General features: G+C 48.2%; 3 protein-coding genes and 1 long non-coding RNA gene across 6 annotated transcripts in view; 1 reads left to right on the top strand and 3 right to left on the bottom strand.

Moving 5' to 3' along the window:
- Oser1 (oxidative stress responsive serine rich 1) overlaps nt 1–8,135 on the bottom strand; it is a 15,253-nt gene extending 7,118 nt beyond the window's left edge. Inside the window, exons 1-2 of the mRNA XM_032904897.1 lie at nt 7,991–8,135; nt 3,597–3,710 (exon numbers count right to left, since the gene is read on the bottom strand). Coding sequence (XP_032760788.1) covers nt 3,597–3,710; nt 7,991–8,067 — 191 coding nt within the window. The 5' untranslated portion in view covers nt 8,068–8,135. The remainder of the gene's footprint in view (nt 1–3,596; nt 3,711–7,990) is intronic.
- A 24,333-nt stretch (nt 8,136–32,468) lies between these two features.
- LOC116902383 lies at nt 32,469–35,858 on the bottom strand. The gene is made up of 3 exons (XR_004388065.1): nt 35,258–35,858; nt 33,324–33,467; nt 32,469–32,689 (listed from the first exon to the last, which is right to left on the bottom strand). It is a non-coding gene; the product is annotated as an uncharacterized LOC116902383 (long non-coding RNA).
- A 38-nt stretch (nt 35,859–35,896) lies between these two features.
- Gdap1l1 (ganglioside induced differentiation associated protein 1 like 1) lies at nt 35,897–54,090 on the top strand. Of its 3 annotated transcripts, none has more exons than XM_032904893.1 (6): nt 35,897–36,170; nt 44,335–44,536; nt 46,047–46,220; nt 50,453–50,547; nt 51,425–51,539; nt 53,722–54,090. In XM_032904893.1, exons 1-6 carry the CDS (start codon nt 35,991–35,993, stop codon nt 54,063–54,065), a joined length of 1,110 nt encoding a protein of 369 aa, XP_032760784.1. In that variant the 5' UTR covers nt 35,897–35,990; the 3' UTR covers nt 54,066–54,090. The 3 variants fall into 3 exon arrangements, with proteins under 3 accessions (XP_032760784.1, XP_032760785.1, XP_032760787.1); XM_032904894.1 differs by having other exon boundaries at nt 35,899–36,170; nt 44,344–44,536; XM_032904896.1 differs by having other exon boundaries at nt 36,011–36,170; nt 44,291–44,536.
- A 15,240-nt stretch (nt 54,091–69,330) lies between these two features.
- Nucleotides 69,331–70,946, bottom strand: part of Fitm2 (fat storage inducing transmembrane protein 2) — a 3,877-nt gene continuing 2,261 nt past the window's right edge. Inside the window, exon 2 of the mRNA XM_032904892.1 lies at nt 69,331–70,906. Coding sequence (XP_032760783.1) covers nt 70,291–70,906 — 616 coding nt within the window. The 3' untranslated portion in view covers nt 69,331–70,290. The remainder of the gene's footprint in view (nt 70,907–70,946) is intronic.

Raw genomic sequence — 70,946 nt, 5'->3', positions numbered from 1 at the left:
GTCCCACCAACAATGGAGGAGTGTTCCTCTTTCTCCACATCCTCGCCAATATCTGCTGTTGCCAGTTTTTGATTTTAGCCATTCTGACTGGTGTTGAGGTGGAATCTCAGGGTTGTTTTGATTTGCATTTCCCTTATGACTAAAGATGTTGAACATTTCTTTAGGTGCCTCTCAGCCATTCGGCATTCCTCAGCTGTGAATAATTTGTTTAGCTCTGAACCCCATTTTTAATAGGGTTATTTGTCTCCCTGCAGTCTAACTTCGTGAGTTCTTTGTAAATTTTGGATATGAGCCCTCTATCAGTTGTAGGATTGGTAAAGATCTTTCCCCAATCTGTTGGTTGCCGTTTTATCCTAACAACAGTGGTTTTTGCCTTACAGAAGCTGTGCAGTTTTATGAGATCCCATTTGTCGATTCTTGATCTTAGAGCATAAGCCATTGGTGTTTTGTTCAGGAAATTTTCTCCAGTGCCCATGTGTTCAAGATTTTATTCCCCCCACTTTTTCTTCTATTAGTTTGAGTGTATCTGGTTTGATGTGGAGGTCTTTGATCCACTTGGACTTAAACTTTGTACAGGGTGATAAGAATGGATCGATCTGCATTCTTCTACATGCTGACCTCCAGTTGAACCAGCACCATTTGCTGAAAATGCTTTTTTTCCATTGGATGGTTTTGGCTCCTTTGTCAAAAATCAAGTGATCATAGGTGTATGGGTTCATTTCTGGGTCTTCAATTCTATTCCACTGGTTTATCTGCCTGTACCAATACCATACAGTTTTTATCACTATTGCTCTGTAATACTGCTTTGAGTTCAGGGATAGTGATTCCCCCAAAGTCCTTTTATTGTTGAGGATAGTTTTAGTTATCCTGGGTTCTTTGTTATTCCAGATGAATTTGTAAATTGTTCTGTCTAGCTCTCTGAAGAATTGGATTGGAATTCCTGTCTACTGGTCTTCAGCTGTTCCTGTGGGCCTATGTCCTGAGTCCACCAGGCAGGTCACTTGGAGCAGAAAAGTTGGTCTTACCTCTGGTCTCGGGCCTGAAGTAGCTCCTCAGGAGTGGGTTTCAGCTCTCCGTGAGGGCAGCAACCAGTGCACAGGGTCCCAGTGCACAGGGGGCCCAGATGGCGCTAGGAGTTTTTCTCTACAGTCAGAAATGTGGGCGCGTCTGCCCCTCTGAAGGTCTAGTTCTCCCTCTCACGGGATTTGGGTGCAGGGAGCTGTATGACCAGGTCCCTTCAGATCCAGGCGAGGTCTGGACCGCAGAGCACCTGCAGCTTGAGTGCCCCTATCTTCCTGTTCCCAGAGGCTCTATACAGTTTCCTCTTGGGACAGGAATGTGGGCAAGGATGGGCAGTACTGGTGGTCTCTCCTGCCCTGCAGTCTCAGGCGATGAGCTCTCTCTCCCATGGGGTTTGGGAACAGGGAGCTGTGGGCCGGGATCAGGGAGGTTTGGGCTCCAGCTAGAAACCTGAAGTGTCCAGGCCCAGAGGAATTTTGCCTTTGTGTGTCCTGAGTCCATCAGGCAGATCACTTGGAGCAGGTAAGTTGGTCTTACCTCTGGTCTCGGGCCTGAAGTCGATCCTCAGGGGTGGGTTTCCAAGAGGTTATAATCTAAACTTTTGATCTTTTAACTTTTTGAAGCTTATGGCTTCAAAGCCAATTACTTTTTTAAAAGATGATAAATACCTTCTAAATTAGTAGAGGTAAAAATAAATTTTTTTTTCTAATCATTTAGTAAAAGATGGAGAAAAAAGGGTGGTAAGTAAGGGAGAGAAAACAGAAAAACCCTAACAACACTAGGCACAGTTCCTGACAGGTAAATGAAGGAGAATTGGCCAGGGAAGTCAAAGCCAGCTTGGGCTACACAGTGAATTTTAAACCAGCCTGGGCTATAGAGTGAGGCCTCATGTCTCAATAAAGGCTGTAAGTGTTATAAAACAAATTAAAAGGGCAAAAGTGGGGCTGGAGAGATGGCTCAGCGGTTAAGAGCACCCGACTACTCTTCCAGAGGTCCTGAGTTCAATTCCCAGCAACCACATGGTGGCTCACAACCATCTGTAAAGAGATCCAATGCCGGGGTTGGGGATTTAGCTCAGTGGTACAGCGCTTGCCTAGGAAGCGGAAGGCCCTGGGTTCGGTCCCCAGCTCCGAAAAAAAGAACCAAGAAAAAAAAAAAGATCTGATGCCCTCTTCTGGTGTATCTGAAGACAGCTACAGTGTACTTATATATAATAAATGAATTAATCTTTAAAAAAAAGGGGGGGGGGCAAAAGTGCAAATACATCAATTATCAAATGCACTAAACTTAGCAAACTAAAAAAAAAGCCCTGAATAGACTGAAGAAAACAGAATCAAGCCACATGCTACTTATGTGACCCACCAACAATTTAAAAGCAAAGTGATTAAAAGGCCAGGAAATAAATATACTGTTCACAAGTTGGCAGGAAATGAGACTCCTAACACTAATTTCAGACCACGCAAACCTTAGGACAAAAGCTAGTATACTATATAATAATAATAAGGCCGGGGCTGTAGCTCAGTTGGTAAGTGTGCTTGTCTGCCATGCACTAGCAGAAACAAGCCAGGACACAGAAAATGTCTCAGTAAACTCATTTTTAAGAACTGTGAAGCCAGGCCTGGTGGCTCGGGCTTATAATTACAGAAATTGGGAAGCTATTTGACGCCAGCCTGAGCTACTTAATAAGTTAATGGCCAAATTGGGCCAAAGAGTGGAGTGTCTGAGAGAATCACTGGAATCAGACTGGATCACAGCATACTCTCTTCCTCGACACTTGAGAAAGAAAGCCCAATCCTAAATTACTCAATGTGGTGGTTTGAATGAGAATGTTTCCCTGTTGGTGGAACTGTCTGGAAAGATTAGGAGGTATGGTCTTGTCAGAGGTGTGTCACTGGAAGAGGGCTCTGGGTTTCAAAAGCTCACAGCACAGCCAGTGGTTCTCTTCCTCCCAGCTGTGTCTCCAGAGTGAGCTCTCAGCTACCACTCCAGCGCCATTCCTGCCTGCCACCCTGCCACGCTCCCTGCCACAATGGGCATGGATTCCAACCTCTGAAACTGTGAGCCCCAAATAAACTCGTTCTTCTATCAGCTGCCTTGGCCATGGCATCTCTTCACAACGAAAAATGAACGAGACAAAAGTCTTTAAGGAGTGGGGAACTAAGATGGCTCAGTAGTTAAGAGCATTTTCTTCGCTTACAGAGAACCCAAGTGGCCCACATCTTCCTTGTAACTCCATTCCAGGGATTCCAACACTGTCTCTAACGTGCACAGGCACACGCATATAAATTTAAAAAAAAAAAAAAAGCATGCAAACACATACACATGCAAATAAGTAGGCACACATTTAAAGCCCAAAAGAAAACATTCTTCTCCATAGGACGCAGGTACCCAGGCCAAAGAGATGGCTTAGAATAAAGGTGCTTAAACTAAGCCTGACAACCCGAGTTTGATCCCTGAAACATATATGGTGGAAAACTAAGTCTTCAAAGTTGTCCTTTGATTTCTATAGACACTCCCTGGCAGTTACCATACCCCAAATAAGTAAGTGTGATTAAGAGGGAAGGGGGCACTCTTACCCATGCCAACTGTCCTTAGGTGCACACATGGTTTTCGGTTTGGTGTCATCTACTGTTGTTCTCACTGATGCTCTGACACTTGTGCCTTCTCCAACAGACAGAGATACGATGGACCTGAGGACAAGAACACGTTCACTGTGGTCTTGCGGACAACCTTCCACCCTCACCAACCCGAATACAACTTTGAATGCCACCTTTATTTTCTTTGTAGTTTACACTTCCCAAACTTCACTTTGAGCCGGGCCTGGTGAGCTGGGCCTGGTGGCACACACCAGCACTCAGGAGGCAAAGGCAGGTGGCTCTCTGAATTGATGGCCACCCTGGTTTACAAAGTGAGTTCCAGGAGAGAAACACAGAGGAACAGAGAAACCACATACATGTTTGGATTACTGTAAGAGACACTATGATAAAAGCCAACGCATGGTGTGGTGTGTGCTTATAATCACAGAGTTGGATAGGGGAAACAGTTACACAGAGAAATCCTATCTCAAAAACAAACAAATAAATAAATAAGAAAATAAATAGAAAAATTTAGCTTTTAATGTAAAATTTCCTCCAAAACCAAACTGGAAAGATTCCTAAAAACCGATGGTTGCAACCAGCGGTGGGCTATAAATAGATTTTCAGGCTGTTTATCCAGGCAGATCAAAGCCTTTTATGTTCAGGGAGAATGCTAATGACACTGATGTTCTTTCGCCTACGAAACCACAGACAGAAGTAAGTTTAAGAACCCATCGTTAAGAGTCCATTTAAAGGATGACACTTTTGAGTATTTTATAACTTTTAGAAAGATTTTTCTATTTTTGCAACTAGTAAATCTGAAATTTTCTCAGTTAAATCTCTACTTTAAAAGTATACAAAAGTACCATGGATTCTGAGCGAAGAATATTTTTTAAAAAAATGCAAACCAGACCCATCTGTATCAAGACTACCAACATAAGCATTTTGATATGTCCTTCCAAAATACACGTAACACAAGATCCTGAGTTTGAACCCTAGAGTTAACAGTAAAAAGCTGAGTGTAGTGGTGTGTGCTTGTGATCAGAGCTGGCTGGGGGAAGACAGGATCTAGGGGCTCACTGGCCAGCCAGCCTAGCCTACTTGGCAAGTTCCAGGTTAGTGAGACACTGTCTTTTAAAAACAAACAAAAAACAGATGGATAGCACCTATAGAATAGCATTCCATGTTGTCTTGTCTCCACATGCAATACACACACACACACACACACACACACACACACACATTTTCCCCCATATTCCCCCCACAGTCAAACATGGTAGTACCTGAATGTAATTCTAGAAGCAATGGCAGAAGGATTAAAGAAGTCCAGCCTGGGATACATACATAGAAAGGTGCAGGCCAGCCTGGGCTACCTAATAAGACCCTGTGCTAACCTCATCCCTAAAAATATAAGCATGAAGAACTTTTTTTTTTTCTCTCCCAGAGCTGGGGACCGAACCCAGGGCCTCAAGCGCTCTACCACTGAGCTAAATCCCCAACCCACCATGAAGAACTTTTAATGACATGAGAGCATGTCTCAGTTACCATAAGAAACTCCATGGAAAATGCCAGTGTGCGGCATGATCTAAAACACTATGCCCACAATCCCAGCACTCAGGAGGCTGAGGAGGATCACAAGCCTGGACTCAGCCTGGCTAAATAGACAGACCATGTCTACTTCTCAGAAAAACAACAAATAAAAAGAACACCATATACAGCATTGCATATACAGGACCTAGAGGTTAAAGTAAATTGTGACTTTTTTTATCCTTTTATTTTTTTCTGAACTATTTTGTTGTCAAGTTAAAAGGCTTATTGATTTACAACAAATACAAAGACGCTTGTTCTGATAAGACAAATACCACTGAAAATCAAAACCTGTTGAACAGGATCATGTAAACTCCTGGTAAAGCTTAATGAGTTAGTGCTCAGCAGGATGTATGGCAACAGAAGGGAACATGCACTGCATAGACTCTCCAAGTCTCATTCTGCTTAGTCACACGAATTACTCATCCTCCTATAATTCTAATAGAGGCATGTCACATGCTACAAGTATGTCATTTCTTTAAAAGGCATGTTTGGTTATTTGTTACTTCTCTCTGTGAATGGGCATGTGCTTTTGAGTACAACTTGCAGTGGAAGCCAGAGGCACAGGATCTCCTTGCAGCTACAGTTACAAATAGCTAAAGACGTAGGTGCTAGGAACTGAACTTTGATCCTTTGCAAGAGCAATATGTGCTCTTCACCACTGAGCCCTGTCTCCAGCGCCCAAATATATAATTTACAACCATAAACCGCATGGATATTTTGCAAGGCATTATAAGGGTCTAAATAACTCGTAGTGCCATCAATAACTTAACTTTATTTTTAGCTTAATTTTACATTCTAATTTCTTTTTTCTTTGTGAAGCAAAGTCTCTTTTATGTAACCCTAGCTGTCCTGGAACTCCCTCTGTAGACTAGACTGGTCTCATAACACAGAGATCTGCCTGCTTCCTGAGTGCTGGGATTAAAATTATAATGCTTACATTTCAATTTCTTAGAACATCAGGAGTAGTGTCCCTGTAAAGAGTTACTTATATAGGCTGTATATACTAGAGGATTTATATACATGTATATTAGTTCTACAGTTTTTTAAAATTTAAAACTCACCTATACAGCAAAAATCACAAAGAATATACTAAAACTACAATCTAGAGTTAAGTTTTTGCACTTCATTTCATTTTCTCAAAAGGTTTACCATGGGCTAGGAGATACAGCTCAGTGGTACAACACTTAGTTACCGCGAGCCAAATCCCCAGTTCTATCCACAGGACAGAGTACCTCCATCAAAAACAAAAAGTGTAACAGCCACAATAAAGAGTTGGGAATGGTGGTGCACGGACATAATGCCAGCACTCAGAAGACTGAGCAAGGAAGCTGGTGATTAGGAGGCCAGACTGGGATACACTGTAAGACCTTGTTTCAAAAGCCCAAAACAAAAGAATACTAACATGGCAAAAACTGTGCTGGAAAACCACTGGGAACACGATACTTGTCTAAAGTACCATGGAAGCAAACCTGAGCATCTTTTTTTTCCTTTTTCTTTTTTTCCGGAGCTGGGAACCGAACCCAGGGCCTTGCGCTCTACCACTGAGCTAAATCCCCAACCCCAAACCTGAGCATCTTAACATCCACTGAGCAGAGCTATTAGCATAAATATTCTAGATAAGCCAGAAACCATACAAGTCATAGGAAGGCAGCTATTAGCATCTATTTGGTTTTTAGTTTGTAAAGTATTTCCATGCTGTCTGCAATGGACCACAAGGAAGAATGGCTAAGAACAGGTTCTGGAGCAAGACACTCTGTAACTGTAATTTCTAACAGTAGAAAGTGACCTAATTTTGTGTGCAGCCTAAGATGACAGCAGTGTCATCTTACTTACTTCTAAGAGAGTAGAGAGGGTTAAATGTGTTCCAAGTACTTACTACTCAGGGCAGGAGTGAAATACTGGTGACTAGGACTATTAGTACTACACTGCTCAACGCTGAGCTTTCAGTGTTCAGTTTACACTCGTTTAAAAAAAATATTCATTAACACGAGATTTCATCTGGCTTAGGGCCAGAAGAACTAGCGTAAGGAGAGATCTATCTGCACACAACATTTTTAAAGGGTGAAATAATAAAGACAGCAGCTGGTCTGCAAATGTTCCAATTAGTTTGGCCAAAGGCTCTAAGACTATTTATTGATCTTGGTGACAGATCCCTACTGAATACAGATTCAATCTAACAATTAAGAAACTGTGCAATCAAGAATGTCTTCATAGACCTTCACTAGGCCAATTCACTTTAAATAAAAATTACTGTGATTCCCTTGAGGCATTTTGAGAAGTCCCTGGTGAGATACTACTTGATCTAACATTTAATTATTTAACATTAAAATAGGGGGTCTGGAGAGATAGCTCAGTGGTTAAGAGCACTGACTGCTCTTCCAGAGGTTCTGAGTTCAAGTCCCAGTAACCACATGGTGGCTCACAACCATCTGTAAGGGGATCCAATACCCTCTTCTGGTGTGCAGGAAGAGATTGACAGTATATATGTAACACAAATAAATCTTTAAAAACAAAATAAACAAACAACAACAACAAAATCCACATTAAGTAGGAAAGAAGAACCTCCTCAGAGTTAAGGAAAACCAAAGCACTGCACCTTAGAGTAAAATGAACTGCTGCTTTTCAACATTTACACAGAATAGAATAGACAAGACAGTACCCTACATACCCTAGGGAAATAGAATAGACAAGACAGTGCCCTACATACCCTAGGGTGAACAAAGTGACAAGAGTAACATTTGAACAAAGACTATTTAAATCCAGGAAATAAATAATCCTAAATCACATATTACATGTTCAATTACCCTGATGCGTCCACTCTTAATTTCTTGAAGGCAGTTTGCAGGCTTTCCTCCTCTCCATCCTTGGCTTCAGATTTCATTGTGAAGGTTTCTGTACTCCTATTGATGTTCCCTCCTGTTAATACTAAAAAGGAATAAGAAAGGTGGAAGTCAGTGGGACCAAGAGGATATTTCCTTACAGTTACTGTTAGGAGAGGAACATCCCTATTTCTAAGCAGCATGTTACATAACCAGACTACAGAGCTTAGCATGCATGCATACGCACACACCAACAGTACTCAAACCACACAAACAGTTAATGCTTTAAACTCTTATATTTTGGAAACAATATCTAAGAACTATGTTTCATACTATTAAATGAGGGGAGGAAAGCTCCCTAATGGACAAATTTACCATTAGAGATAAGAGAAGCTCAAACTGCAACCCTCTGATTAATTAAAATGCTGCTGAGTATGTGTCTAGTCTGATCCTCACAATTCTAAGTATCATTTTATGACACCACATCATTTGTACAAAGCAATCTTAACCACTGTATCAGCATACATGAAGAACCAACCGTATTCTGCTGCTGTTAGAACAGGAATAAAGACTTCAGTCATCCCTGGTTACTTTATACTCTACCCCTCTGACTGAAAACTTTATTTGGTGTTTGTAAGCTTTGGGTACTGTAGCTATTACAAAGAAATGATGCCAATACTCAAAAGAAGGTAAAGAACAAAGCAGAACTCTTTAGTTAGGAGTAGGAAATTAATTCATAAAATAGTGTTCTAAGATATGACTCCATGTACTGTCCTCTTAACCAACTAGTTTGACTACTCAAAGTCTCAGTTTCTGCTACTCTGATTTTTCCATTTAAACAAAGGAAGGGGATAAAGGATCATCAACTCAAACATACATCACAAATAAATCCTCAAATCTAATCTTCGAATTACCAATGTACTCAATCTTGAACAAATAAACACACCAGTACCCAAAAAGGAAGAGAGGAGAAAAACAAAACAAAACCAAAAAACACTAATTTTTAAGCCAAGGATATACTTTTACCTTTCTATCTAACCTCCTTAACCCCCCACCCCACCCCCCACCCCCAGCCACTTAGAGAGAGCAGTGCCTCTCTGTAGACCTTTAGGCACTGATTCTAGATCAGTTTATTTCTCAGAAGAGAGTTATGTTATTATGAGACCTCTAATATTCCAAAGGTCAAGAGGTCACAATGTTTGACATTTGTATGTATAGCCTCAAAAGAACTTAGCTAGTTTTCACTTCAATATCAGAAAACAACAAACCCACTCTCCCAAATACATGGTTTATTTAACCAGGTCATAAACTCGAGGAAACCTCGCCCACATAACTGCAAGTTTCACTGGTCTCTAATTCTTCACAGGAGGAGGCTTCCTCAAATAAATACACAATATTCTATATACTAAGAGAGGGCTAAGTTCTAGTACGTCTCGAGCTCCACATCTACAAAGCTCTAACACAGGTTGTAAACAAATTTTCTTGCTACCACAACTCCATGAAAGCTGGTTCTGCAAGAGCTGTGGCTCAAAGAGTAAGGGCCCATGGATACTGACTGACCACCTGAGCTGTTTCCTGGAACCTGAGTGACAGACGGAAACAACTCCTCAAGCTGCACTCTGCCCTTCATATGAAACACTCTCATACACATAATACAAGTAAAAAAATTAATAGTGTGGTTTATAGTTAGTTCTCTCAATCTGACTTGTGTGGCAATCAGTCAATCTTTAAATTCACACCAGGCCACATGCACACTGGTAAACACCACAGGCAGAAATCCACTCCTTTCCCAAGGACTTCTAGGATTCCTAGTACTACGTACTACCTTGGATGCCACAACAGGGGCTGAACTGACTACAGGGGTCCTGGGAATCCCAGTTTAGTAGGGATGGCATCTCCTACCCTCCAGGATTCACACCTGCCTAAGAAGCTTCCCAGCTAAACCTCACAACTTCTAATTACACAGTGCCGACTTAATAGTATGGCAGATGTTAGTACGAACTTAGCATTCTTGCTGAGACACTAACAGGTATATTATTAAAAACCCCAACAACCCAAAATAAAAATCTGGCTGCAGACCAAGAACTTCGAGAATAAAGTATCGCCTAACTTGTTTTCAAAACTCCACCATTGTGACTGCTCATGTTTTGCTTCAGTTACTTTAACCCAGAGCAAAGGTGAGTATCTTAAGCGTAACCTCAGGGGTTAGATCAGAGCACGCTGGTAATTACAAAAGGCTTACTACGCTCACATTAGTTCCTAGCTTTCCACTCTGGAGGCATCAGCTCAACAGCTCTATCCAACAGGTGACCTTCATTTACATCACATCGTAGGTGATTCTCTTCCTACCCCTTCGCTGCACTTATTTCCAAAGAATGCCCAAAGAGTTCAGACTTGCAAAAAAGCCTGTAAGAAGTTACGTTGCGCGGTTTTAACTCAAATCACACCACAGTTTCTTTCCACAAATACTGCGTGCACAGTCTAGTTTACACTTTTGAAGTTTTTAACTAAGCTCTCCTTAAGTTTCAAATCGAACTCCTCATTTTGAGGAGCCCGAAAATGAGATCTGCACGCGTCCTCACAAAGTTAAAGCGAAGAAACTGCCCCCCCAGACCCCTCGGAAGTACAGAGTCCGGAAAAGAAAAAAAATAAACAAACCCTGTCCAGCAACCCTCCAGAAAGGCCCCGATAAAATCAATCTGTCCCCAGGACAAAAACATATCCACACCTCTCTGGGCACACCCACTCAACCCTTCAAATCACAGGACTACAGGCAAAGCAACACGTTCGTTCCTTTCCATCACGGTTAAGCGGAGTCGGCGGGGAAAGGTGAGAACCCGGGGCCACCCAAGCGGGGAGCTGTCTCGGCTTTTACCCTACCCGTCCCGGCCAACCACAAACTCTGAGAGAAGACGTTGAGTGAAGCCGCGGGAGGCAAGCGGAGGGGAGTGAGGCTCGCAGGGCGGGAAAAGGCGGGAAGGGGCAAAGGGCGGCAAGGAGAGCGAAAGGGGAAGCTGCGGCCGGCGCGACCTGGGCACCGCGGGAACGCAGGAAGGCGGGAAGCGAAGGCCGCGCAGGTTCGCACTCCAGGCCGCGGCAGCCCAGGGCCAGGCCGGGCCAGGCAGTCAGCGCAGGGAGACGCGGTGACCGGACAGGAGGGCCGGACTCCGCCTCCCGCGGGTGGGAGGCCTGGCGGACACGACGTCCCAGTCCTCCTCGTCCTGACAGGCCGCTCACCTCCTCGCAGCTGGGGCGCTCCCGGGAACCCGGCCCCGACGGCTCCGAGCGTCTCTCCGCGACCGCCGCGCCTGACTGACCCGGATCCAAACCCCGCAGATAGGGTGGCCCGCGCACTAGAGTCGTACTGCGCCTGCGCAACCTGGGCTCGCGCCCCGCCCACCGCTCACGCTCCTCCCACCTCGGTGACTCGGCAGCACGGCCAGAGGTAACTGCGCAAGCGCACGGTGGCAGCCCCGCCTCTCGAAGCTCCTGCTCCAACCCCTCTCCGAAGCACGTGCGTCTTAAGTCATTTCCTGTTATTCTTTTCGCTCCCTCCGCCCCCTGGCTTGGGTTCGCTCCCGGCAGGCTTTAGGGCGTGCCTACTTCCTCTTCCTCTACTATCACGTGAATCGGCGGCTTGTCTTGCAACTGTAGAGCCATCGCTGCTCCCGAGGCATAATCTGCCTCCTTCTTGTCCTCTTGAAGTCACCAAGCCAACGGAATTCGGTGGGCTGCGGGAGCGTTTGCGCCACCCGATGCCTCCAGGAATGCTCGGCAGAGTTTCCTACATGCAACCAAGGGTGCTTGCACTCGGTCCACCACCCTCGCTGTGGACCGTCTCTTTGGGTCCGCAGAGAAGCCAAGAAGGTATTACTTGGACGAGGCCCAGGCAGTGGATGCTAGCCCGGAATTGGAATGGAAATTAGGTTTTATGGTTTTTGCTTTTTTTTTTTTCTTTTTTTTCGGAGCTGGGGACCGAACCCAGGGCCTTGCGCTCGCTAGACAAGCGCTCTACCGCTGAGCTAAATCCCCAACCCCGGTTTTTGCTTTTTTAAAAACAGGATCCCATTTGTTAGGCCAGCCTGAAACTCAGGTTGTTACCCGTCTCAGGCTCCCGTGCCTTCTGTTTTGATAACTGGAAGCAACTGTTTGCCTCTCAGGACTCCCGTTATTTTGTCTGGAAATTAAAAGGTTTTCAGCGAAGGCATTTTGTTTTGTTTTCAAGGATAGTTTGGGAGCATCAGGTGGGAAATAACAGGGAAATGCATGTACATATTAAAATCTGCAAGAAGAAGGTATTAAGCAGTTTACCTGTCTCTAGTTTTTAGTGAACTGGCAAGGGTGAGCTGTGAAATATCTCCCCCTACCGCCATTGTCAGGACCCGTTTCTATCTTGGTCGCTTCCCCATCGCCTGCCACTCCGGAGTTCCACTTCTCAAATCCTTGTGTGGAAAGACGACTTTTCTCAATAGAATTGGTTCTGGCAACTAAACCCTACAGTGGGTTTTTCCCCTGAACCCAAACTTGCCTCTTCTAGAAGTGACTGCTAGAGAGGATAGCCATGTCCGGCTTAACTAGAGTCAACCCACGGAGAATGGAATCTACATTTCACTGGACAGACAGTCCACCCCTCCCCCACCCCCGTCTCCAGAGTATGGCTTGGATTTTTGTTTTGGTTTGTTTTTTCTTTTTTAATCCTGATCCTGCTTTATAATAATGTAAAGCCTTTTCCATTCGATGGGAAATTCCTTGGATTTTGAATTTTAGTATTTTTCCAAGCTAAACTACACCCGTGATAGGCTCTGGGGTGCTGGCCCAGAGAAGAAGCCGCGACTCCCATTCAGCCACAGGATCACAAGGGCAAGCTGATGTTCCCAGTGCCCTGTGTCGCTTACTTAAATTAAGTGTGTTTGGGACTAGGATGTTTCCACTTGTGATCTGCTGAGTAGGATGTGACCCTGTCATAAGTTGAGGATCTTCTGTATAGGGTTGTTAAACATAAAGCTTGTGATGGTTCCTGAATAAAACATTTAAATTCTCTCTGCACAGTAACCAGCCCACAATGGAAAAAAAAAAATACTCTCATAACTCACTGGTGGCTAATAACAGTTGTAACAGATGCTGGTAACAGTAATAACTCTATACTGTCTTTTCAAATACTCCTGTGATTTTACACATCCTACAGAAGATAGGGATGGCTGGGATTCAGGAGATAACTAACTTAACTAGCTTCATTTGTTCTGTGTCTTACAGCTAGTTAGTTAGGTTAGGAAGATAGCTCCTTGGTAAAGGTCATATCCCTCTTGGTTCCTAGAACCCATGTAGAGATGAAAGGTGAGAACCAACTCCATAATGTGGCCTTTCTTTACATCTGCGCTCACACATACGCACCTTAGTAACACATATGAACAATAAATAAAAGATTCTTTTTATTTCAAAATGTCTTTACAAACCTGTTCATTCAGGGCTGCTCTCCTCAACATCTCCTGAGAAGTAATAAAGGAGAAATTTCTCCCTCAGATGTTGCCAGCTGACTTGCATCTAGACCAAATATGTGTTGTTGTTGTTGTTTAAAGAATTATTTAATGTGTACAAGTACACTGTAGTTGTCTTCAGACACACCAGAAGAGGGCATCGGATCCCATTACAAATGGTTGTGAGCCACTGTGTGGAATTGAACTCAGGACCTCTGGAAGAGTAGTCCGTGCTCTTAACTACTGAGCCATCTCTCCAGCCCCAAATATGTGTTTTTGAGCTACCATTTCAAAGCATTGCTTGGTAAAAAAAAATCTTTGCAATCCCCTAAGATGATCTCTAGGTCACTAAGGAATTCCTACAGTGTGGAGCGCAATCCTTGAGAGTTAGTGGATGGATGTTCAATACCATTCTGATAACTTCCCAATTTATCTTATTTCCTTATTTTATATCCTTTATGCTAGGATGACATTAAGTACTAAAAAGCAAAAGCAACTTTTTGTGTTAGCACATCTCCATTAAGTTAGGCACTTTAGGAGAAAGTGACTTCACACCCAAGGGGTGCCTGGAAAGGAAGGAACAATCTGGCTACACCCTTCCCTCCTGGTCTGTTACAGTTCTTAACCTCCACATTCTAACACCTGATGTACATCTAACTGCCAGACGCAGCACTGTCAGCTTGAAGTTGACTGCCTAGGTCTGGGACTCCGTTCCAGCTACCCTCTCTTTGTGTGGCCTTGAACCTGCCAGACGTTTATCTCTCTCCCCAGATTTGCTATGTCCTCTACTGGAACATTGTTTCCCCACAGCTCAGCTTTTCATTCAGGTCTCTGCTCATACCCTTCCCTTCCCCAGGGGAGTCTCCATGACTACACCGGTCTCCTTCACTCCCAATCTCTTTTTCACCGTTTCATTTTTTTCCTTAAAAATCCTGTCACTTTTCAACATCCTTTCACTATAGAAGTTTACTGTTGCTCACATAAACAGGAGCTACCCTGAAGACAGATTTGATCTCTTCATCACTACTTGTTAATTAAGTGCACATTTCTTTTCTTTCTTAATTGCACCTCCAATAAATGGTAAATCTTTAAAATGGCATGTTGAGCTGGGGAGATAGCTCAGTGGTGGAGTACCTGCCCAACATGGAAACGCCCTGAGTTCATCTGATGCCAAAAATAAAAGGGGGAAGAGATATCTTAGAGCTGAAAATATGGTGTATCCCCAGGGCCTAAAGTCTTGTGATACACAAACTTCGTACTTGGTAATTACCCCTCAAAGGAAAGGGTTGAAAGTTCACTGTGACGATTTAAATATCTTTGATCTTCACAATTATCTGAAAATGTTTCCTGTTGCCACAGTTGGGAAGGCAAGGCATTGTAATCATTTGGGAAGACTGGGAGAGCAAAGAGAGCTGTGTGTGGTTTGCCACACAGACCTCACTGATCACTGCTTGCCCAGTGCTGTCTGTGCAAAAGCCCTTGAAGAAGTGAGTTTGTGGACTGGAGAGATGGCTTAGTGGTTAAGAGCACTGACTACACTTCTAGAAGTCCCGAGTTCAATTCCCAGCAACCACATGGTGGCTCACAACCATCTGCGACTGGATCTGAACCCCGCTTCTGGTGTGTTTGAAGACAGCTACAGTGTACTTACTCACATACATAATATAAATAAACCTTTAAGGAAAGACTCCTTAGAGCGCCACGGAGCCAGAAGCACAGCACAGCACCTAGTAGGTGTGTACCCAGCCTGCTTTGGGGGTGCATAGGGGACAGATTCTCGAGATTGAAAAGGCAGGCTTGCCTGGGCGAAGGGAGGAGCAAGAGGAGACCAGATGAGACCAGTTGTTGTGGGTAAGGCCAGCCCAGTGTACGTGAGAGGATTGTGTTAGAGAGCTTGGACTTTGGAATGTCATGAATTATTTTCAATTATTTTCACGATGGCAGTGTGCCAGCAAGTACTGAGAAAACAAGTGAGACGAGGGTGAGCCTAGGAGAAATGAGGAAAGGCCACAAGATGGAGAAGGATCTGGGAAGACTGGACTCAGGGTGCTAGACAGATGTAGTTCACTAAGAGAGGGAATCTAGGAGGGTTAGGCTTGAGAGGAGAGGCATTGGCTTCGCCCATAAAGAATTGAAACTCCAGCTAATAAAGGATCCACTCTGTGGGTATCCAGTATATAGAACACCAGTCAAGATATATGGAGTCAGGCCTTTTGATCTAGGCATCCTGACAAAGACTTTTGGACCATGACTTGCATACCTTGCCCTGAATGGGTGTGACCCTCCCTTCAAGCCTCTCCCTGTCACCCGCCAGCTCTAGGCCAGCTCCAGTACTCCAGTGACACTCCACCAGGGTTCACTGGCAGACCTGTCAGGTACTTTCCAGCCTCTTACACAGTGTCTTGGTTGGATTTCTATCCTGTGATAAAAGCATCATGACCCAACTTGGGGAAGAATGGTGTATTAGGGTTCTCTAAAGTCACAGAACTTATGGGTTGTCTCTATATAGTAAGGGGATGTATTATAATGACTTACAGTCTATTCCAACTCCCCAACAATGGTCAGCAGCAGCTGTGAACGGAAGTCCAAGGATCTAACAGTTGCTCAGTCCCAGAAGGCAACAGTGAATTAGAGAGGGTCTTCCTTCTTCCAGTGTCCTTACGTTGGTCTCCAGCAGAAGGTGTGACCCAGATTAAAGGTGTGCACCACCATGCCTGGATCTGGGACTTGCTTTGTCCCAGATGACCTTGAACTCAGAGATATGTTTTTCTTTGTCTCCTGGGATTCTTAGCCACTTTGCCTCAAGATCTCCATGCCAAGATTCAGGTCGGAAACTTGTATCTCCCAGCCTCAAGATCAGGATCACAGGTGAGCCTTCCAATTCTGGATTGCAGTTCATTCCAGATATAGTCAAGTTGACACCCAGGAGTAGCCATTACAATCTACCCCGTCAGTAAACCAGGCCATAGTCTTCTCTTCTTCCGTCAGCCAATCACAGGGAACACCCCATGAGGCTACAAGCGCATGCTTGGCAGAAGACAGCATTGTAACAGGAGTAGGAACCATAGGCATTTGAGCAACGTCTTCATGTAACTTGCTTGTGCCTTCAGGACCTGCCCGGGCCCAATCACGTATATCACCATTTCCATTTGATAATAGAACAGAACACTGCTGTGCACGTCCTACTTTATGACTTGGAGGGTCTGATAACACCAGCTCATGATGGGCAGTTCAGGTCGCATGGTAACTTGGTGTCCTATTGTCAAACGTCCAGTTTCCACTAAGGCCCAATAGCAGGCCAAGAGCTGTTGGGAGAATAGTTGTCTGCAGAGGATGGTAGAGCTTTGCTCCAAAATCCCAAAGCTTTCTTCTGTGAGTCACCTACAGGGGCCTCCAGAGGCTCCAAAGAGCATCTCTGTCTGCCATGGACACCTCAGGTACCATAGGGTCGGTGGGATCATGTGGTCCAAGTGGTAGGGCAGCCTGGGCCTGTTGAAGAGCCTTCTCCTGTTCCAGGCCGCACTCAAAGCTAGCAGCTTCCTGAGTCACTTGGTAAATGGGCCTGAGTAACACAACCAAGAGAGGACTGTGCTGTCTCCAGAATCCAAATGACCGGCTAAACGTTGTGCTTCTTTCTTGGTGACAGGAGGGGCCAGGTGCAATAACTTATCTTTCACCTCAGAAGGAATATCTCTGCATGTCCCACACCACTGGAGTCCTAAGAATTTCACTGATATAGACGGTCCTTGGATTTTGGTTGGATTTATTTCCCGACCTCTGATACACATATGTGTTACCCATAAGTCCAAAGTGGTTGCTACTTCCTGCTCACTTGATCCAATCAGCATGATGTCATCAATACAGTGCACCAATGTGATATTTTGTGGAAGACACAGATGATCAAGTTCCCTTCTAACTAAGTTCTGACACAGGACAGGAGAGTTAATATATCCTTGAGGTAAAACTGTAAAGGTATACTGCTGGCCTTGCCAACTGAAAGCAAATTGCTTCTGGTGGTCCTTATGGGCAGATACTGAGAAGAAAGCATTCACGAGGTCAATAGCTGCGTACCAGGTTCCAGGAGATGTGTTAGTTTGCTCAAGTCACGAAACTACATCTGGTACAGCAGCTGCAATGGGAGTTACTACCTGGTTTAGTTTTCGATAGTCAACTCCATCTGTCCTCTGCACTGGCCAGATAGGAGAGTTAGAGGGAGATGTGGTGGGAACCATCACCCCTGCATCTTTCAAGTCCTTGATGGTGGCAGTAATTTCTGCGATTCCTCCAGGAATACGATACCGTTTTTGATTCACTATTTTCTTTGGCAGAGGCAACTCTGAAGGCCATTTAGCCTTTCCAACCATAATAGCCCTCACTCTGCAGGTCAGGGAACCAGTACTTCTAAGTATATCTATCCCAATTATACATTCTGGAACTGGGGATATGACCAAAGATGTGTTTGGGGACCTACTGAACTACTATGAGTCAGACATCAGTCAAAACTCCATTAATCACCTGTCCTCCATGAGCCCCTACTTTAACTGGAGGGCCACAGTGTTTCTTGGGATCTCCTGGGATCAGCATCAATTCAGAACCATTATTCAATAGATGCCGGGAAGTCTGATTATTTCTTTCCCCCCAGTGTACAGTTACCCTTGTAAAAGGCCATAGGTCCCTTTGGGAAAGAACTGGAGAAAGGCTAACAGGAAAACTTTTAGGTGTCTTATCAAGATCAGGGGATCCTGGGGTTGGGGATTTAGCTCAGCAGTAGAGCGCTTGCCTAGCAAGCGAAAGGCCCTGGGTTCGGTCGCCAGCTCTGAAAAAAAGAAAAAAAAATCAGGGGATCCTGGCCACCCCTTCATTCAAGGGGTTCTGGGTCTGCAAACTGGCTCAAGTTTGGAAATTGATTCACTGGCAGAAATTGCCTTTTGCCACTGTCCAGTGTAGTCTTTCTTTCATTTGAGAATTTTTCCTGGAATCAAACAGATAAGCAGTAGGCTTCCTGTCTATTTCATGCCTGGAAACACCATGACTGATTAGCCAGTACCAAAGGTCCGAACAAATCATGCCATTACAAATTTCACCTCTGCTGTGCTGACCATTATGGGTTTTGTCACTATAAATATTGTTTTGTCCATGATGTCCATTATAATAATTACAATCACCTTGTCTCTGGCGATCCAATGCTGACACCTGCTTATGGGTCCTAAGTCACTGTCACTGAGGGAATCAGGACCTCAGATCTGAAGCCAGGAGGCAGGAACCAAAACAGAGACCATGGAGGAAGACTACTCACAAGGTTGATCCTTCTGACCTGGGCAGTTGGCTTTCTTATACACCCCAGGACCACTTTCCTAGGAATGGCTCAGACAGTGGCCTAAGCCCTCCCCCATCAATCATCAATGAGGAAAACCGCCCCCAGGTTTGCCTGTAGCCAATCTGACAGAGGCATTTTCTCAACTGAGGTTTCTCTTTCCAGATAACTCTAACTTATGTCAACTTGACAAAAAACAAAACAAAAACAAACAAGAAACAAAAGACAACCAAGCAGGCTACCCAGACATCTTCACCGGCTGTATGCCGAGTCTGGATGGCAAGCAGCGCCTGCTACATTCTCTCCCCACAGCCCGCCATCTGCTCCTACCTGTGTGGTTTTAGATGCTCCCATGGCACTTCATGGTCACTTCTTCAGAGCAGGACCCACATCTTGTGCTGTCCCTGTCCGCGTCCCTGTCCCCGTCCCCATCCCATCCCCCACCCGCACCCGTGTCCCGCACAGCCTTGACGGTGCCGAATGAATGAGCAAGCTTACGGAGCCCCTCCCATCAGTCAGTCTCGTCAGCAAAGACCTCCAGTTGCTTATTGGCAATTTAGAAGCACAAGTAATGACAGCTGATCCCATCAGCCTTTGGGCAGTGGGGCTTTTCACCACAGGCTTTTTGGGAGAATTGGCAAGGGTAAGGTATGTGGGGATGGGCTGTTCTTTATACCCTCTCTCTAGGTCCCAAGGCTGTCGTACTCTTATTTAGGGAGTTGCTTTCCTCAAATGCTGGGAAACAGAATAGGGAGGGAAAGGGCTGCTGCCGTGGTGTATTATGAGTACACCAGCTCGCCTCTCCTGGTTCCCGGTAAAACTGGCCACAGCCAGAGTTGGATTTGTTCAATGAGCCTCACCAGGAGTGAGACTCTTCTAGTAGCTATTTCTGGCCAGCAGAGGGCGACGGACAGCAGCTTCTCTTTAAAGCTTTTCAAAGCTTGAAAGACCCCAGGAGGGTGACTAGCGGGCCTCTGTCATTGACTTTTACAGTGTGCGATGACATAAGAAGGGCTCAAGTGGAAACTGGGATCGAGAACTAAAACTGCTAGGGAAAGTTTATGGTGAGGTCAGGGACTATTCAGAAGGATTTCTGAAGTTCCTCAAACACCCATTTCTTGATTTGATACTGGTTAAAGGAATGTGTTCAACCTGTCGAGATACATGAAGATATCTGTCTGAATGTTTCTGCATGATTTAAACCCAATTTAGGGGCTGAGAGATGGCTCAGTGGTTAAGAGCACTAACTGCTCTTCCAGAGGTCCTGAGTTCAATTCCCAGCAACCACATGGTGGCTCACAACCATCTATTCTGTGTGTCCAAAGACAGCTACGGTGTACTCATATCAGAAAATAAAAAAAGAAAAAGAAAAAAAGAAAAAAAGAAACCAATTTAGTTTCAGAATCTAAAAGTTATAAAATAAGTAACAACATCCACAAGCCTCAAGGCCAGCAAGACGGCTCAGTGGGCAAAGGCTCTGATCGCCAAGCCTGACAACCCTGGAACCCACATAGTGGGAGAGAACAGACTCCTGAAAGTTGTTCTCTGACCTCCAGTGTGTACTACAGCATATGTTCACACACACACACACACACACACACACACACACACACACAATGTAATACAAATAAACCTCTATGCAGTGATGCAATGTGGTAATGTGAGTCTAAGGATAGGGCAGAACATCTTTTATCACTGTCCTTAACGCTGACAAGGTCATGGGACCCTTAAGCTAACCACAAAGCCCAGCTGAGAGTTTCTGCAGCAACAGAGGGAACACCAGGTAGAGACAGTAGAGCCCAGAAGAGGTTACAGATGGCCCTAAAGCACAAAGAAAGATATTCACCTCAGAAGAAAAGATGCTCAACTTCAATGGTTTTTTTTTAAAGATATATTTTATTTATATGAATACACTGTAGCTGTCTTCAGACACACCAGAATAGATGGTTGTGAGCCACCATGTGGTTGCTGGGAATTGAACTCAGGACCTCTGGAAGAGCAGTCAGTGATCTTACCACTGAGCCATCTCTCCAGCCCGGTTGTTTTTTTGTTTTTTTGTTTTTTTGTTTTTTTTTTTTGAGGTTATAGTAGTATATCATTTCTCACTTCCCTCTCCTGCCTCCAAACTTTCCCATATACCTTTCTGTCTTAGTTAGGGTTTTATTGCTGTGAACAGACACCATGACCTAGGCAACTCTTATAAGGAAAGACAACATTTAATGGGGGCTGGCTTACAGGTTCAGAGGTTCCGTCCATTATCATCAAGGCGGGCATGGTGCAGGAGGAGCTGAGAGTTCTACATCTTCATCTGAAGGCTGATAGTGGAATACAGACTTCCAGGCAGCTAGGATGAGGGTCTTAAAGCCCAAACCCACAGTGACACACCCACTCCAACAGGGCCACACCTTCTAAAAGTACCACTCCCTGGGCCGAGTATATACAAACCATCAAACCTTCCTTGCTTTCTCTCTCTTCTCTCTCTCTCTCTCTCGCCTCTCCCTAGTGTCTCTCTCTCTCTCTGTGTGTGTGCCAGCAGGAACGTGTGTGTGTATCAGTGTGAAAATAGGATGTTCTGCATTATTTATTTAAAAACATATATGTTATATCATGATACTTGATGAGAGGAGAGCAGTGTTCTCTTCTCTAGGGAAGACAGTTCTTCCCACTTTCAGTTGCTTGTAGTTTGTTGTGGGTTTGGTTTTGAGGAATAGACCTGGCTGCGTCCCTGAGTGCAGGAAAACTATCCCAGCTGCCTGTGATTGGTTGGGACGTTGAGGTCCTGAGCTTTCTGACTGCTTTGGCATGTCTAATATATTGTCTTTGTTCAGATGGCAACAGGTTCAGTTAGTCCATTATCATCAAAAACGCACGTGTCCCAGAAAAATTTGATTTTTAATTTTAGGGTCTTTCACCTGGAATGTTTGAACCAGGCGTTGTTTAGTAGATTGCCCTTTTTACTAGGCATTTTGACTGTTTATGGATGCTGGTGCTCATCTTGTAATTTTATGTGAACAGACACCATGACCAGGCTACTCATATGACAACATTTCATATACAGGTTGAGGATTATCATCAAAGGCAGGCATGGTGCAGGACTGAGTTCTCATCTTCATCTGAAGGCTGATAGTGGAATACAGACTTCCAGGCAACGAGGAGTAGTCTTAAAGCCCACATCCACAGTGACACACCCACTCCAACAAGGTCATACCTCCAAATAGCGCCACTCCCTAGGCCAAGCATATTCAAACCAAGACAGTCTTGGTGCTTTGCAAAGAGAAGATTTCTTGGTGAGGAGTAAAGACTACACTTACTTTGAGTATGAGGACAAATATATAGAGAGTGTACTTAGGCATTATGCTAGTTTATCAAGGTGGTGACTGTAGGGTCTTCTCCAGGCTTCAGCCTTTCAGAGATAAATGTTTATTACCAGTTGAGGACTGTTTTCAACCCGTTAGAATGGCAGAAGTCTCGCAGTTTGATGGAGACTGTGGACATGGAGGAGTGGGTGCACAGTGGTAGCAGGTCTGTTCATGCATTGCTGGGTCAAACTCTGAAGTGAACAGCCCTGTTGATTTGGTAAAACCAAACTAAAAGTCTAGCTATCTACACAACATCTAATAATTCTGGTTGGTGGGGTAGAAAGTAACACATGAAAGGTTTGCCTGTCTGCTCAGACTGGATGGGTGGAGACCTTTTCTGTGTCTGTTTCCCACGTCTGCCTCCAGTCCCGCCTGACACCGGCTCTGCTCTGATAGACCTTGAACATCCACATTTCACACCTTCTCTGGAAACACTGTTTTCTGTCCACCGTGTCTGTCTGTCTTCTCCTGTCTTTCGGTTTTGACTTGCCAATATTTAGTCTTAATTGGCTTTATTTGCAGTTCTAAAATCGGGCAGCAGTCCAGACCCAAAAGGGTTCAGAACACCCCACTCCACCACATGGGTAGGTTATATTTATAGATAGAGAATTTCTCTCCCCTTTTAAAACTCCAAAACAAAATGGAGGAAAAATAAGACCAAAACTCGCAAAACCCCTTCCATTCAGGTTCCTTCTGAAGCAACTGTCCTTTGTCCCTTCAGAGCCTTAGTCAGCATCTCAATTTACTATCTCTATCTATCTATCTATCTATCTATCTATCTATCTACCTACTTATCTATCTATCATTTATCTATCTATCTGTCTATGTACTTATCTATCTACCTACCTATCTATCTACTTATCTATCTATCTATCTATCTATCTATCTATCTATGTACTTATCTATCTATCATTCATCTATCTACCTATCTACTTATCTATCTACCTACCTATCTACCTACCTATCTACTTATCTATATCTCATTTATCTACTTATCTATCTATCTATCTATCTATCTATCTATCTACTATCTAATCTATTATCTCTTCCTGAATAAACCTCCTTGTGTTGCTGAGTCCAGTAGCCATGGTTGAAGTCTGGGCACTGTGGGGCACTGCCTGACACTGGGCATGGTGTCCTCCTCTTGACTACTTTTGGCAGAGACTAATGAAGTAATACAAATAACCAATGAAGACTGAACTGATCTTCTGAGAAGATAAATAAGAACTAACCTTTAGCCAACTAATCAAAAGAGAAGACTCAAAATAAAAATCTAGAGTAGGGGCTGGGGAGATGGTTCAGGAGTTAAGAGCACTTCCTGGTCTTCCAGAGTTCAGTTCTTGGCACCGTGTTGGGCGTGTCACAGTAGCCTGTAACTTTAGCCTCAGAGGATCCACAGCCTCTTCTGGCCTCTGGACGCCAAACACGTGTACACATACACAAATAAATAAACCTTTAAAATTGGAGATGCAAAGTAGGGACATTACAGATTTCTATGAAATATAGAGGACCTTTGGGGTTCTACTTTGAAAACTTATATTAGAAAAACTGGGAAATCTAGAAGAAATGGCTAACTTCCTAGACACGTGGTCTGAATTCCATGAAACCTCTCCCACTTGGTGACCAACCTAGTGCCTGTTGCCACTCTCTAGCAGTGCCATCTCATGTGCGGGCACTTTGATGGTTTTACTCTAACTCCCAGGAGGAGAAGCAGTGGTTCAGTTTGTAATGTCACCTTCAACTGTGAAGTACTTTGTATTACACTGTACACACACACACACACACACACACACACACACACACACACACACACACAACATAACTTCAAGGAATTAGACATGCTTATCTGGGACTTACAGATGAGCCCCAGGAAAGCGAGGCCTGTGGACCTGGGAGTGGCTCTGTCGGCTGGCAATCCCTCACTCTAAAGCATGCCTCCTTCCAAGACAATGAGTGCTAGAAGCTGCAGGCAGCATCAGAGATGTTTGGAGGAAGACGTTGAAGGGCCCTCCAACTGTGTGGGTGCTGGACCAGTGCTTTAACCACCTCAGGGAGGTAGTACAGGGACCTGGCAGTGGGGACTTGGAAGAGCTAGATTCCTCCTGATCTCTTCAGTTAGCACTTCCTGTGAGAGCTTGAGCAAGCTACAGTACTGTCTGGAGTCTGCTCAGACCCTTGCAAAGTGGAACTCCTGTCCCATCTGCCAAGTTAGGAGAATTGCTTGAGGACCTGGCATGGGGTTTGCAGGATACTTGTGGGCTTGGGAACTTGAAAGTTAGGCCCTCCAGGAAGCCCTCAGGCTGGAGGTACTGGGGGTGGGAGGGCGGGCTGGACTTGAGCAAGGTTTCTGCCCTTTCTTCCTTCCTTTTCTACTGGTTATTTTACAGTGTTCTTGGAAGATGGCAGGGGTGCTGGTGGGGTGCCTAAAGAAAGGAAAAGCTGCAGGCTGGAGAGATGGCTCAGTGGTTAACGACACTGGCTGCTTTTCCAGAGGTTCTGAGTTCAATTCCAAACAACCACATGGTGGCTCACAACCATCTGTAATGGGATCTGATGCCCTCTTCTAGTGTGTCTGAAGACAGCTACAGTGTACTTATATACAACAAATAAAATAATTTTTTTTTAAAAAAAGAGAAGAAAAAATTGAAAAAGAAAGGAAGGAAAAGCTGCCTTCCCGTGCTCCCCTGCCCCTCCTGCTCACCCCTCCCTCCCATGCTTCAGAGAGCACCACTGTGGATTGGCACACGCCCTTCTGGGGCTTGTAGAAGTGTCTATCTGTAATCTCAGTAGCTGGAGGCTGCCGTGGGAAGATCCCAAGTTCAAAGCCACCATGGGCTATAGTGAAACCCTGTTTCAATCAAGTGAATAAAAAAAAAAAAAAAACCCTCAAAGCCCAATCACATTTCTGTGTACATAAATTTAATACATGGACAGGGATACACCTATGTACCTATGATTTTGTTCTTAAATGTTATAAAATGTCACTCCCTTTTGTACCTCACATTTTCCTTTTGTCATTGTACATTGCCAACATTTCTATATGCAAGCTACCTAATTCTAATTCCGGGCATTTTATAGGTGTACTTAGTCAACTACCTTTCGATGCCATTGAATTTTAAAATAATACATTAAAATGCTTCTCAACTAAATGTATATGCTTCTAAAGTTATTTTGAAGTGAAATTGGTGGCACATGTGTCTATATCAGGTGTAGAGGGAAGGCCATGAGTGAAAGATGTGAAAAGGAGAGCCCCACCCCCACCCTCATGGAGGCCACTGCTTTCTCTGCAGGGCGTATAGAAGACCTCCTTGGTGTGGGCCTGGAGAAGCCCGCACAGCTTTTAAGTTACAATCTCCCTTCCTCTGACCTTCAGATACTCTCTATTGCTCTTCCTAAGCACCTTCTGTTAGTGCACACCCAGAACCGGGAGCTGCCTCTCACAGCCAGTTGGCCTCACCACAGGGTGGGGCTCCAAACTAGAAAGAACATCTACCAAGGACTAACCTACCCAGACACCAGAAGAAAGCCTCGCTCTGGTTTCTCAGGCTCATTTATGTAGTGAATTTCCAGGGCCTTCACAGCGCGTGCACATACACACGCGCGCGCGCGCACGCACGCACGCACGCACGCACGCACGCAGGGCGAGAGCGACAGAGACGGACCGACCGAGAAGGCACGTGTTGAGTCTGAGCTGCTGGGAGAGGCCTAACAGAAGAATGAGCAGGTTCACACCCCCTTCTGCCAGGTCCCATTAGCACATAGACAGAGTTGATCCGGGTCCACACTCCTGCCCATCCTCCCACCCACTTCAGAGCAAGCCAGAGCCAGTCTGGAGGAAGCATCCTTAAAGGACTTTGTTGGCTGACCTAGATACTCCCAAGAAAATTTCCCATGCAGCACAAGTGTTGTAGATTTGCCTGCAGCCTTTGTGAAGGGGAAGGAGAGGGACCACCCAACAGCAGACTTTCACAGTGTGCACATAGATGCTCCTGGCCCCGAGGCTGGAGACAAGAGTTCTGTACGTTTAAGACACAGCCCAGTGTGCATTTCCAGTAGAGTAGAGGGATATAGGCACTGTCTCCTGGGTCCCTCCACTCTCAAATCATACAGAAACCAAGCCAGTGAAAGGCAGTGTCCAAGACGCAAGGCCGCAGACCTCCATCTTGCTGACTTAGAGACAGGGGAGTGGCAAGAGGTTCATGGTGGGAAGAAAAAAGGAGGCTGTAAAGTGAGAAAGGACCTGAGCTCTGATCCTGACCTTCCTGCCCCACAACGGATAAATCACTGGGCCTCCTTGGGCCTTGGCTCCCCAAGTTACGCTTTCTAGTAACTGGAAACAATCACTTTTTCTATCCTGTTTTCTCGGAACCATTGCTAGTAATATCAAGATGGTTAAGATGTGTTAAGGAGGGCTGGAGAGGTGGCTCAGCGATTAAGAGCACTGACTGCTCCTCCAGAGGTCCTGAGTTCAAATCCCAGCAACCACATGGTGGCTCACAACCATCTGTAATGGGATCTGATGCCCTCTTCTGGTGTGTCTGAAGGCAGTGACAGTGTACTCACATACATAAAATAAATAAATCTTAAAAAAAAAAAAAAAAAAAAAAGATGTGTTAGGGGTTTGGGATAATTCCAGGTCCTATTTATTTCTTTTACTTCTTTGTAAGTAACATGTTCAGAGCAGCAGAGGGCAAAGAGTGGGAGAGAAGACGTTGCTAAGCAGAAAACAGCTTGAAGAAGAATACAGCAGGAAAGGCCAAGTATTAGATACTGCGTTACTGATTTGCTTAGCGATCGACTTAAAGCACTGCATGTACTTCACTGCTCACTTCTAAGCACGACTTCACATGCTACCTGGAGCAGAGTGACCTCGAGGAACAGCTGAAACAATGGGTGTTGCCTTAACAACCTGACCACAAAAGTTCACAGCTGGGGGCTGGAGAGATGGCTCAGCGGTTAAGAGCACCGACTGCTCTTCCAGAGGTCCTGAGTTCAAATCCCAGCAACCACATGGTGGCTCACAACCATCTGTAGTGAGATCCGATGCCCTCTTCTGGTGTGACTGAAGACAGCTACAGTGTACTTACATATAATAAATAAATAAATAAATCTCTTAAAAAAAAAAAAAAAGTTCACAGCTGCCAACTTTAAGGTATGCCTTTCAAAACAACCTGACCGTTACCATGAACAGTGCTGTAAAAATCTCACTTGTTTGTCTCTCCACCTTACTGTTTTCCGCCAAAAAATGAGAATGTCACAGGGATCTTTCTGGAATTAGCAGTCTGGCACCGATGAGAACGGACGAGAGTAGACGTCACTGTGGTCAGATGGCCCCTCAAGGGCTTCAGTGCGGGGGGTCTGATTTGTATTCTCATTTTATACTCTAAACCCACACGGTGAGACGCACAGGTGAGGACTTGACAGAAGTCGGCAGGCAGTTAAGGGCCACCCCCCATTGTTTTAGCTATTTCTGCAGGTCACTCGGTTCCAGGCAGCAAGTGAAGTCGTGCTCAGCAAATAGGCAGTATAAGCAATGCTTTAGTTAAAGTACTCAACAAACCAGTATGCCGATGTCTAATAATTTATCTCTTCCACTCTACTTCAGGAATGCAAACAGGACCCCGGACAGAGGCCTTCGAAGGAGCTCTTCTAGCTCCAGTCCACTGTTCCTCCATTCCGCTCCGGTGTTGGAGGGTTTATTCCAGAAAGATCCAGTAACAAGTTCTTAAGAACGCTGTGCGACTGGCATCTTGGTGGGTCCTTCTAGACAGGTGATTTGATAGCTGGTTCTTAACCTAGATTGTAGGACAGATTTAGGGAGCCCCTGATCCCACCAAAATTGTGGGCTTGGGGTTTCTTCCTTTCCACTCAGTTTCCAGAATTTTCAAGTTCTCCTCTAAACAAAACCTGTTGTTTTAGCTAAGTTCTTGGCACATTTTAAAAACATATTTTATGAGACAGGCCACCGTGTCTTTAATCCTAGGACTTGTAGATCTCTGAGTTCCAGGATGGCCTGGTCTACATAAAAATACTGTCTCAAGAAAAAACCAAAAAGACAAGCTGGGGAGATGACCAGTGGTTTAGAGCACTGACTGCTCTTCCAGAGATCCTGAGTTCACATCCCAGCAACCTGGGAGGTTCACAACCATCTGTAGTGAGATCTGATGCCCTCTTCTGGTGTGTCTGAAGACAGCGACAGTGTACTTATAAGTCATAAGTAACTAAATGTTTTTTAAAAAAAATAACCTGCTATCTCATTCAGTCTTAGGTTTGGACTCTGAAAGGCTCTTGTGGTGAAGATTTAGCGCCAGTATAGGCTCAGGGGAAGTGATTGGATTCTGAAGACTCTGAGCTAATCAGTGGGTTAATCCCATGATGGACCCACAATATGGTTATATTATGCAGAAAGTGGGCCACTAGGTGCTTACACTTGAAATTCACGTCTTGACTCCAGCCCCTTCCTGTCTCTCCGTTTCTCTGCTGCCACCCAGTGAGCAGCACTGCTGGGCTCCTCCTACTGCCATGGCGTCTACCTCACCAGGAACCCGACTCAGGGTAGGCGGAGATATCTGGAACTGTGAGCAGAGGCAAAGTCCCCCTTCAAGATTCCCCCTTCCCCCGGGGATTTTGTTCAAATTGACCACCTGCACAGTATGAAAAAATCGTTTCTTTAATATTGTCTCTCTTTCTGAAGCTGGCCTCAAATTCACCTCGGAGCTGAGGCTAATGTTGAACTTCTGATCTCCCACCTCCCCTTTCACAACACTGGGGAAACAAGCTTTGGCTGTCACACTTAGCTTATGGGGCTCGAGGGCAGAACCCAGGGTTTCACACATGCTGGGAAGGTGCTCTGTTAACTGCAATTGCTCGCACGCAGTTAACTGACACGTTTCATAGATACTTAATTCAATCATTCCTTGTCTGCGCCTAACTTAACAACCCCCCTTCTGTGGCCTCTTAGAATATTTTAGTTGCTTTTTAGAAGCCAGATGAAGAAAATGAGCACACAAGAAGAAAACCACTGAAAAGCAAACACTGAACAAGAATAACCAGTCAGGAACCCTTACGGCATGAACACTCATTCTCGACCAGCTATATCTAAGTCAACAGTTATCTCTTGGGCAGCTACTGTTTTATGTCAGATGTTTGTGACAGATGCTTGGGGACTCAACAGCAGCCACTGACCTGGGACTTAGGAATAAGGAGGGAGCAACCCAGACCCTGTTCAGTTCATAAAGGCTTTGTGTAGGCAGCCACAGGAGGAAGCACCACATGGCTTTCTCCTTTACCTGTGACCCAGCCACACTGCTTGGGAGATGGCTGCATGGGTCAGGCATAGTGGAAGCCTCCTTCGAGTGGAAACACTTCACGCTGCAGATCATCCAGGGAGCTCACCGCCCCCTGGCTCTACCCCTTCCTGCTACTTTGAAATTCTTCCTGATTCAGCTGCAACTTCAATCTTGGAGGGGGGTTTTGTGTTCGTCTGTTTGTCTGCTTGTTTTTGTTTTGTTTTGTTTTTATGACTGGCTGAGAGCCTCACAAAGCAAGTCTGTCATTTTCTTCCGGCCTTTACATCTTCGGGCAAAGCAGCCTGTCTTATGATCCCGAAGTCCTTCCCTGACAGAATAGCCTGCAGGCTCCCTGTTGATTCACCAAGCCCAGCGCAGGCTCAGACTTTCTATCAGAGAACAGATGGTTCACAGCATGGGGGCAACACGGCCCAGACCTTTGAGGACAGATTGTGCTGGTGACACTGGGAAACGCTCTGCTGCTTCCACAGGTGTTGGGGGAGGGGGAGACAGCTCTAGTTGTGAGACCTAATACTGTCTCTCCAGTAAGAGCTTGTTTGCCTGGGTCTTAGAGCAGAACCTCTCTCTTCTAAGTGTGGCTGAACTCTGGTTTGGATCCAGATGGTCCCGATAAGCCTGAGTCTGGAACTGACCAATGATTTCAAAAGTGAGTCCAGATGCAGACACCTTCAAAAGACGTGTGCTAGGTCCTGCCAAATGTGTTTCCTAGAGGGCTCGGTTCATTCACAGTGTCTTATCCTGGGCGAGTTTGGGATTCAGATTTCATAGGATTGTAGGAAGGGAACACAGGATTGTCCCGCGTATGACGTGCCATTTCTAGGCAGGCTAGGACAGCACCTCCCAACCAGACAGCAGTCTCCATGGAGAGTGGAGTAAACAAAGGCTGGGTTTGCTAATACTGTCAGGCTGACAGGAGTCACGTAGGAGGCTTGCCTCCCAGCATGCCATGAGGGATCACTTCAAGTTCTAGGCCAGCTTGGTCTAAGTAGTGAATTCCAGGACAATTAGGGACACCTGGTGAGACCCTTTTCCCAAAACAAACAAGATTTAAGGAGAAGATAAATGCCATGTATGTGTTCTCCCCCAGATAAGCCTAGGGTCTTCCTCTGCTTGCTCTTCCCTGGTGTCCCTCAACCCCTCATGTGTCCTTGTAACAGCACTTGCCACAGTGTGCTATGATGGCCAAGGTTCCCACAGAAACAGTTCACGGAGAAAGAAACTGAAGAGCTAGCTCTTAGACATTGGGAGGTAGGAAAGTGCTGGAGAGGGCATGATGGACTTACCCTACATGACCAACCCTGGCCTGGTTAATTAATAGTGGGACAGTAAGACACTGTGACTGTAATGGGAGAGAAAGTGGAACCCATCGCTGTAAATGGATTTTTAATAAACTATTAATTATTATTATTACCCAGTCAGCCTCCCACTAACAGAGGCAGAGTCTTCTGGATTATTTAATCAGCTCTCACACAGTTCCTGGGGGGGTCACCCCTAATCTATATATCTATTTGCTAGGATGTTCATTCCCAGCTGTGCTCCCCAAATGCTTGCTGTTTGAACCTCACCTGTTGTCTGCCCTGGGGTGGGGGTGGGGCATTTCACTGGGGCACATGCCTGGTCTCTTGTCACATCTAATGGAGACCTCTGTTCTGTCCATCTTCCTCCTCCTTGGTTTTTCTTTCTCTTTCTGCTTGGTCTGACCTGTAATCCCCAGCCTGTAACTGAAACTCTTCTATTCTCCCAGTGATTGGCTGTAGCCACCTTTATTTAATCAATAGTTTTAAACTGGGGAGCAAGGTTTACATAGCATCACTTGGTCTACGTGAGGATCTGCTCATGGGGACAACCAGATCTTGGGGGCTGGTATCTGAATGCAGAGAGCAACACCAGACCAACCCCTAACACATAGCCCCACCCAGGAATACAGATTAAATTCTAGTTGTCTAGCCTAGCTAGTTATTCCTTTTTTTTTTTTTTTTTTTTTTCGAGCTGGGGACCAACCTAGGGCCTTGTGCTTGCTAGGCAAGCGCTCTACCACTGAGCTAAATCCCCAACCCCGCTAGTTATTAATATACAGAAGCTTAGCAGGGCATGATGGTCCATGCATTTAATCCCAGCACCTAGGAGGCAAAAGCAGGCAGATACCTGTGAGTTTGAGGTTAGCTTGTCTATGTAGTGAGTTCCAGGCCAGTCAGCGCTAAATAGTGAGATCCCACCTGAAAAAAAAAAAAAAAAAAAAAAAAGAAAAAAGAAACACAGGACCTGACCTGGAACATTTGCCTGGATACATGAGACTCCCAGGTTCTTCCATCCCTAGCACTTCAAGGAAAGGATAAAAGGTGTGATGTGATGTGTGTGTGTGTGTGTGTGTGTGTGTGTGTGTGTGTGTGAGAGAGAGAGAGAGAGAGACAGAAAGAAGAGAGAGAGAGAGAGAGAGAGAGAGGGAGGGAGAGAGAGAGAGAGAGAGAGAGAGAGAGAGAGAGAGAGAGAGAGAGAGAGAGACTCTCCAAGAAGCCAAACGGCACCACTGTTCATCAGTCTGACAAACACCAGAGTGGATGTCTTTTTTTTTTTTAAGATTTTTTTTTTTATGGGTTGGGGTTTTAGCTCAGTGGTAGAGCACTTGCCTAGTAAGCAAAGGCCCTGGGTTTGGTCCCAAACCCAAGAAAAAAAAAAAAAAAAAAAAAAAAAACAAACAAAAAAACCCCAAGATTTATTTATTTATTTTATGTATGTGAGTACACTGTAGCTGTCTTCATACACACCAGAAGAGGGAATCAGATCCTATTACAGAGTTGTGAGCCACCGTGTGGTTGCTAGGAATTGAACTCAGGACCTAGGGAAGAGCAGTCAGTGCTCTTAACTGCTGAGCCACCTCTCCAGCCCAAGAAAATAATTTATGTTAAAGCCGGCCACAGTATTTTACCCTATAACCCCAGCACTAGAGAGATTGAAGCTAGACAACATTATCTCACAGAAAAAAAAAAAAAAAAAGGGAAGGGAAGGAAGAAAGGAAGGAAAAGAAGCTGGAGAACGGGAAGAAGAGAAGGAGGAGGAGCCTGAGACAATGGCTCAGGATAAATTGCCTTCTGGCTTGAGTTTGGAACTCCAATGCCATGTTAAAGCCCAGAGCTGGAGCTGGGAGACACAGATCACAAGATCCCTGCAGCTCAATGGTCAGCCAGTCTCAGTGAATCAGAAGTTCCAGGTCCAGTGAGAGACCTCGTCTAAAAAATAAAGTGAAGAAAAATTGAATGAGACGCCCGTCATCGACCTCCTGCCATCATGGACTCACATGTGAATGCACATACAGACATGAGTACACATACAACAGCCATGTTAGATATGAGGTGCCTGTTACCTTATAAAGTATCTGAGATGGTGGTGGCTCACTGAGATACCTCAGTGGTTAAGAACATTTGCTGCTCTTGCAAGGACCTGGGTTCAACTCCCAGCATAGCAGTGAATTCCCAGTTCACAATCATCTGTAACTCTAGTTCCTACGGGGTCTGACACCCTCTTCTGGCCATTAGGCACATTAAAATCAGTTAAACAATAGCAAAGAAAAAAAACAAATTAAGTCTCTCTCTGAAGTATTTCGGTTACAAAATACGATACCTATAATTTACTCCAAGTTATCCAGCCTTCAGTTAAACAAGAATGGAAGGGGGACAATGTTTTTATGACAGTTGTGTCTAGTCTAGTGATGGATATATGAATTCCACTGAACTTTCTTCCTTTCTTCCCCTCTCTTCCTTCCTTCCTTTCTCCCTTTCCTTTTTTTTTTTTTTTTTTTTAAATGCTTGAAAACTGAAACCAAACAGGCAAAGGAAAATGCTAGAATTAAGCTGCATCTTTTACCTCGCTTGAGAAAACACCTCCGTGAGATCAGGCTGTCGAGCATCTTCTTAATCCGTGATTGATGGGGGAGGGCCCAGCCCAGTGTGTGTGTGGGGGGGAGGGGCACCCATGGACTGTCCTTCCTGTGTTCTATAAGAAATTAGGCTGAGAAGTCGTGGGGAGAAAGCCATTAAGCATTACCCTTCCATCACCACTGTTTGCGTCAGCTCCTGCCTCCCTATTCCTGCCTGGTTTGAAGTTCTGCCTCGACTGCCCTCAGTGAACTACAATTCATGATATGTAATCATTTTTGTCTTGTTTTTTTTAAGACAGGCTTTCTCTGTGCAGCCCTGACTGTCCTGGGACTCACTCTGTAGACCATGCTGGCTGGCCTCAAACTCAGAGATCTGACTGCCTCTGCCTCCCAAGTGCTGAGATTAAAAGTGTACGCCATTACTTCCTGGCCAGGACATATAATCTTAATAAACCTTTTCTCCTCCAAGTTACTTTTAGTCTTGGCGTTCATCGTAGCAATAGTAACCCTTACCAAATCAAGCGGTGGTTTCCTAGAATGATTAACTGAAGGACAGAGACTACTCTCTCCCCTACCACGGGCATCTTCTATTGGTGGCCCAGTGTAAAAAGATCTAAAGGAAAACAAGGGCTGCCTTTTGCCTGCCTGCCTTCGTGCCCTACTGGAGAGCGCATCTCCTTGGCTGCTGCTCCTGCCGCCATCATCCTTCCCTGGTACAGAACCCGGCTTCTTTGACCTTCCAACACAAAGATCAGCGGCTCTCTAGGCCTGTGGGGCCAAGTTAGAACTGCCGAAACGTCACCCCCACAGACTAAACAGCTTCTGGGCTCCCAGACTCTCCAGCGTGCAGACAGCTGCTACTGGACTACTCAGCCTGTGCGAAGGAAAGCAATCTAATAAAACAAGGCAAAACCCTTTGTGGCATACGTTCACTACGTCAGGACTGTTCCTCTAGAGAACCCTGACGAGTACATCTCTCTTTGCAAAAATGAACTGTGAACCAGACACTCCAAGGAGAAAGAAGTGGGGGAAAAAAATCATAAGGCAAGACACGATTTCCTATACAGAAGGCTAATGTAACGATGAGACTTAGAAAATGCAGCTCCAAGCCCCTGGCAGCCATGCCAGAAAGGAAAGAATGGGTTCCACAGAAGAAGTTTGCTCACTTAGTAGAAGGAAACAGACAAACAACAACAACAACAACAACAAAAACCCAAAAATCAAAAAACAACAACACCAAAAAAACAAAACAAAACAAAACAAAAACCAGACACCCATTTCTTCAGCATAGTCTGTGAGGAGATGTGTCCAGGAGTCCCAAACAGCAAACTCTGAGGCCTGCTCTCCCAGGTACATTAACTCACAAGAGCAGGGTTCGACGAACAAGCTCATGAGACAGGGGTTCTCAGTAAAAACTGGTTTACGTAAGTTCATTCTGTGACATTTGCAGACATTGCCCAAGGATATATTGCTCGTGGAGCCAGCAACTGTATTTTCAACCACTACCTCAGGGTCTACTTCTCAAAGATAAAGTAAGCGTTAATAACATTTATATTCTGGGACTGAAGAGGTGGTTCAGCTCTTAAGAGCACTGGCTGCTCTTTCAGAGGCCTGGGGTTCGAATCTTCACGGCGGCTAACAACTATAACTCCAATTCCAGAGGCCTCTGAGGGCACCAGGCATGCATCTAGTGCAGACATACAGGCAGACAAAACCACCCATACACATAAAAATAAATAAATCTCAAGTAAAATATTTTCCAAGGGAAGCATGGGTACGCTAAGTAACTTTACATAAGTTCCAAAGGGCATTTAAGATCCCCTACAGTCGAGGCATAAGGGCTGTCTCCAGACTCCTACCTGGCTACATATTCTGGGGTAATGGTATGACCTAGGATCCCACCAATGGCACCCCTCCTCACCTGGGAAAGTCTTGTCTACATAGCTAAGACACATGATTCCTTTAAAGGGCTCGATTTGCTGTAGCAGGACTGCTGAATCACCAGCTGGTCCTGTCCTGCATGAAGCCAGCCTTGAGTTTGAATCTCCATTCTACCAGTCAGCAGCTCGATGACCTTGAGGGAAGTCACTTCTCCTCTGAGCTTCCCTTTTTTTCCTCCGTAAACAGGCCAATGGGGTAAAGCCCTTAGTACCATGCCCCGCAGAGAGTAAGTGGCGATGCAGCTAACAAATTGCCCTTCATTCCCTTCTGCGGTTGGAAGAAGCCTTTTAGGAAGGGGAACGTCAGAAAATGAGGTTCCAAATAAAGCTATCTCCAGACATGACTTGTGAAAAGGATTAAATAGATCTTTATACTGCCATTTGTCTAAACTAAGAGGTGTTTCTCAAGATTGAGAGGCACAAATGCGTAATGATGAAGTCTTTGGCAGGTGACTGGCCAGCTGTGAGCGCTCTGGGGGGGCGCGGCCCCGGTTTCTGCATCCTTCCCTCCCTAGGGCCCTCAGGAAGGACCCACAGCTGGGAGGAGGAGGAAAGAGCCCCGGGATCCCCTTGCCCCTCCCCCTACACCCAGTGAGTAATGACATCGCGGGGAGGGGGAGGAGGAAGAGGGGCAGGCTCCGCGAGGCCATGTGATGCTGGGCGCCAGCGAGCCGCCGCCGAGCCGCCTCCTTCCTCCTCGGATCGCGGGCTGTCATGGCGACCCCCAACAACCTGACCCCCACCAACTGCAGCTGGTGGCCCATCTCGGCGCTGGAGAGCGATGCAACCAAGCCGGTGGAAGCCCCCGACGCGCCCGAGGCAGCCAGCCCCGCCCATTGGCCCAAGGAGAGCCTGGTTCTGTACCACTGGACCCAATCCTTCAGCTCGCAGAAGGTAGAGCGGGCGCGGGGTGCGGACAGGAGGCTGGAAGGGGAACGGAGAAAGGGGGAGGGAGCACCGGGATTTCCCGGAGGGAATTGTCCCGACCGGCCGCAGAACCCAGCCCCAAAGCCAGGAGTATCTCCTTAGGCCTTGCTCCTTCTTGGGTACACCTGAACAGAGAGACAAAGGCCGGGGACAGACCGGCCCTGCCTGCAAGTGGCCTGATGGGGCTGAGCAGAGGAAGCCTCACTTTAGGTCAACTTTCACCCCATCCACTGTTCCAGACACCCTGAGCTCTTCGGGCACAGCTCCCAGGCCCTCGTTCTGGCTGGGGTCTTCTTCAGTCAGGGGCTTGGAAAGTCTGTCTCCAGCCGTCACCTTTTCTCTAGAGCTGAGAAGGAAGGAGTTAACCCATCCCCTCGGAGCAGCTGGCTTGCCCGTCAGATCTGTTTTGCTCTTAAAGGCACAGACCAGCTTTGGCTCCTTAGACCACTTATAATACTCCCCTACTTTCTAGGGATCCCCTCTTTGTGGGGATGAGATCAGACACTGCGCCCCAATACCTAGTGCCTCTAAGGGACTTACCCACTCTGGGTAGCGGCCCTGTCTGTAGCCTGTGGGTTCAGCACCATGGCCAGAGCCCAGAACTCGTTCTAAGGTTTGTTTGCTAGCTGACTACCCTAGCGCTTCATCTCCTTGTCCCATGCCTTCATTGTGCACATAAGGGAGGGTGAGTGTTGCTGAAGATAAATGCTTTGGAAGTCAAAGACTTGGAATTGTGTTTTGGTCCAGACTAAGTTTTATAACCTGGAAAATGGGCTAGTGTTAGAGGTAATAATAGCCACCAGGAACTTTAGCCCCTCAGTAGAGTTACTGGAGGGGCTGTTTAAGGGGTGACACAACAGTACTCCAGGCTGGGTCTACTCACACCCCCACTGCTCCTTAAAACCACTTCATGATCCCCGGCTAAGACACAGCCTGCCAGATTCTGCCCCAGATGGCTGTTAATCTAGAGGCCCACCTAGGTGATACTGAGAAAGTTGGACTACATATCACTCTTTGGTCACTCTTAGAGTCCTTGAGTCTGAGGCCAGGCAAGGCCCAGTAGGGGAACCATCTTCTTCACGTGCCCACCATGAAGCTTTGGGTGGCCCTATTTGCTTCTCCAAAGGCTAAGTGATCTGATCTGTAAAAACGGAATAAACGGTGTCACTTCTGCAGGGAGCTAAGGTGAGGATGAAGTGAAATCATTGGGTACAGAGAGTGTTGCCGTTGACGTCTGGTAAGGGACGGAGGGTCTGCTGATAAGGGTGTGAGGATTTGTTAAAGGGTTAGGGGCTGGAACAGGGATCAGCTCAGTAACAGACTGTGCTTTACATGAATGAGGCTCTGGCCTCGTCTCAGCATCAAAGGAAAAACTGCTAGACATGGAAGAGACGAAGTTAGCCAAGGTCACTCTGAGACCTGCCCATGCCATTTGCATGTGCTTACCAAGCACCTACTTGCTTGCTGAGTGTGTCCTGGGTTGTACAGGGCACTGGGGATTTGGAGATGGGTCAGACTGACCTCCAGATCCCAGAACCTTCCCAGTTCAAACCTTCAGAAAGCAGGCCTCAGTGACTGGGACACAATGTAGGATAGTGGGAGACATCCCCCTGCTGTCCCTCAAGAGACTCTCTGGCTCTTTACCCAGGGAAGATCCGCTATTCAGTCTGAGCACAGAGCATAGGTAGGCTGGGGTTAGGGAACTGACTCCTCACAGCAGCACTCCTTTAGGCTAAGTGTCTCTCAAGCCAGCTAGGCATCCCCCTGCCTCCTCCACCTGGGTACAGACACAGCAGCTTGAAAGCAGCACACAGGAAGAGGATGGGCTTGGCAATCGTATGGCTGGGTTCATCTCCTCTTGGCTTTTACCCTCTGAGTGACTCTGGGCAAGTCACTTCACCTGGCTGTGACTCAGTATCCTCACCTGAGAACCGGCCCTTCTTCTGGGCCCTGCAGATTGCCTGAGGGCATTTCCAGGACACAGGTGTGCGTTAAGGGCCTGATGCACAGCGGGAACTCTGCGGGTGCGTCCCATCTTCCCCTTTGACCCTTACGCCATACTTGCAGCAGGCTCTCCTCACAAGCACCCCTGGGAAGCCCTTCCTCGATTGTATCTGAGCTGTTACTCACAGAAATATCCTACTTGGGAGAGCGATGGCAACCCCTGCGGGCACTGGGGACTGTAGTAGATCCCAAGGGCAGCAGGACCATATAGAAGCCTAAAGCTTAGACTCTGGGCCCAGACAGCTGAGCTGCCCCTGACTAGCAGGACTATATGCATACGTTACTTTGCCTCTTGTGTCTCAGTTATGCATTTGATAATCTGGGGGGTAAAGGCAGTACCCCCAGTGGACTTCTGAGCCTCACCTAGACAGTGCATGGCATGTGCCAAGGACTCTGTGATCACTGGCTGCCATGAAGACACCAGTTGTGACCGGAGACACATTTGGTCCCTGTCCCTCTCAGCCACATGGCCCTGCAGATATCATAACCTCTCCAGGTTTTACTTTGTTTGGTCTTTGGTGGGCAACAATAGTAACTCTATCTGAGGGTGCGAGGACTGAGGGATGTCATGCAGGGTCAAGGATGGAGCTCCTGATTACACAGTCGCACGCTGACCGAGTGCTTAGGCACCATCCTGGATGGTCGGAGGCCATGGGGTTGGGAAGAGGCTGGAATGCATACTGGGAATATGAGCATGGCTCTCAGGGATGTTCCTCCTCCAGTTTCCTCTGCCTCTCAGGACAGGAGGGAGGCTGAAAGAGGCAAAAGTCAGAGGAGCACAGTTCCACTGACTGGATATGTCCCTGGTCTCCTCTGGACCTCAGTTTCCTCAATAGGTAAAGATATCAGCTACGACCTGCCGGGATCCTTTCTTCCCCATACAGAAAGAACAGCCTTTCCCACCCCAGTGACCTCTGCCTTCTATATACTCAGAGGCAGATGCAGAGGCAGAGGCAGAGGCAGAGGCAGAGGAGAGGCAGAGGCAGAGGCAGAGGCAGAGAGCAGAGGCAGAGGCAGAGGAGGCAGAGGCAGAGGGAGAGGCAGAGAGAGAGAGGCAGACGGAAGGAGACCGAGAGAGACAGAGAGACAGAGAGAGAGAGACAGAGCAGAGAGACAGAGACGCAGAGGCAGACGCAGAGGCAGAGGCAGACGCAGAGGCAGAGGCAGACGCAGACGCAGACGCAGACGCAGACGCAGACGCAGACGCAGACGCAGACGCACATCACTTCCCTGACCCCCTTATATCTGCTAGGTTGTGTTTGTTTGTTTGTTTACAGAACTAAACTACTTGCTACTAAGTAGCTTTGCAGGTACCGCATAGTCTCTGGACTTGTTTCCTCTTGTAAGGTTTGGCTATGGCCAGTGCTCCAGTACTCCTAGGTACTGGTACCACATCCCTGAGTATCTGCAGGGAGTATGTGCTTTAGTTCACACGGGGCTGTCCGTACATCAACCTGTCCCCCTGCAACATACCTGAGTTGAGGTTGGGCCTTGGTACTGTTCTGGCTATGCCTGTGAGGGGCCCTACACCAGCCTTCAGCCCCCAGAGTTAAAGGCCTTAGGTCTGGGTCCTGTTGGGAACCAGTCCTCCTGATACCATGCAAGAGCTGGAAGGGTAACTATCTTGCCTTTCAAACTCCTGGGCACTTCCTATCAGCCTGACCTACTGTGTGTTCAGTACATTCCCGCTCAGGCATCCACAGTAGCTCCCCAGTCCCTCCAGGAGCGACCCAGAGTCCTCACACTGGCCCAAGAGCTCCTAACTGGATTGGGAGTCAGGACGCAGTCACAGATAGCCATGGACCCGTCTCAGCACACTGTTTTCAGTTGAGTAACGTCCCATGATAGGGTCATTAGAGCAGGAAAGGACCCAGTTGTTCTCAAGGTCATCTATGGAAATATTTTTAATATCACCACTCCATGTAATGGAGTCTTTCTGCTCCAGCCCACTTTCTAACACAGTCTGGAGGCAGGTCCTGTTCAAGTCCCCATGAGTATACACATACTTTGAGTAACCGCAAAAATGTCAAACCACGCCCACACGAGACTTGCTTGCCCACGTCCTTAAAGAAGGGATAACCATCATGTAGCTTCTGTCACTAAAGAGACATCATGTCATCGATGCCCTCACTCCCCAACTCCCTGTATTTATTTGCACTGAGTCTGGGACTCTTCGTTGAGCTGCAGTACACAATCCCGTACTCCATTCCTGGTCCTCACCCACCCATCCTGGCTTCCCGATGCTTCAGACATCTCCCCATGGCCTTGCCTTGTGCCTCTGCAGTGGGTGCTCTTCCACTGAACTCCCTGCCCAGGTCCTCGTGGAGATCTCTCCACCCCCTTGTTAGAGTTGTGTTGAAATGTTACCTCCTCACAGGCCTGCCTGATGTACCATCCTGTTCAAAGCTGTCCCTATCTCCGTGACACCCTGATATGGCGGCCCTATGGTCTTAACATTTTACCCTCATCCGTCCTGTGAGAGCATCAGCAATAGCAGAACGAGGTCTGCTATGGTCACCACAGAGCTTCCAGCACCTAGAGCAAGGCCTGGCTTGTAGGTTCAAAATGAACATGTGGTAAAAAGTGAGGTGTTCATAAGCCGTTGGTGTTTGATAAACCAGGTGGAGTGGCACACGTCTGTCACCCCAGCACTAGGGAGACAGAGGTTGAGTCTGATTTCAAGGTCACTCTTGGCTAAATAGAGAGGGAGAGGTCAGCCTGTCTCAAAAAAAAAAAAAGTATCCACTTTAATAAACCAGTAGCTGTTCATAGTCATAAACGGGGAGGGGGCATTGGAAAAATAAGTAAGGCTCAGAGGTTTTGAGTGTCTTTTACAAAGTCACTCAGCAACTACATTACTGGGTAGAAAAGCCAAGCCAGGCCATCACAACCACCCTTCTGTGTGTCACAACCACCCTTCTGTGTGTCACAACCATCCTACTGTGTGTCACAACCATCCTACTGTGTGTCGTCCAAATGAAGCAGCGAGAAACACTCTCCAGGCATCCACAGAGGAAGTAGATTCCCCTGGGATGTGACACAGCGTGGTGACCCCCTGGGTCTAACTAACCAAGTCTCTAGGAGACTGAGTGGCAGATGGCTGTAGTGGCTGTGTGCCCTTCCCTTGGGCCCCGCTTCCTCTCTGGGTTCCCTCCCCTGCAGAATGGCACATGGCCGTGGCCTTCAGCTCCTCTAAAGGTGAAAGCCTCCTCGGCCATCTGCCAGGATGACCTGAGGCAGCTCCCGTCAGGGCTACTGTGTCTCTAAAGATAGTCCCTTCCCAGGCAGAAGCCCATACCTGACTCCCTCTAGGGAGCCTCAGGGCACAGCTCAGCATGTGGCTCCTGGGGAAAGGTGCCCTGACAGGGTAGAAGGCCAAGGCCAAGGGCAAAGGCCTGGTTCGGTTTTCTTTCTAGCCAAGGAGCCAGGAGCCCCTTCTCCCTGCTTGGCAGAGCCAAAGACCACCAGGATACACAGGAGGAAGGGAAGAATGCTGTGTTCTTGCCTAGCTCCACCTCAAAGCTTAGGGGCTTCTCCAAGGCACACAGACCCCCAACAGCCACTGCCATCGGTTCACATACGCACATCCACACACACCCTGCCCACGAACACGCACTCTACCAAGCCGAGTACACACACTTTCTTTACCCTCCCACAAGGACGCCGTACACATGCGCACACAGCTGCCCACTCACACCTGCCCACTCACGCACCTAGAGCAAATAGATGCTGCCCCAAGGCTGCTCACTCTGCAGTGGTTCCTCCCGGTGGAACCAGAAACCCCTCCTACTACCACTGGGAGGGATGCAGGGAGGGAAGGAAAAACACTGGAAAAGTGGGCCCAGAAAGGATCAGAGACAGCTGAAGCCGAACGGTGGGGCCAGAGAGATGAGCTAGGTCCCTGTGTATACCCTACGGGTTCTGTCAATACCATGGCCACCCCTTATAAGGAACTAGCTGTGGGTCAATGGAGCAAGTGAAGCTGCGAGTTGGTGTTGGATGTTCGAGGGTGAATTTCTTCTACACACACATCCGTGCTAGGACCATGGATTAACTCCCTGTGCTGGGACTCTGTCCACACTACTCCAACTCGCCCTCACCACCTCAACCTCATAGAAATAAACTAGACCCCTCCAGAGGTCAAAGCGATCAAGTGGCTTTCCAGATCACACGGCAAACACCCAGTAGAGCCGGGCTTCCATTCTAAGTCTTTCTATCAAACCTGGCGTCTTGGTTTTGTATGGCTGTGATAAAAACAAAACCGACCAAAAGCAACTTGGGGAGGAAAGGGTTTATTTCAGCTTCCGACTCTCAGGTAATAAACAGCCTATCACTGAGGGAAGTCAGGGCAGGAAGGAAAGCATGGCGGGAACCTGGAGGCAAGAACTGAAGCAGAGGTCATGGAGGAGAGCAGCTTATTGGCTTGTTCCCCATGGCTCACTCGGTCTGCTTTCTAACACACCCAGGACCACCTGCTCAGGGCTATCACTGTCCCCAGTAATCTGGGCCCTCCCACATTGATCGTTAATCAAGAAAGTGTGCTACAGACTTGCCTACAGTCTTCTGGATCTTATAGAGGCATTTTCTCATGCTCTCAGTTGAGCGTCCCTCTTCCCAAATGACTCTAACTTGTGTCACGTTGACAAATGCTAGCCAGAATACCAGGTCTAATCCAAGTAGCTAATACCTATTACCCTACTGTGTGCTGGAACACCTTACAGGATTGAGCTTTCACTCCTCCCACAGCCCTCTGAGGGGAACATAGTAGGATGTCCTACAACAGGAGGCTCCCAGAATAAGACTTTTAAAGTCTTCTGGGTCGGAACAGACACAGGAAACCTGTGATTCTGACACCAGGCCCCCCTCTTCGGATATTAAACCTGGAATCTCAGAGGGGATTAGAATGTTCAGCCCATGTTTGATAGAGTGGGAGGACATAAGTGCTCAAGAATTGGCCTCTACCTCTTTCGGGGATGGCCTCCTGGCCCTGGATTGGAGCCACCAGAGGGGAGGGTGGTATAGGAGTGGATTACTACGACCCCGTTTCCAGGGTCTAGGATGAGACCATCCTCCTTCTGAGTCTCACTTCATATGTGAGGGCAGCTGGGGCATCTTCCAGCTCCCAAACACAGCCCGGGTCAGGAGAGTGCACCCCCTCGCTGGGCCCCTGGAGACATAAGGGAAGACTCAGGAGAGACTAGCCCCAGGAATTCCCTAGAGGAAACCCTCAAGAAAAAGGGCCCTTGGGGCTGAAGAGATGGCTCAGTGGTTAAGAGCATTGACTGCTCTTCTAAGGATCCTGAGTTCAATTCCCAGCAACCCACATGGTGGCTCACAACCATCTATAATGAGATCTGATGGCCTCTTCTGGTGTGTCTAAAGACAGTGACAGTGTATTCACATGCATAAAATAAATCTTTAAAAAAAAAGAAAAGAAAAGAAAAAGGGCCCTGGTCTGGAACCACCACGTTATAGGCTGGCTCCTAAGCTGCTGTGTGATGTTGGGATTGATGCCTGCCCTCTCTTAGCTTTAGCCACTCCCCCCTCCATCCATCTACCTCTGGTTGCTGTTGCCAGAATCTATCCAGGCAGTCGAGACGGGAAGGTGTTTGGAACAACTTGGGACAATGTGGATATGGGTACATTATCCCCTACCTCATTTTGTCCCCCAAATCAGTGGAGGCATTTAGCTCTTGGTTACGATGCTACTTGGAATTTCTGTGAATTCCCTGGCCAGATCCACCCCTGGAGTCCGGGCCGAGTGCCTTCATCGTGGTAACACTAAGCATGAACTGAGCCCATCTGTATGCTAGACACGGACTTAGAACTATTAATACTTCCATTTGGCCCTAGAAGTTTAGGCAGTTTGCCCACATCTGCATTGATGAAAGCCCAGACCAACATGTTAGCCCCTTAGCACTGCCCTGTGTTCTAGCCTCTGGCTATGTTCCTCTCCAATCCACAAGCACATGCCCCTGAGCCTTAGCCCCAACTCAAGTGCCCAAGAATGGGCTGCAAGCAAGTGTCCCCTCTTGTGTATGACCTCTGACCTCCCTTCCTGCATGCCTCCCCCACCTGGGCAGAGTGTCCCCTGTGTCCACCCGCCTCTCCCCCGCTCTGACCCTGGCACCTGCAGGTGCGGCTGGTGATTGCTGAGAAGGGCCTGTCCTGTGAAGAGAGAGACGTGAGCCTGCCTCAGAGTGAGCATAAGGAACCCTGGTTCATGAGGCTCAACCTGGGTGAGGAGGTCCCGGTCATTATCCACAGAGACAACATTATCAGTGACTACGACCAGATCATTGACTATGTGGAACGCACCTTCACAGGAGGTAGGTTATGCCGCCGTGGGGTGGGCAGGGATCCCATGGGCTCAGACAGCATTTCTGAACCTAAGCAAGCCACTGAGTCATGAGGGGACTCAGTGTCCCCCCAAAGAGGCTACTGTCAGGGCTTAAATGCCTGAGAGCCACACCCCTCTCCCTGGTACCCCAGGGAAGGCATGGCCCAGGTAACCCAGGTCAATTGGGGTATAGCTCTCTTCTTTCTCCAGGACCTCATTCAGGTTCAGCTGTGGCCCTCAAGTTTCCCTTAGACTCCCATAGGTAGGATCAAATTTTCTCAGGGCCCAAAACCCTACAACCCTCTAATAATAGTCAGGACCAGACTCCCAAGAACCCCTGGCATCCTCTCGGGCAATGTGGAACCCTGAACTTCTCTGCTCCCTCCCTCCCACCCTTTGGCCTCTGCAGGCTCAGGTGCTTGCTTCCTGTGGCAGCCAGGACAGTGGGCCCGGGGCACGGGCTTGTACTATTTTTAAGAACAAGAATGTGCAAGTAGGATGTGGTAGCACATGCTAGTAGTTTAAGCACTTAGGAGGGAGAGGCTGGAGGATCGGGACCTCAAGGCCAGACAGTTACACAGCTGAGTTCGAAGCTATGCTGGCCTACATGCATGAGACCCCCATCTCAACTCAAAACAATTCGGTCTAGAACTCACTATGCACTCACTATGCAGACCAGGCTGGCCTGGAACACACAGAGATCCCCCTGCCTCTGCCTCCCAAGTGCTAGGATTAAAGGCTTGTGCCACCTCAAAACCTCAAAACAGCAACTTTTTAACACACACACACACACACACACACACACACACACACACACACACACATATATATATATACATATACATATACTAAATGCATATATAAATTTTTAAAATTTATATATATAAAAATTTTCTGGGTTTGGTGGCACATGCTTATGCCCTATAGTTCCAGTACTTTGGAGGCCAGGCAGGAAAATCTCCAATTTGAGAACAAGCCATGCTGGGGCTGGAGAGATGGCTCAGTGGTTAAGAGCACTGACTGCTCTTCCCAAGGTCCTGAGTTCAAATCCCAGCAACCACATGGTGGCTCACAATCATCTATAATGAGATCTGTGTTTATATATAATAAATAAATTAAAAAAAAAAAGACTTGAAGAGAACAAGCTATACTACATACTAAGATCCTATCTCAAAATGAAGAAGCATAAATATGAATAAATATAATATAACTATGCCAAGTCATCCAGGTTTCCAGCCCATGGAAAGCAGGCAACATTGGGCGTATATCTCCACCTGGCTACTATCTGGTACTGAGAGGTGCTGCCCCCCTGAGGTCAGCTTAGTGAAGCCCAGAGCAGCTACTGGGTCACCAGGATTCCTGATAGCCAGCGGCTGAATCCTAGAAATCCTGTTCGGGGACTTCTGAGTATGACTTTGGGGGCTCCGGGTTTCTAGGGGGTGAATATCTAGGTGGGGCCAGACATGGACGCTGCTCCAGCTCTTGCTTGGTATCCACAGAGCATGTGGTGGCCTTGATGCCCGAGGCGGGCAGCCCACAACACGCCCGAGTGCTGCAGTACCGCGAGCTGCTGGATGCGTTGCCCATGGACGCCTACACGCACGGCTGCATCCTGCACCCCGAGCTCACCACAGATTCCATGATCCCCAAGTATGCCACGGCTGAGATCCGCAGTGAGTGCTGCCCCCGTGGATGCCCCCGTCACCCGGGACCTCTTTCCTTGTGGAAGGTCCTTCTTCCTGAGTCTATTCATCCTCCTCTCCCTCCCTCGATCCCTCCCTTTTATCTTTCCTCCCGGTGCACTCCCCGCCCCCACCCCCACCCCTACCCCCCGCTCCTGCCACCCTATTCAGATATGCACAGAGGTCTACTCACTAGTAGCTCTTTCTCTCCAGTCTGTGAGAGCCCCTGGGGACACCCAGCTGCAGATACCTGAAGTCAAAGACTAGGAATGGGCCCTGCATAGGTAGCCAAGAACACTGAGTGACAGCAGGGTTGAGGTTTCTATAGAAGGCTGCCCAGTCATGGCAAGGCACCCAGTAGGTCTCTGTTTTCTGATCTAAAGTCACCCATATATTCTCCTCACCAGGCTGCCTATAGTCAGTGGATGAAAATTAGACCCAGTCAGATGGCCCAACCCTAGTTTATTCATTCGTGGGGATTTGGGTCTAGATTCTGTTATGGTATTTGGTGGTCCTATAGACAGAAGAGCCATGACCATGTCTGAGAGGTCCTACATACTCAGTCAGTGGTCACCTCCTCTCCTTCCCATCCTCCTCTGTCCCACTATTGTACGAAGGTGGGGAGGGGTCCGGTTGTTGGACTCAGCCCTAACTCGAAGAGTCCTGTGAGGAAGACTCAGGAGCTATCTATGCTGGTGTTCCCATTCAGTCAGCCACAACCTGAATGAAGCTGCTAACAGACAAAGATAACACAGCTTCTTCCACCCCAGGGTCACCACTTCTGGGAGTAAAGTCAAGGTCAGCTGATGACAGTGCAAGATAAGGAAACTTGGACAGCCAGGAGTGGGGGTGGAGATCTCCGTACCAAAGCCAAAAAGGTTCACGCCTTGAAGATTAGTGCTGAGTCACTCTTGTGCACTTGAACCCGTGCACCAATAAGTGCACACACAGATATCACCCAGGCATGGGAGTGCACACCTTTAATCCTAGAACTCCGGTGTCAGAGGCAGGCTGATCTGTGAGTTCCAGGCCAGCCTGGTTTACAAAGCAAGCTCCAGGCCAGCCAAGGCTGTTACACAGAAAAACCATGTCTTGGGTGTTAGGGGAAGAGAATCACTCCAACATAGTGAGAAATATCACTATGGTGTCTACAAGATAGAGACTGAGTAAATTTATCAAGGCGCTGTGATATTGAAAAAGTGATAGTCATGTGGAATGTTCTCAAAGGTACACTAATGGGTGGAAAAACAGGAGAGACCCAAGCATGTAGTGTGCCGTGCTCTAGGAAGTCCTGAAGAATGGTCAGGTCTCTGTGCAAGAGATGTTTCTGGAAAGGTGTACAAGAAACAGAGCTGAGAGTTTAAAGATAGAGAGGTAATTGTGGTTTGGCTTTGTTTGGGGTTTTTTGAGACAGTTTATGTAGCCCAGTCTGGTCTTGAACTCACTACATAGCAGAGGATGACCTTCTGATCCTTCTGCCTCCAAGTGCTGGGATTACAGACATCTTTGTCACCCTACCTAACCACAACGATTTATTTTTATCCCTTGTCTTTCGCTTTAGCTTGCATTTTTAATTATGACTGTTTTAATGTCTGTATAACCTGTACAAAAATCAGTTAAAATATTTTAAAATCTAGTTCCAATATCAGGGTCAGGACAACACAGGGTCACAAAATCCTAGGACCTGGGATTATGGCAACATCCAAGAACAAATGGGAGCATTTCTGAAAGGAGAAGAGGATCACATCAGCTTGTGGGGCAGGACAGGTGTAGGACAGACAGGTGCAGGACAGGTGCAAGATGGACAGGTGCAGGACAGGTGCAGGGCAGGTGCAGGGAGTGGAGAGCCAAAGAAAGTCTATTGGAGGCAGAGTGGAACATGGGGCAGTGGCAGCGTCTCTCGTGGATCTGAGGGGAAGGTTTGGAGGAGGGGGAGCTTTACAGAGAAACAATGGGCTTTGACATGGGCAGCTCTACATTTCTCAAAGAGAAGTTCCCTGAGAGAGGAAGTGTGACACCTTGGCTGTCATTTAAGTGAGTGGTGCTGTGGCCTGGCAGGGTTGTGGGCACTTCAGCCATCTCACAGGATCTGGAAGGCAGTGGGGTTCAGGGTGGGCCCAATTTTCACCCCTTTGAGGAAGCAGAGATCATTTCAGGATCCCACAAGGATGGGGGAACAGGAGACCTCACAGGGTGCAGAAGAGCAAGCCAGCTTGCAGTGACTATGAAAGTGGTTCAAGGTCTTTCTCACAGACTAAAGTCAGGCACAAGAGCAGCCATGGAGGGAGAGAGAGATTGGCTTGACCTTCACATTCATAAAGTCTCAGCGAGAGTTAATACAGCTTGGGCATGGAGGGGCCAGCGGACAGTGTTAACTGTGGCTGCACCAGGCCTTAGTGGGAGGAGGTAGGTGAGGAGACCTCAGAGGAAAGATACAGATGGCCGAAACCTCTCACAGTCTTGCCCATCCCCTTCCTTTCCTCAATACTCACTGAGTCCTGCTCTGGCCTAGGCCTGTGCTGGGCTTTTAGAGGACAGAGGTGAGTCTCAAACAGCTGCAGCTCAGCAGGAGCTTAGAGGCTGTGAGAAGAGATACGTATACAAACATTCAGATCACATCTGGCAAACAGCATAGGCTGTAGGCTGCACTGTGCAAGGAACGCCTTTGCCAGAGGCCACAGAAGAGCTGTGCTGCTGCTGCAGCCCTGGCCGGCGGCTTTGCATCTCCGGGCAGAGGTCTGCAGAGCATATACTGGGAACAAAGGTTCCGGGGTGGGGCCTGGAAGATAGGGGAAGCTTCATAAAGGGGAGATGGTCAGCTAGATCCGGAAGGAGGCTTTCAAGAATAGTGGACATGGGGGCTGGACAGGTGGCTCAGCAGGTACGAGCACTTGTTGCTTTTGCAAAGGAGCTAGGGTCAGTTCCTAGCACCCACAGGGCAGCTAGAGCTGTTAACACCAGTTCTGGAGGCTCTGATACCCTCTTCTGGATTCTTAGAGTATTACACATGTGTACAGACACGCAGGCAAAACACCCAAGTGTATAAAGATTAAAAATAGGGGTTGGGGATTTAGCTCAGTGGTAGAGCGTTTGCCTAGGAAGCGCAAGGCCCTGGGTTCGGTCCCCAGCTCCGAAAAAAAAAACAAATGGAAAAAAAGCTCTGGAAAAAAAAATAGTTTTTTGTGTATTGTTTTTATTTTTTCAGACAGGGTTTCTCTGTGTGGCCTTGGCTGTCCTGGATCTTGCTCTGTAGACCAGGCTGGCCTTGAACTCACAGAGATCTGCCTGCCTCTGCTCCCCGAGTGCTGGGATCAAAGGTGTGCACCACCACTGCTCTGCAAAAATAAATAAATCATAAGAAAAAAAAAGGAATAGAGGACATGGTTATTCCAGGAAAGGAGATGTGGTCCTTGGGGTTTAGAGTGGTCTGGGACATGGGAATTTATTTGAATGTCTAAGATGTACCCAGTGGGGACAGGGTTTGGGGCAGCTCAATGAAAGATAGAAGATAGATAGATAGATAGATAGATAGATAGATAGATAGATAGATAGATAGATAGGGGGATCCTCCCATGGTTCTTGAGGGCAGGCTCTGCACAGAAGCTCTTTGGAAGAGGTGGATATGAATAGGGTGATGCCACACTTAGATGCAGAAGGATCACAAGTTTGAGGCCAGCCTGGTCTATACAGCGAGTTCTAGGCCAGCCAGGACTACATAGCAAACCCTGTAAAACTCATCTAAGTAAGTGATCACAGGTAGGCAGTGAGTGATGACAATCTCGGGGGGGGGGAGTGTCCTGTGAGGAGTGCTGGAAGAAGAGCCTAAAGGGCCTGGTTTAAGGTGAGGGGCTCTGAGGACACCCCAGGCTGGGCTGGTTTCATTTGGTGGAAGAGATTCTGGAAAGGTGAAGAGCTCTGGGTTTCAGGTTCTATACATTTCCAGCATCGTCTCCCCCTCCTCCCCTCCCTCCTCCCCCCTCTCCCTCTCTCCCCTCCCTTTCCTCCTCCCCCTCCCTTTTCCTTTTCCTCTCCTTCCTCTCCCTCTCCCTCCTCCTCCTCCTCCCCCCTCTCCCTTTTCATTTTCCTCTCCCTCCTCTTCAAGGTCTCGCCTTCAGCAAGGTTTGCTGGCCCTTATGCCCCAGGCAGGTGCCTCTCTCCTGGTCATGTGGGAAAGGAGAGGCCCCAGAGAACAGGGGGACAGGACTTTTCCTACTTTGTTCTAGGACATTTAGCCAACGCCACCACAGACCTCATGAAACTGGACCATGAAGAACCACAGCTCTCTGAGCCCTACCTTTCTAAACAGAAGAAGCTTATGGTGAGTGCCCTACCTCTGTCCTCTCCTCCCACAGACAGGGACAACTATGCTGAGTGCCCTGCCCACATCCCCTCCCTCCCTCCCACAGACAAGGGCAACTATAGTAAGTGTCCTGCCCACATCCCCTTCCTCCCTCCATCCCTCCCACAGACATAGGCATAAATGATTCTAAATGGAGGATCAGCAGATGCTTTGACCTGGAAAAAGTACTGGTTGGCTCCCCAATCATGTGTCCTCTAGCCATCATATCTTGGCTGTCGGGCCATGGATAGCCACTGCTACCCCAGCCTCTGGTTTCTTATGCTGTCCCTGGACACAGGTTCTTGCGTCAGACAGTATGGAGAGATTGTTCCAAGGATATGGGGGAGGTAGGGGAGAGGATGTGGCTGAACCTCCTCTCGCCCCACTGGAAGCTCTGGAATATAAAAGGCACCGTATGGCTGGCCATGCCTCAGTACCCTGTATCAGTCAGCCATTGGTTATAGACTGCCTGTTGGGGTGGGGATCATCTTCCATGTGCTTCTGAGCGAGATGGCTCCTCATTGGCAGAGAGCCCTTCTCTGGGCAAAGAACATTGGTGCACCTAGCACACAGCAGTGGTTCCCTTGCCCCAGTCCCATGACAGGGAATGTGGACAAAATGGCCGAGCTCAGTCTTGGATAAGGGTACAGTCAGTGGTGAGCCATGCTACATACTGGAGGTGGGTATTTGAAGGCGGGGTTGCGTGTGTGTGTGTGTGTGTGTGTGTGTGTGTGTGTGTGTGTGTGTGCGTGTGTGTGCATGTGCATGTTAGACACACTCCTTTATCTCTGAATATCATGATTCTCATGAGACCAGCTCACACTGGAGCACATCTCCTGCCTGTCCCGCCCTGTAGGCCAAGATCCTAGAGCACGACGATGTGGGCTACCTGAAGAAGATCCTCGGGGAGCTGGCTATGGTGCTGGACCAGATCGAAGCAGAGCTGGAGAAGAGGAAACTGGAGAATGAGGGTAGGTGCCATGCCATCGATAAAGGGGTCAGCCCACCTGCCTGCCCTACCCACTCTGCCAACCCCCAGCCTCCTTCTCTCAGCCATAGATCCCAGAGCCCCACCAGCTGGTTAGGATCAGGAGCTGGAGAGTCAGGCGGACCTGGGTTCTACGGCTGCAGTGGCTTTGACAAGTCCCACTCTGTGCTGGGACCTTGGTCTCCCATCTACACAGTGGGGAGAATGACAGAATCATTGAGACACTTGGAGTACCCAGGGTGGCAGCACGTGGCATGCGTTTCCTCTGTGGGTGAAGAGGACAGTGTGGTGACCGTTAGCCCTCACGGTCTCACAGGACCCTTTGAGGGGATGTCTTCAGGCTCTTACCTTAGAGCAGGTCTGGGATCCTGACACGCCAGCTTCTCTCCCACCCCACACCTTTGCAGCAACTCTAGCCTGGTGTCCCCTCCGTGCCACTCTGCCCCATCAGCTGGTAACCCATGTTTGTTCTAAGCTCACTTTGCAGTGAAGAATGACCGAAAACTTCTGATTCTCCCACTCCCGTCTCTTAAATGTTGGGATTACAAGGCATGCTCTACCATGCCCAGTTTATTCAGGGCAAGGGTTCGAACCTGGGGCCCGGTGCATGCTACCAACTGAACTATGCCTCAGCCCCTTCAGCTTTAGATTGACAATCTATGAAGCCCCTTGAAAAGACAGCAAACGCCTACGGTGGAGGTAGATAGAGCCAGTCACCTCTGTAGGAGAACACTGCTGCAGGCGCAGGAGATGGCCAGTGCAGGGTGCTGTGGTGAGACCAGGCTTGGCATGAGGATCTGCAGGAGACCAGTGTGGTGGCTAAGACTCAAGAGGGAAGCAGAATCTGAGGCCTGGAAGGGAATGGGGCAGAGCATACAGGTAAGACCACAGGGCTTTGCTCTGACAGTGAGGTGCGAGTTTGACAGGCCCCACTTAGGTCCTTTTTAAAGATTTATTTAAGGGGCTGGAGAGATGGCTCAGTGGTTAAAAGCGCTGACTGCTCTCCCAGAGGTCCTGAGTTCAATTCCCAGCAACCGCATGGTGGCTCACAACCATCTGTAATGGGATTCGATGTCCTCTTCCGGTGTGTCTGAAAACAGCTACAGTGTACTCATATAAAATACAGATTTGTTTATTCATTTATTTTATGTATGAGTTCTGTAGCTGATCTTGACAGAATCTGTGTGCTGAGTGTGCTCTGTGGGTGCTGTACTGTGAGTAGGCTTAAGGAGGCAGGAGCTGAGGCAAGGGAACCATTTACGAAACACTGCGATCATGGGGGTAGGAGAGAGTGGTAGTTCAGGCTGGGATGATGCCAGAAGAGACACTAGAGTCTGTGTGTGCTCTGAAGAGAAAGCTAATCAGACGTACTGGTGGACTGACTATGTGTGCAACGGAAGAAATTGTTCATGGTGGCCCCTGGGCTCTGGTACTGAATAAGAAAGAAGGGTGGAGAGACACTACTGCACCGGGGTGTGGTGAGCTTGGGAGCAGCGTTCCAGAACTCTCTGTTGGACAGGTTTAATTTGGAGTGCAGGGTGACGCTAGGTGGAGCTATCAGCCAGACAGCCTAGGTCTGTAAGCCTACAGTTTTGGGTGATGCAGCCTGTAATTCCAGCATTCTGGAGGTTGAGGCAGGAGGATCACAGGTTTGAGACCCGTTTTGGCTTTAGAGTCTGTTTCCAAATTAAGAAAGAGAAAGGGAGGGAGGGAGTAAGTGAGGAAGGGAAGGAGGGAGGGAGGGAGGGAGGGAGGGAGGGGGCCCAGGAACATAGTTCAGTTGGTAGAGTGGTTGCCTATCTTGTACCAAGTCCCAGGTTTGACTCCCCAGCACTGCATAAACTTAGTGTGGTGGTATAGGCCTACAATCCTAACACTCAGGTGTGGGCAGGGGGATGAGAAATTCAAGATTATCTTCACTACATAGTGTATGGGAGGCCAGCCTGAGCTGCACGAGACCTTGTTTCAAAAAAAAAAAAAAGATAAGACAGATCTTTGCAATTTACAAATCGGTCGACTTGAAGGAAGAGTGAAGGCAGGTGTGAGGATGTGGCCGAAACTGCTAAAGAGGTTGGGGAGGGAATGGCCTCAGGAGACAATGGCAGGCAGACCAGAGGAGCCAGGGCTTCCAAGAAGTGAGCACCATGTGTCCTCTCCCTCTCCAGGGCAGATGTGTGAGCTGTGGCTGTGTGGCTGTGCCTTCACCCTGGCGGATGTCCTCCTGGGAGCCACCCTGCATCGCCTCAAGTTCCTCGGACTGTCCAAGAAATACTGGGAAGACGGCAGCCGGCCCAACCTGCAGTCCTTCTTTGAGAGGGTCCAGAGACGCTTGGCCTTCCGGAAAGTCCTGGGCGACATCCACACAACCCTGCTATCTGCTGTTATCCCCAACGCGTTCCGACTGGTGAAGCGGAAACCGCCATCATTCTTTGGGGCGTCCTTCCTCATGGGCTCCTTGGGTGGGATGGGCTACTTTGCCTACTGGTACCTCAAGAAAAAATACATCTAGAGCCGGGCTGGGGCCTGGTGTGTGACTGGCGGTGTCTCTGTACTGTGTGCTTCCCAAATCCCTCTCAGTTACTCACTGTCCCATGAGCACTGGACAGAACTTCCTGCCCCTTCTTCCTAGTAATTCTATTGTCAGTGTGACAACATTCCATAGTTTAGAAGTAGACAATGTCAACGCCGTGATTTGAGGCCACGGCTCTACCAGAGGACAGAGAGAGAAAGCGAGAGAAAGGAAACCCAAATGTCTTTCTTCTGATTCAAGGACTCGAGACGTTACTGTGGGGACTGGTTAGGATCTGAGGTGAGTCCCAGGACTTTCCACCCAGCAGGGCCCAGGTTCTGGGAGGTGCTGGGGACCCCGAGAGCCTGACCCCAGCCTCCCCTTCCCTCTTGGCAGGGACCTCTTCTATAGGACAAAGCCAACACGGAGACTCAACTCATCTAACCAGTACCTCTGTCTGGGACTGGAGAGCCTGAGGCCCTGTGGAAAGCCTCTGAAGACCAAAGGGGTCCCATTCTTCTCCTGGACATGGACTGAGACAGCAATGGCTCAAGCCAAGCAGTGGCACCCCAGTACCCATCTATGGCTGGGATCAACTAACTCCATGGGCACACCCTTCACCCCTTTCCTCCTCATTGGCCAGCTGGTGAGGTTTGGCTCTTACCTAGAAACCCCCTGAGGCGGCAGCCATCAGCCACTCCTACCTTGAGTTGAGTTCCCGCCCTTCAAGGTGGGTCTTTTCAGCAAAAGCCATGTTGACCTTCCCTCCTAAGGTCACTCTCAGCTCAAGAACAGGGGTGCCTCCCTCACAGCCTCCACCTCTGAAGGTCCTTCTCAGCTCACAAGCGGGGGATGCCTCCCTCACAACCTCCACCTTCCCTTTCCCCCAGGAACTCCTCATACTGCATGCAGTGGGGTCTCTCCTCCACACAACCCCCACCCCCAGGTCTCACTTTCCTGTGCCTTCTGCATGTTGGGAAAGGGTCTGGGTGTCACTGCCGCTCATGCTTAGAGTCCCCAATAAAGCATCCGGGAGGAGCAGTTGCTTTTCATTTCTAAACGGTGTGGTTCTACTCAACTCTCGTTTCTAAAGTCAGGACGGGGCTGGGGATTTAGCTCAGTGGTAGAGCGCTTACCTAGGAAGCGCAAGGCCCTGGGTTGGTCCCCAGCTCCGAAAAAAAAAAAAAAAAAAAAAAAGAATCTAAAGTCAGGACGGAGGGCTAGAGATACGAGGTTCAGATCCGGGTCTTCTGGAGAGCAAGCTCACCTGGCAAGGTGGTCACTGACTATTTTTCTAGCATTTGGGAGGCCGAGGAAGGACAGAAGGACAGAGAAGACAGAGACAGCCTCGCCTCCAGCCAAAAGCTTCTGGCATAGTCATACATCCACGTCGTTTGGGCACCTAACTTCAGTTTACAGAGTGTGTTTGCATCTATTTGCTTACCTTTGCTCTTGGGGGTGGACCATGGCACAGGTCCTCATCCTAATTACTAAGTGGGAGAAACGTGTTAAAATGCTCAAAGACGAGAGAATATAGATTATTCCAGAAAAAAACTTTAGTTTTATTTATTTTACAAAAAATTATAAAGTATAAAAATGTGTGTATTTTCAGCAAGGTTACAAGAAAACAAATAGGGCTGAGGATGAGCTTTCGCTGGCAGAGTGCTTGCCTAGCATGCATGACGTCCTGGGTTTGATTCCCCCCCGCAGTGCCTGAACACCAGTAATCCCAGCACTTGGGAGGTGGAGGCAGGAGGATCAAGGTCAAGGTTACCCTCAGGTAGTGAGTCTGAGGCTAGCCTGGACTAAGTGAGACCTTCTCTCAACCAACCAACAAACAAAAAGATTGGGATGGAGAGATGGCTCGAATCTTAGAGCATTTGGTTTTTCATAAGGGGACCTAGGTTGAATTCCCTGCACCCACACAGTGGCTCACAACAAATCTGTGACTCCACCTGCAGGGGACCGCGTACCCTCCTCTGACCTCTGCAGGCACTGGGCAGGCGAAGCATTCAGACACATGAAAATAGCCATGGTCAAGACAGGGCAAGGATGGGATTTGCAGACCCAGAAACTGCCCAGCACAGTCTACAATACTGGACATCCATTAAGATTCCTCTCAGTCCTAATGAATAATCTATTCATGAACAATATCATATGGGTGCTAGTGGGGTAAACACCCATGAAACGACATGGTCCTCTTCCCAGAATGAGAGCCTCAGAGCCCTTCTCAGCCCCGACTCTGGAGGAGGCGCAAGGCCGGATTCTACTGGAGTCTCCTTTAGTTGCAGCATCCACAATCCTGCTTCACATACGTAATGTACACATTAGATGTGAGTGTAAGCATCACTAGCCTCCTACTCTGCCTTCAACATACACGCACACACTCACACACACACACACACACACACACACTCACACACTCACACACACACAAACACACATACACACATGCACACACACATACAGACACACAAACACACGCAACACACACTCACACACACACATACACACACACACACACACAAACACACACACATACACACACACACACACACACACACAAACACACACACACACACACACTCACACACACACACACACACACACACACACACACATACACATACACACACACACACACACACACTCACACACACACACACACACACACACACACACACACACACACATACAAACACACATACACACATGTACACAAACACACATACACTTACACAACCACACACACTCCACACACACACTCACACACACATACACAGACATACAAACACACACACACACACACACACACAGAGGGAAGAAAGTCCGACCGGTTTCTGAAACTGACCCCAAGGCTACCACTGATCTTTATTGTTGGGAAACCCTGCTATTGAGTTCATAGTCTACCATGACCAGACAGCTCCCTGAGCTCAGAACAAAATGAAGGACTCTCTTTTCTAGTGGGGCTTCTTCTTCTCTGCCTGTTTTTATCTGGGGAGCCTGACCCCCCCCCACATATCCTCTACCTAAGGAATGTCACATAGTCCTTGAGAAAATTACAGGTTCAACTCCCTTTCTCCCAATAAAAACCTGCCCAGCAAGCACCTAAATGCCTCTCTGCAAATGAAGCATTCCCAGGACCTTAAGCCTCAGCCAATGTACATTCACCTGAAAAGTCCCTTCCCACGCTCCAAGGTTCATATCGCCCTTGTTCACCCTGAGTAAGCTACACACGCAAGCCCGCTGCCTTCAGGTCTGTTTTAACAGTGCCTCAGCCAGTTGGGGCAGTGTACTGGGAAAATGACTTATAACCCAGTAGTCCTTGGGTGGCGGTGGTTTTCTGTTGACCTTTTATGGTTGGAGGTGGAAGTCGTCCCTTTTCCATACATTATCTCCTGGGCCATCATGATAGACGAGCAGCCCAGTGTGCCTTGAACAGTAAGTACCAATCTGTCCAGCCAGGAGACAAGCCGTGCTTTTGTATGTAGTACCAGTAGTAGAAGCCCAAAATGAATGCCTAACTCAATGACACCATTGACGTCCTCCCACTTGGAACTATAATCTCTAAACCATCCAAGTCCATGGCTGGAGAGATGGCTCAGCAGTTACAAGCACCTGCTGCTCTTCTAGAGGACCCGGGTTCTATTCCCCGCACCCACACGTCTGCTTACAACCATCAACTCTAGTTCCAGGGGATCTGGAACGTGCTCTTCTGACCTCCTTGAGACAAAATGTTAAAAAATAAATAAATAATCGACGCCCAAAATTTCAGGCTGGGAAGTGAGCTACATTTCTTACTGCTATTAACAAAATATCCAGAAATCAACTGAAGGAAGGGCTTGTTTTGGCTTATATTTTGAGATCTGCTGGAGCAGGAAGGCATGGCAACAGGAACATGAGGCAGCTGTTCATACTGTGGAGAGACAAACAGACACACACACAGACAGACAGAGACAGAGACAGAGAGACAGAGAGATACTCTGGCACTCAGTTAGCTTCCTCTTTCTCTTTTTAATTCAGTCCAGGTCCCCAGGGCCCCACCCACACTCAGGATGGGTCCTCTCTCCTTAGTTACACTTGAAGAACATAGACCACCACAAACAGACCCAGAGGTGTGTCTCCCAGGTGATTCTAAATCTAATCAAACAGACAGTGAAGATGACCCATCACAGAAAGCAAGTGTTGTGTCTGGGGCACAAGTAATCATGGGAGTGGACACTCCCACGTCCACCTCTGCTCTCCTGGACTCGGGGTTTCCCACTGTTCCACTGCAGGGGCACACACTCAGGATTGGCTGTGCCCTGTAGTTCAGAACTGTAGCAGCACTATGGTGTCCCCCAGCTACCCTGGAACGCAGCCTTCCCCGGTCCTGCAACTCCAGCTATTGGGTAAGAAAACGCATCGGCCCGTGTGGGTCTAGCCAGCCACATTTCTCTTGCCATATCATCAGATCTTTCGTGAGATGAAAGACTGGAAACAGGGCATTGTGGGTCAGGGAAGGCAACCCTCCCCCACCCCCTGGTAGAATAAGTTCTAAAAGCACTCTCCCTGCCACAGTGGAGACATTCGATTTAGCCTGTCTGTGGTGAGTGGGGTCATCCCAGGAACTCTAAGTCAGCTTTTGGTGAGAGGAAGGCTAATTTATGTCCATTTTCAACCTGTAGCTCAGTACCACGTGTTGCAGTAAAAAATAAAGTGGTGACCAATTCTGGCACGTACGGCTCTGCACTACTCTCCCGGGCTCCCTCGGACCTGGGCAGTCACTCTCTCACTAGTTCCAGCTCTGGTGGGCCATAGGAACTAGCACTAATCTATCTCGGCTGCTCCACGCTGGCCCCCTTGGTACTCTAACCTGGGCAGTCTGAGAGCCGTTCCAGCGTGGCACCTTGCCACACTGCTGTGCTTTCACTCACAGGTCCCTTGGCCGGTTGTTACCACACCAGGCATACGCATCCCAATTCCGTGGTGGACTTGGTGCATCCTGCCACCTCACCTTCTCTTGAACTCAACTAAGTCGCCACAGGAAAGAACACACCACACAATAACCTCTGATCCAATTGATAAGATATAGTTTGCCCATCTAGACAGCATAAAATCCTGTACACGCCCATCCCTTAAAATATTCACAATACCCTCTATCTATCTATGCACAGAGAAGAATCTTACACCTGCCGCCATGGTCTCCCAGCTCCTTCTCTCCTGCTTCTCCCTCTCCTTCGAAAACCTCTGTTCCCGCCTCCCTTCCTTCTCCTCCAATGACAGGTCTCATTTTTAATCTCATCTGCCTTCACCTGCATAATGACATCAACCTACAACCATGGCCAGTCTGTGTGTGAGTGATTGACTGAGCACAAGGGTGGCCAGGCAAAGAGAATGCCTGCCATCTCCAAAACACAGCACCTGTCCAGTGGTCCCAGACGGTGGTGCTGTCCGCACTGTCTGCAGGCCCAGACCACCCTCCCATCCTGTGTTTATTGTGTGAGCTCCAGCCGCATGTCCTTCCACAGGTATCTACTTGCTTCCAATCTTCCAGCTCTTACCATGCTCCTGGGCATCCAGGCAAGACACCAAGCATGGTATGCTTGCATGGGCGTGCGGCCATATTTCTGGACCTCTGTGACCATCTTGGTGAAATGGGCCACCTTCTGAGAGATACTGCTTAGAATTCCTTTTTCTAGAAGCATCCGCCTCTGCAATGCCTGCCCTGCTGGGCTGCAACCATCCACTTCCACTCTGGCATCAGGCTAGAGGTCCTTCTGCCTCTATCAACTGACTGCCAGGAAGCAGTCCGCTGTGAGAACTCAGGGGTAGGATAAGAGAGACGTCAATGCTGTAGAAGAACGGGCGGTACTCACCACGCCCTTTCCCTTTCTCTTGAGGAAAGCGTGCTACTGTTCAAGGCCTGGAAGGGTAGACGGAGGGTGGCTGATACCGGTTCATGAGGGAAAGCTTAGGTTGTTTAGTCACTTGGTGTGCTCAGCTGTGGTGTCCCTTCCAGGACCCAGTGGCCTGCCAGAAGCTGCTTCTCAAAAGGATAGTTCCTATCTGCAGAGGTGAACGTGAGCTTGTACCAAATGATAGCAGGACACAAGCATTTCCCTACTCAGGTCTTCTGGGAAGACCGTAGCACATGCCTACTCTAAGAACGTACACGCCATCGAGTCTGCAGGGTCATGGGGTGACGTTCTGCTGGCAGAGAATCTTAACCTGCAACCCGAATCCGCTGCGGGGCCCATTCAAGCCTGGCAGCGCCGTGACTTCTCAGTGAGCATTGGCAGCGCACACAAATGGCTGCGTGCGGCCACCCAGATCAAGATCCAGACACAGCTCTCTCTTATTCTTAGCAGTAGGAGTAGGAACCGGCCTCTCCCTTGGAGGGGGCTCTGGAAAGGACACTCTAACCATTTCACTTCCAGAGAAAAGGCAAAGGTGACCGCTTGGGGGGCCCGAGGATTTAAACTGGGGGGAGGGGACAGTGTGTACAAGCCTTCTCCATCTGCTGGAAGACAGGCAGGGCGGAAGGGCAGTGTGGCTGTGGGCTCGGAACCTCTGGCAGAAGAGGAGGAGGAGGAGGAGAATCACCACAGACACGTCCAGGGCACACCCCAGGCCAGGCTCCTGGGTCGCCTCCAGCATGGGAGCTGCAGAACACACTACATGGGACTCTGGGGCAGTAGCGGAGCAGCTGTAGCCAATGACAGGCAAAGGCTTTGCCTGCGGTTGTTGGGATTGGGAAGTGCTGACTCATTGGCAGGGGTGGGAGGAACGTGGTATTAGTTCTAATTATCAACTTGACACAACCTAGAATCATGGGGGAGGAGAGTCTCAAGGAAGGGTTGTCAGGTTGTGACACGTCTGTGGGGGACTGTCTCTTTCTCTTTTTCTTCTGTGTACAGGTGTTTTGCCTTCATGCACGCCTGTGCACCGCATACATGCCTGGTGCCCACTGGGGCCAGAGGAGGACATCACGGTGTCTGGAATTGGGATCACAGACAGTTGTAAGGCACCATGTGGGTGCTGGGAGGAGTAGAGTAAGGAAAGCAGAGAACATTGAGCTGAGGGGGAATCCTGAGGTGTCCTAACAGGAAGTAAAAGCCCCCCACTAGCAGGATGAGTGGCAGACTCTTGCGAGGTCCCTCCTCCACATCCTCATGCAGTCCAGACTGATGCTCCACCATCATTGCACGGTCTCCGACCATATGGCTGGGGCTTAGCTCTCCATGGCCATGAGCGCCACCCTGCAAGCCCCCCAAACTGAGTCATGATGAGGAGCTAGAGTTAGCTTCCGCAGCCGTCAGACTGGCAGAGAGAAGGGCCAAGGCTAGGTAATGAAGAATTTCCAAGGTGGCCAGCTTTTTCCTCACCCTCCTGAGGGGAAACAAAAGCCTAACAGCTTAAGACAAAGGCTCTGTGGTGGACCTTTCTTCCTGCCAGCAGGCCCCTGCTGATGGTCTGGCCCCACAAGTTCAAGGCCAGGATCAGGACATGTTACACAGCAGTGGTGGGCCAATCAGCCATCCTTCCTTCAAACACCTAAATTAGGAGACGAGGACCCTTCAGAAACTTAAAAAAAAACCCCAACAACCCAGCCCTCAAGAAGAGACTGGATATTTGGCTTCCAGAGTCCCATCTCTGCTTTGAGGAAGGTATTTTTCTGTGTGTCTGGGGCTCAAGTGTTTGCTCACCCCCAGTTAAATACCATTCTTCCACAGCCGATTCTGTCTGCTCTGCTTGTGGTTCAAATACCTGCCTTGTCCGAGTTTTCCTCCTTTTAATCCTTTAGCTGGCGGAGAAGCACAACTCCCTGAGCTCCAGCCAGGAGGACTCAGCTGGTGGAGACAGTCCATCAGCAGAACTACCGTTGGCCAGATTCACTGTCAGTCAAGGAGTTTGTTGGGGCGGGGATAGTTGTTACCAAGCATCACTGCGGCAACAGCTGACTTACACAGTGGTGGAGCTGAGCTATGGAGCCAGGTGGGGGCATGAAGAGATAAAGCTTTGTTATTTTTATCTTGGTCCAGGTGTCAGGGGGCCAGAGGTGAGACGATATTAAATGTCAGGTATTGGGACTGGAGATGGCTGTGGTTAGGAGAGCATATTGCTCTTACAGAGGACCCACGGTCAGTGTCCAGGGCCTATGTAACTCTAGCTCCAGGGAGCTCAATGTCCAGTTCTGGTTTCTGTAGACACTGCACCCACGTGCATTTAAACACACACACACACACACACACACACACACACACACACACACACACACACACAATTAAAATTAAATATTTTTAAATGTCAGGTAAAGGAAAAAAAATGTCGGGTACCAGACTAAAACAGTCAAGGACAGCCGGGTGTTGTGATGCACACCTTTAATCCCAAAACTTGGGAAGTAGAGGCAGGTGGGTGTCTGTGAGTTTCCAGGCCACCCAGAGCTGCGTAGTGAGACTCTGTCCCCCCAAAGTGACAAATGCCAGCCACTCGCCTTATTCAGTGATACGTAGTTTATTAAATGGGCGACACTCGGTGACTTCAGATTTACTGGGGCACTTGGGTGTTACAGTCCTTTGGCTTCCAAGAGATATATTCACTAAGCAAAGATAATCTTCAATAAAAAGTGGTTCTCAGACGGGTGGGGGTGGTGCACATCTTTAATCCCAGCACTTGGGAGGCAGGAGCAGGCAAGTCTCTGAGTTTGAAGCCAGCCTGGTCTACACAGAGAAACCCTGTCTCAAAACAAAAAACAAAAATAATGGTTCTTATTTGTACCCAACATGTTAGAGCTTATGCTGCCCATGTATGATTTTTTTTTTTAAGATTTATTTATTTATTTTATGTACAGCATTCTGCCTGCATATGTGACTGCAGGCCAGAAGAGGGCACTAGATCTCATTACAGATGGTTGTGAGCCGCCATGTGGTTGCTGGGAATTGAACTCATGACCTCTGGAAGAGCAGTCAGTGCTCTTAACCACTGAGCCACCTCTCCAGCCCCTCCCCATCTATGATTTAATTAAGCCAGGCAAAGACTAACGCAACAGAAATCAATATTCGCATCTCAGAGGCTCAGCGCTCTGCCCAGGATCACACAGCTGAGCGGCTGATAGGACTGGAATGCTGTCTGCTTGTCCTCAGGTCCAGTGTTTCTAATCAAGCAAGCTGAAAAACAGTGTCTGACCCATCTGCTTCCCCTGCCCTTGCTCCTGAGGGGTAACTGAGGGGTGCACAGGGGTACTGGACGGTTGAGGTATTCCCTGAGAGTGCAGGCGGAAGTCAGGGATGCACGGAAGGCATGGAAACTGGTTACTGCGGCCTGTTGGGGCAGGATCGGAATACCTTTGCTCTTAGACACTAAGGTCGAATCCAGGCAGTTCCCTGGTGCCCCGCCCCCTCACCTCCTAGTCATTCAGACTCTCAGGAGTATGTACACTGGGTGGTCAAACCTGTTAGCAAAGGCAATGAGGGGCAGCATTCAGAGAGAAAGATCATGGTCCCGGGCCCAAAGCAAGCTGTTGGGAGTTGACATCAGGAAGCCCCAGTTCCTTGTAGCTGTCAGCACCTTCAACATGGCCCTACTTCACCCTGGCTGTGTGGGCACTGGAGATCTAACGTCCTTCCCTGTTAGCTGTCCCAGAAGTCAGCTCCCCAGATTTCTGTGACCGTTAGTTAACCCAGACTCCAGACTAGAGTTCAACCTTGGGGACATGACCCTCCACATACAGATGGCACAGCTGATCTTAGGGAAAGCCTGTCAGAATTGAAGCTGTCCTGTGGGGAAGTGACAGCAGCGAAGGCAAACTTAGGGCTCCTCATGCATCCGAAGCCACTCATATGGTGGCCCCAAGTGCTGTGCCATGCTCTAAGGACTTCTCCAGTGTGAATTCATCCCCATAGCACTATGGAAACCAGGCCACAGAAGAGGTTAAGGAACTTGCCTGCCATCACACAGCCAGTATGCGTGTGGAGCTGGGGCATGAGCCCAGGCACTCTGGCTAAACTCTTCACTCCTTTTGTGTAAACGCTTCGGGCAGATTGTATCTGCCTGAGTGGTGACAGCATCAGGGTGGTGTGATGGTTAACCCTGATGGTAAGGAGATGCCTGGGAGATTAGGAAGCAGAGACAGCAGACCACTAAGCTTTGACCTAAGGCTTTGAATCTGTTGACAGACTCCAAATCTAAATAGACCCCAGGGAGGTGGTGGAACAGTGGAAGGTGAGGCAGGGAGGACCCTCCACCTGGGTCCCGGAGGATGAACCTTTGTTTTGAAACAGGGTTTCATGTAGCTCAGGCCGGCCACACACTTGTCATGCATCTGAGGATGACCTTGAACTCCTGATCTGCCTGAGTACTTACTAAGTGCTTGGGTTACAAGTTCAAGCACACGAGCTGTGGGTGGCACTGGCCCCTTTGTGTCTCTCCTCAGCTCCCTAGCTGCCAGAGGTGAGTAGTCTCTCTTCTCCGTGCTCCTGACGCTATGGTGCTCCTCTAACGGAGCCAGCCATGCCGTGAATGGAAACCTTTCCAAACTGTGAGACAAAATTAACCTTTGGTTCAGGCTGTGGTGGGGCACACCTTAAACCCCAGCACTCAGGAGGCGGACGCAGACAGAGCTCCATGAGTTCCAGGCCAGTCATGGATACAGCGTGAGAGCCTGTCTCAAAAAACAAAATCTAGGGCTGGAGAGACGGCTCAGTGGTTAGGAGCACTGACCGCTCTTCCAGAGGTCCTGAGTTCAATTCCCAGCAACCACATGGTGGCTCACAATTGTCTGTAATGAGATCTGATGCCCTCTTCTGGTGTGTCTGAAGACAGCGACAGTGTACTTATATACATAAAATAAACAAATAAATCTTTAAAACAAAACTAAACATCTCCCCCCACCCCCATCCCCATCTAAATTGTTCTTCTCAGTTACTTGTCCTGACTGAGAAACACTCGGCTCTGGACGGTCCATGCACTTTAAGGGGTCACTCATTCCACTGTCTGCCTGGCTGGCAGCACTCACAGAAGGCAAGTCCATGTTCTTGATTTAATCTGTGTCCCCTGTGCCCAGCAGATTTCAGCACTCCAGGGCTCCTCTCCTCCTGAGTGCCTGCTGAGTGAAACCTGGCACTGTTAACACAGCTTGAACTCCAGAATCGGGCTTAGAGGTTAACCTGGCCAAGGACATAGCCCAGACCTTCTGCCTTCGCAGTTGACATCACGCACACCACTCATTATTCTTTACAGTGACTGTGTTCAATTATTAATGAGGAATGACAATCCTTTATGTGACTAACCAGCATCTGGGTTCTTGGCATTTTTTGCAGGCAGCTGTCTTCCTGTGTGTCGCAGCACAATCCCTACTTGAGAGGGTTACATCTGCATGTATTCAGTGTGACTGCTGCCAGGTCATCATCTGTCCAGGTGGTGCCAACTTGTCACCCTTTCCCTAAGGCAGGGCAGTGTCTGTGCTCTGTGTGTTCAACTGTAAAACTCCCCAGGCATTCCCGAGTGGTTACTAGAACACTTCCCAGTGGTACGTAAGCTGGGAATTAGGTCTGCTTCCCTGTGCTGAGAAAGCCCACGTGGGCCCAAGTGCTCAGGTCAGAACTCATCCGGGTGGCCACACGAAGAAAAGGAGGTGAGCGGTGATCAGCTGCAGCCCAGTTTGCTCCCTGTCATTCACCGGGAAGCCAGCTGCCACTCTACCCAAGTGTGAGCTTTGTTTTTCATGCCCTTTCCTAAAATAAGTCAGAAGGAGCTTGGGAGGAACGTTTCATCAAGCAAAACAGAGAAACGGAGAATAGAGTGGATCCTGGGGTTTCAGGAGTTGCCTTGACTTGCCTTTCCCGGAGGAATGTTTGGATCCTTCTCCGTCCTTTCAGACCAAGGAACATTACCTTCTGTGACTGTTTCTGGATCCCTAGGTAGCAGGTTTTCTGTCCAGCGTTCCCAGGTCCTAACCTTGCTCCAACACTCGGGACACCTGATGGTGGCCCGGGCTCTTCTCCCGAGATGCAGGTGTGCATCACACTCATCTTTGTAACCCAGCACATAGCTTTTAGGAAGGGGCTGCTCTGAGTCCAAACTCCTAAGTGGAAGAGGTCCAGCCTGTACCCAGCTTGCAGCAGACGCTAGAGTTGCCCTGCTGCTGCAGGGCCAAACAGTGTGGGGAGATTCTAATCTCCGCTCCAATGGGCTTTCGACACCACTGCCGAGAGATGCCAAGCAGGTCAGACGGACAGTGAGTGGGCTGTTTTGTGCATGGAGAGCTCCAGGGCTGCAAAGTGACCTTCTCCCAGTAGGCTGCCACTGCTCTTCAGCAGTGTCTGTGAGACCTACCTCTCTCTTTTTGCCAAGGGGAAACAACTCCGAAGCCTGGCTGACCCAGACCTGCTATCATAAAGCAGGCTGCAATCTGTACTTAGGACAAAGGACTTAGGTGAATCATCCCGAGAGACTCCAGCTACGAAGTGCCTTCTATGAGAGCAACTTAGGAAAGGACGAGAAATTGGGCTGAGCCTGGGCAGGTCAGATGGCTCAGTGGCTTGATCCCCAAGACCCACATGATAGGAGAGAACCAACTCCACAAAGTTGTCCTCTGACTTCCACATGTAGCTTTTGGCACATGTATACAAACACATGCATTATACCACGATCATAATAAATAAAGATTTAAAACTAAGGTCAACAGGATAGCTCCTTGGCAAAGGCACTTGCTACCAAGCCTGACTACCCGAGTTTGACCTGAAAGTCCTATGTGATACACACAGCACACACACACACACACACATACACACCCTTTAAAAGTTGAAGTTAAGGGGTTGGGGATTTAGCTCAGTGGTAGAGCGCTTGCCTAGCAAGCGCAAGGCCCTGGGTTCGGTCCCCAGCTCCGAAAAAAAGAAAAAGAAAAAAAAAAGTTGAAGTTAAAATTTTAAATTAAAAACATACAGAAAGGAACACACCAAACTCCGGAATGTGGACTCCATACCTCAAGTGCCTTTTAATTTGCTTGTTTACACGTGGACTGTGCATAGGTGACAGTGGCATGAGGCATTCCCTAACCACAAGCTGGTACCCAGACGGTAACGGATGCGCACGGAAGCTGGTGAACCAGCCTCCACACAGGGAAGAAGAATGCATGGCGTGACTCCAGTCAGATGCTCCCAAAGCCTCAGGTTGGCCACCACCAAGGGACGACAGACACCTTGAAAGATGACATGAGCGACCCAGGCTCTGAGTGTCTCCTCAGAAGATACTGGTTTTTCGACTTTCTCTGAAGGAGCCAGAACGCTCTAAATGCTGTCAGGAGGAAGCTGGGGAGATGATCACCTAGCAGCACACACGCTCAGCATCCTACAGGCCATCTCCTTTAGGTACTGAGAGAATGGCCGCTGCTTTGCAGACAAGGCCAACAAGGCGTGCACACCGCTCAGGTGCTCTGGGAGGGATGCTAACATTCACACCTCATGGCTGCCCAAGCCCAAACACTCACCCATGCCATGCTTCCTCACACAGGAGGGAAGGCACGCTCCTGAGAAGGCAAGGGCTCTGAGGAACTCGTGGTGTAGCTCAGGGATAGAGGGCTTGCCCAGCATGCACAGAACCCTTGGCTCCACCCCACCACCCCACCCAGAGCAGGAAGGGTAGAGCATCAAGTGTAAGCACGTGTGACTGAATCCATCTAACATGTAGAGAACGATGAGCACTGAGAGTTCCCATGTGTTGCCAATTTAATGTTAAACCTGGTCAGACCACACAAGAACACTGCCTGGAGCCTCTGTGACAATGGGCTTCTGGCCGCATCCTGTGTTGGCTCCCTTCTGTTGTGAACATGAGCTTGAGAGACTTTACCCAGGGACCAGCCCCATCATCCCCAGGCCCATTCCTACCCTGGGGAGACGGTGGAAACTCCCAGAAGGTCAAACATCCTTTTAGACCACTGTCAACTCAGCAAAGCATCGTGGTGACTCCTTACTGCCTGCCTTCCGTGCCCTTTGTGACAACATCTCACATCTTAAATAGTAATGGGTCAAGTTGATATCTGTAGCTCAACAGGATATAAAATACATATTTTTTTTTCTTTTTTTTCGGAGCTGGGGACAGAACCCAGGGCATTGCGTTTGCTAGGCAAGCGCTCTACCACTGAGCTAAATCCCCAACCCCTAAAATACATATTTTAATAGATTATTATATTTAAAAAAATTACTCAGTAGCCAGATTTGGTGGCTTTAATCTTAGTATACCTTTTATCCCAGCACTTAGGAGACAGAGGCAGGCAGGTAGAATTCTGTGAGTCTGAGACCAGCCTGGTCTACATAGTGAGTTCCAGATCAGTCAGGGCTGCATAGCAAGACCCTGGCTCAAAAGATTAAATAATTCAAAATTTAAAAAAAATACTAAAATTTAAAAAAAGAAAGCGATTACTCTTAATTTACCAGGTGCCTACCAACCCGAGCTTCAGTCAGGCCAGTCAGGCCAAAGCTTATCAGTTAACGTCATTAGCCAGCTCTGCTGGGGAGGAGGCACCAAGGCATCATCATCCAAAAGGCCAGGGGCTCTGCTGTGACAGGCGTAAGGAGATCACCCAGGAGAGAAAAGGGCACTCTCATCAGACTGGAGGCCTGCCACGTAGGATGTGGGTGAAAGGGCTTCTTATCCTGACAGTCACGGTGAAGGCCACAGAACGAGATGGCTAGCAGCCAGGAAGAGCTGCAAAGAAAGACTCTCATGGCCACTGAACACTGCCTCCCAGGGTTGTTCTGTTGGTGAGATGAGGAAGAAGAGGTGGGGCCAAAGTCATGGCGCTATGTAACATGGGTGGCTTTGTATGCCGGCTGGCTTCCTGCGTCAGAGGGAGACATTTTATCTCACTTCTAAATGATCATAACCTCCAAAGGTAAGAATCCCTTAGGCTGTGGCCCTTGTCCTATGGTCCTATGAGGTCCCCAAACCCAATTCTGCCTCTATCACCGGTCAGTGGGCAGGAAAGACTTAGCACAAATGAGCACTTGACTGACTCACTCTCTCAGCTTAAAATGCATCAAGTAATAAAAGTCTGCTGTTCAGTTTTAGTCTGTCTTTTTTTTTTTTTTCTTTTTTTTTTTTTGAGTCAGGATCTCACAGAGCACCCCTGGCAGGGTAACCTCAAACTCACAGAGATCTGCCTGCCTCTGCCTTCCTGGTGCTAGGATCAAAGGCACGCAGCACCACACCTCCTGGCTCCAGTTGTATTCCTAAGAGAGGAACAATCCGATGAGGTGGGATTTAATACAACAAGCCAAGAATTTGTCTTAGAAAAAGTTAGTGTTCTAAAAAACAAAAACCCCTCCAAACAGTCTTCACATGCCAAGGTGTAGGGCCGGGGGATTTGCTAACAAAGAACAAATGGCGTCGTAATGATTAAAACCAGAGAGCACTCACTCAGGAGAGAAGGGAGAAAATGGGGTTTTCTGTTACCGCTCCAAAAACCAACACATAACGGACGATACACAGTGTGGACAGAAAAAAACAAAAGCAAAAAACCAAAACAAAACAGAAAACATCCGAGCGTGCCGGGGCAGTGTGCACCTAAATCCAGCACTCGGGAGGCAGGCACAGGCCGATCTCTGAGTTTGAGACCAGCCTGATCTATAGAGCGAGTTCCAGGACACACAGGGCTACACAGAGAAACAAAATTACCACCATCAACAATCATCCAGGCACTGCAGGGTCGTGGACCCCTGTTGGGAATCACGGCCAGGTTCCAGGCAGAGGACTGGATGCTACAGCCAGAAAGTGTCCTTTAGACACTGGGGTATTTACTAAAGAACCTGCCAGAGACAAATGCTTATCTCAGAGTCAGCCATGGGGAAATGCTGTTAAATGAACAGCATTACCGTGGCCGCTAGACTCTAAAGAGAAGCAGAGCCAGGGAGGCCACAGCAGAGAGCCCTGAAACCCTGGTTTTCCCTTGACCCACATGACGAGGCTGTCCACTAGACCTCTGCCGAGCCTTCGTCCTCCCTCTGGGAACAGATTAAGGTCACATCTTGCCAGAGATGAGAAGAATCCAACAGGAATAGCGCTGTTGGGAACATGGTGGCACCACCAGCAGAGTCTGAGGACTAAACTTGTTCCCCAGACGTCCCCCACTCCAAAGGTACATAGAAAAGGCTCTCTCTGGAATGGGACGGATAATTCAGCCAGTCACTGGACAAAGTAGGTGAGGATTCTATTAGCCATTGTCCTCCTGTCCCTATGTCCCTCTCTTTCATTTCTTGTAAGTATCTTGCTTCAAAGTCAAACTGGAGCTCTGAGGAGGAAGCCCGGGAGAGAAAGACTTCAGATACCAGTAGCCGTATGTCCCATACCAGCCCAACAAGCCGAACATGGTGCCGAACACTTTCTGGATCAAGTCGTGGAAATAGACGGCCGTGCACAGAAACATCCACACCCAGATGAAGGTCAGGAAGCCCAGGGCGACAACCAGGGTGGTGATGGCAACGTGGAGGTGGTGGCTGCGATCTGTCTTCACCTCGTGCAGCACGGCCATCTCCTCCACGATCATGAGCGCGCAGAAGGTCAGTAGGAAGGAGTGGCCTGAGATGTCAAAGCCGTACCAGAAGCCCCCTTCCCGGTGGCACTGCTGCTTGGTCCGGTGTTCCTGTCTGATGCCCTCCAGGGCCGGGGACTGGTAGCAACTGCCTGTGTAGTGCTCAATGTTGGAGAAGAGGGCTGTGCACATATACCAGATGGCCGTGCCCACGAGGAGGGTGCTCAGCCGCCGCAGGACCAGGCTGGTCTTGCCCGTCAGGTGGTAGTTGGTGAGGGCAATGAAAGGCAGTAGGAGACAGACTGTCCAGGCCCAGGCCAATTTAACAAAATACCTGACAGAAGAGGAAAGCGTAGGTGAAGAAGAGACTTGGC

The sequence above is a fragment of the Rattus rattus genome, chromosome 5 (assembly GCF_011064425.1).
Source record: "Rattus rattus isolate New Zealand chromosome 5, Rrattus_CSIRO_v1, whole genome shotgun sequence".
NCBI lineage: Eukaryota > Metazoa > Chordata > Mammalia > Rodentia > Muridae > Rattus > Rattus rattus.
The sequence above is the reverse complement of the archived record's forward strand: the minus strand, read 5'-3'. Positions and strand labels throughout refer to the sequence as shown.

Coding starts and splice junctions, on each gene's coding strand:
- Gdap1l1 (XM_032904893.1), top strand. CDS start 35,991: ATGGCGACCCCCAACAACCTGACCCCCACCAACTGCAGCTGGTGGCCC. Junction 50,548..51,424: donor CTAAACAGAAGAAGCTTATG/GTGAGTGCCCTA, acceptor CCCGCCCTGTAG/GCCAAGATCCTAGAGCACGA. Junction 51,540..53,721: donor GAGGAAACTGGAGAATGAGG/GTAGGTGCCATG, acceptor CTCCCTCTCCAG/GGCAGATGTGTGAGCTGTGG.